A 72089-nucleotide genomic window follows, 5' to 3' on the forward strand; every position below is an offset into this window, starting at 1 on the left:
CTATTTCGACATTCATTCCAGTTTTACTTAAATTTTCAACCTCTTCCGCAGATTTTTTTACACAAGAGTTTACACAACTGGGCGTTTCATCCCCATGAAAAGATCCCATCAAAAATACTTCTTTTACACCTATTATGTAATCTAATAGAAGTCATGAAATATTTTTTGAGGTTTTTGAAAGATGCAAAGCATCGAAATTTACTGCTGTATCTATAATTCCTGAGGCTATTGCTGTAACAGTGACACTTTTTTAAGTTCTTTTTCCTGTCCAAAAGGAAAAAAACTGTAGATCACTAAAACAATAATGAACTTTCCAAATTTTTAATAAGTATACTTTTTTAAAAATAATTTTTCAATTTAAAATTAAATAACAGATTTTAAAGATACTAACTTAGATATTCAAAATATTTCTAATAGACATGTCCAGTTTGCAAGTTTTATTTTAATTTCATTCCCATTTATATTTCTATCTGTTTTCATAGTTTGAATAAATTTTTGTTTGCAATGTAAACATTTTCAACCCAATAGGAAAACTAATTTAAACTAGATTCATTTCATTTCAAATCGTTACAATTGAAATTGCTGTCTGCTTCCCATAACCGTTAAGAAATGATTCATTTTCCTTTTTATTTTCTCTCTATAAAATATTTTACAATGAATATTTATGATAATTTTATTTTATATTTATGAATATTTATGATTATTGATACAATTTTTCAATGAAAGGCCCCATTCATTGTACGTTTAATGAATATGAATTAATGATAGCCTTGTGGGAGTTTAAAAAAGAATTTAATGCTGAATATAGAATTAGATACTTGTACAGAAAATGTTTATACGTACACAAAACAACTCTGCAGTTCCTAAAAATCTGCAGATGTCGTCGTTTGGACACTTTGGAAATTTTATTCACCACCTGTAGGAGGAGGATATGTCATTCAAATATCTAACATTAAGTTCCCCATTACAACAGGTAGGAAAAAGAAGTCACATTTTTTAAATGAGTGAATCCAGTTTGTAGCAAATTTATGTCGAATATGACAGATTTAAACAGCTTTTATTACTTTTGTGATACATATTAAAAACTAATTGTTTTTATGTTTCTTTTTCCTTTTTTTAATATTAATGCTTCCTTTTGCAAGAAGTTTGTACTTTGATATTTTTCTTTATGACTAAGAAAAGCATCTGCGATTTATATTAAATCGCATTATAATGTCTTTTAAAATCTTGCACTGCATGTCAGCAAAGTCACAGGTCAGCATTCAGAAAGAAACAAAAATCAGTCTCTCAGTTTTTTATTTACCACTTTCTGCCGATAATTCTCTTCTTTTAATCTTACTTGCAGGTTGGATAGCTCATCTAACGGCTCAAAATGAAATTCCAACCTCATATCATTTTCACCCTTTTCATTTAAGGTAATAATTCTTCTATTACCTGCCAACATTTATTTCATCATGCCAAATTGATTCTGAATGCGATCTAATTTTGGAGTGTTTTCTTTTGTAAATATAAATAAGATAATAACATTGGTCAGTGGTCATAATTCAAAATTTTATTTATAACTTAAAGGAAATAAAAACTGTGAGTGAATTTTGTAAATGATGCTCTTTGCATAAAGTAAGTTTTAGAAGCAAATACGGATCTTAAATAAATCCGTTAGGAGTTTCTTTTGAATTCAAAGATTTGCTTTAAAACATCAATATCAGTATCAGAGAAAACACATTTTGACAAATCATTTTATCCTTTTCTAACGATAAAATCATGTCACAGAGTGACAATCACTCAAAAAATTAAAAGTCTCAATTGATTCATTTATTCTGTTTTCTTAAAATTTTATTCAATTTTAACATAATAAAGTGAATGAGTATTCATTTACTAATTATAAATTGAGATATTAATTTGTATTTTATCTGTATTTTAACCGCATGATTCTAATTCGAAAAATCATTTGTATAAAAAAATATACAAGAAATCTTCTAACAATTCATATCTTTGCTTGATGGTCCAAGAATGGGATTAGAGGCTTGATGAGGTCCCGAAGATTTTCTTTCAGTTGGTGTGCCAGAAAATTCGTAGTCCCTCGCGAGTCCACAGATGTCGATCTCAATTTGTTTCTTCTCTTCAACATTTGGCGATTCCTCGACGTCTGAAGAGCAAATAATACTTTTTGACTTTTTTCTCATCTTTATCATGATTATCTATATTAAAAGAAAATTCAAATCTAGCAATAAAGCCCTTGATATACTATTTAACTATATCAAGGGCAAGAATGTTAATGAGACAGAAACAAAGCTAATTTAAATTTTTGCTACTAATGGACATTTAATTTCCCATTTAACTGATTATAAAATATTTTAGATAACATAGAAAAATTTCATTAAGTTCCTTTAAAAATTAGTTGTTAACGAACAATTTTTGTCTTTAAATTCCAGTTTTCCTTAAATAAAGAATAATAGATTCAATGCACCATGTGAAAACCGAAGGCACATGTATTATTTGCTGTCGGATAAACAAAATTTAATATCGATATCTATTGAAATGACTAATATGTCATCAAGAAAGAAAGATAATTTAAAAAAATATATAAATTGATTAATTTTTTAAATGGAGTGGAATGATTTTAATTTCCTAATTTTGTGGTTTTATAAAGTAAACGTGAATGGAAATGGTGTTTTGGTCTATTTTTAGAAACCGTCCGTATGAAATAAAAACTTTTACGGTCAATTTTATTCACCTCAACCACAATTCCAATTGCTATAGTGGCAGTCCGGTTATTCAGTTTTTTTATCCGTGCGCTATCGGGCGCGTCGAGGAATCAGTGTTATGTTTTGATACTTACATCAGATCGTCTGCTAGTCCTCCAGACACTTTGATCATTTTCATTAAATGGTTCCTTATTGTCTGGTGAGAAGACAGAATGTGCAATTAAAATCGCAATTTAAGAAATAGTTTTATTTAAAAATATTCGTTCCGTTGTACACTCTAAGGAACTCATAAAAGGCCTTTTATATATATTAAAAGACTGCCGTTTGCTCTCTTTAATAAAAAGAAATAAAATAGTAATTAAAAGAAATCAAGGTTTTAATTTTAAGTATAATAACATAGGCGCAATGTTTTGATTAATTATAAAACTTAAAATTTTTGCTACATTTAAATTATATTTAATGAATGAAAATTACATTAAAAACGTGCTAGAGCATCTAACTTAATTTTAAGATTGTTATCATATTCTAATATAATATCCGATATCTAAGGTTTAAAACGAGCCTTCGATTTGTGTAATTTTCTGCGAAGCATAATGAATATAAACGAATGACAGCATCATGGAATTTTAAACGAGAATTTAATATTGAATATAGAAACAGATTCTATAGCAGGAAATGTTTATACGTACACAAAACTACAGCATAGTTTCTAATAATAAAAAATCCTGGTTTGGAATCCTTGAAAAATTTATTCACTACTTGTAGGAGGATAATGAGTCATTCAAATGTCTAACATTAAGTTCCCATCAAAACAAGAAGAAAAAATGCACGTTATAAAAACGTGTGAATCATGTTTGTAACAAATTATTTCGTATGGGACAAAATGAAGCAGGTTTTATTCCTTTTCTGATCAATATTGAATACTGATTGTTTTTATGCTTTTCTTCCATTCAGTTTCAAATTGAAAGCTTCCTGTTTGTAAGAAATTTGATATTTTTCTTTTTCTTCTTCCGCAATTTGTTTTCAATCATGGAATAATATATTTCAAATCCATGCACCATTAGGCCCCCACAATCACCATCGGCTTTCAGAAAAGAAAAGAAATAATTTTTCCTTCTCCTCATTTATTTATTTACAATTTTTTGCCGATAATTTTCTTTTACAATTTCCACCAGGGTGCACAGCTCATCTAACCTTTTGCACTCGTAAAAGTAATTCGATGCTTAATTATTCATTTAATACAAAGACTTGTTTCTTGCTCCGAAAAATAATAATATGTAATTGTTTTTAGTCAAATTTTTTTTTACTAATTTGCATCTTCTTATTATTCTGCAGGTATTTTTAATAAGGAAAATCAAATAATAAATAAAACGTCAAAATGATGAGCCGTTTTGAATAGTGAGTGAGAGTCAATATCTGAGTGTAAAGGGTTAAAGTCTCAGAAACTAATTTCAACCTCATATCATTTCCAGTTCGTGTCAAAATGCATCTGAATGCAGACTAATCTTCAAACGGAGTCTTCTGTACAGATAAATAAGATACTAACATTGGTCAATACTCATTTTTCAAAATGCAATTTATCATTGAAAAGAAATAAGAACTGCGAATAAATTGTGTAAATGTTGGTCCGTGCATAAAGTAAATTTTAGAAACAAATACAGAGCTTGAATAAATGGGTAAGAAGTTTTTTATTTGCTTTAAAATTTCAACGATCGGAAGAAATAAACTGTGCAATAATATCCTTGACCAATTCCTGAGATAAGAAGAGGATGCATGCAGTGTCGCAATTTATGATTAGGTTTATTTACTGCTTATAAGTTCATTTCAATGAATTGAATATTTACATGGCATTCCTAAAATGTGTATTTCATAGTTTTCAATATGCATTCGAATCAGTTAGGGAAGCAGAACATCAAAATTGAATACAATCTCGAAACTAAACGTAGGGCGTTGAAAATAATAGGAAAGGAACGACGTCCTTCCGACCAATGTTACGTAACATTGAGCCTTTAATTATATGTAAACGGCGATGCCAGTTATTATTTCTAAGCAGATGTTTTAATTTCGAAACATTATTTTCATTTTTAAAGGTACTAAAATTTTTTTCTACAATTCATTTAGTTTTAATCGAGTGAAAATATATCATATCAGCAAACGAACTCGATAATTGCAGTAATATGCACGAAATTGAATATTACAAGAAGATACATTTATGTGTACTTCGATTTGCATTAATCTGATTTCATCAAAAGTAGCATTACAAACTCCTCTCCCATAGCATAAAGAGCAAACTTTTCTGTAATGTCTGAAACATCTCAAGAATGGAAGTTAGCTTACTACGCAATTACCAAGAAAAGACGATTTCAGTAAGAATATAAAGGTATCTTTAGTTTAAAAATTTAGAACCGCTATTGATAGTACCATCGCCATGCGATTATTTCAATTTCTTAATTAATACCATCTCTCCTGATTTCAAATTACAAAATCTGTCATCTTTCGAATTCGATTCAGAGCAAAACAACCCAAATGGATTTTTCCCATAGAATCACAATTAATTTCTTCATTTGCTGCTGCAATAATAGTTTTTATAACAGATATTTCTTGATATATTTTCCACAACTATTAAAGGGACTTCTCTGATTTCCTCATTAACTTTTGTATGTCATTTTAAAATTCGAAAAGACTGACATTATGAAGCTTACCACGCATTATTACGTAATGTGACAAATATATGAGCCCATATCCATTTTGCTATACATTTTGAATGCCATATATTTTGTCAAACCAATTAAATAAAAAAAAAACTGAAATGTTATGTGTGATTAAGAAATACTTCCATAGTTTCAACAATGAGCATTCTTACATACACTTGAAAGGAAAAAAATAATATATTTAGATGAATCCAAAATTTCTTGTAAAGCCAAATTTCTTGATTCCAAATTTTTTGTTTTGTGTAAAGTAAAAACTGTCTGGATTATGTGGCTTTACAATTTTTTTAACTTATCCAATCAGCTTGGCCAGATATTATATTCCTTTGATCTATATTTGTTTAATGCCTCTAATCTACTGGATATCGTTGCTCTTTCTCTATAGGAGATACACACATTATCCCCAATGTCCTCTTTCATCCATAAATTCAGCTTCTTTTCCATCACACCTAAGCATACATTATCCTTGAAATCAAGGGAAATATTGGTGACCAGACACCAGGTAGGGATTTCACCTGATAAGCTGTGTGTTTGTCGATTATAAAATTCCTCGTTCAGCTTATTAATGCTATCTTCATCTTCACTTTCGATAGTATCAGTTTCTGTATAGAGAACAAGATTCTTAACAAATTTCCTTCTAACAGTGCATACAAATTAATCATTATTATTAGTAGAGATCACATTAATCGATGAAAATAAAAACTGGCATTGAAATAACTGAATATTTTTTATAGAAAATGACCACGAAAATTTCCTGAAAAAGAAGGAGAAAAAAATATTGGCATTTTATAGAAACATTGAAATTTTTTGCATAATATAAAATTATTTATCAGAAGCATTCTTAAAGTGCATTAAATATCAATTATAAAGGAAAATTTTAAGTATTTAAGAAAGGAATATTTTGCAAAATTTGTCATTTATAGGAAAAAGAGATTTTTCATTTTTCATTATATCTTTGCTGATGGAAAAATTCCATGAAATGCTTGGAAATAATGTAAATACTTGGTTTTGTCCATAGCAATGTATGCAAGGTGTTTCAAAACTCATAGGCTATAATTTAGGGGATGAAAGAAAACATCTAAACAAGCAGTTTTCACCATACAATGCATGAGCGGAGAGCAAGCTGTAATGGAGAGCATAAAGTGCAAAATTTCTTACACAACGTCATTTCTACTGGGGATTTCAGAAGGTATGGCGACGTACAGTAATCAGGAAAAGGCGGACATGCATTTGATGTATGGTCTGACGAATGGGAATACTTTGGAAGCCACAAGACTGTACAGGTAAAATATCCCGAGACGACACGGTGGAAGGATTGGTCGGGGTGGGCCAACACCTTGGCCGGCACGTTCACCCGATTTCTTGTGAGAAAAGTCTCGTCGTCGGAGACGATAGGGCTTCGTAGACGAGGGGAGTTGCCAGGATTTCTGTTGCTGCCGGCGCTGTCCGAAAAATGTCTGATGTGTTTGAAAAAGTGCGCCCCTCACTACGTCGCAGGGTATAATGCCTGCATTACAGGAGGCGATTTCTGTAATTTTGTCATACAAGTTGTCAATAAAATTATTCAGTATCTCCTCTACCCGTTTGGTGTTTCATTCTTTCATGTGACAGTAACGGATACCTCCTAGCGGCTCACTGCTTGTTCTCCGCCCATGCATTGTATGGTGAAAATTGCTTGTTTAGATGTTTCCTATCAACCCTAATATGAATTTTGTAACACCCTCTATAATAATGTTGTATTTCAATATAATGCAACCAAACACTAATATTTTTTTTAATAATTCAACATCAAATTTAAAACTATTGCTTAAAAAAACTGAGCATTAAAGTCGATGATAACTGTTGTTACACGATTGTAAGTCCATTTAATTGGTTGAAATGTCGTAAACAGTGATATTATTCAAAAGTGGCACATAGGTGGTATTTCTTTAAAACTTCTATCATTGGATTCATAATGCTGCGAATTTTCGGATGGTGTTAAAATAATTTTTAGGCTTCTTAAACTATAGAGGAAACATGCCAAAATGCCACTTGTTTTTTTTTAATTAATATAAATGCTCATAACAATTTCTAACGTTGAAAATTAGCACTTTCCAAAGTTAAGAATTCAGTTTGTATTATAAATGTTAACACATATTTATCTTTTATTATTAAAGCAGATTACACAAATCCTTGTAAATAAAATTGAAACAACATTACGGAATTTATGTCTTTCATAAAAAATAATCACAAAGAATTTCTTTGAAAGGAAAAAAAATATCACAAAGATATTGAATACTCGGGTCTAATATAAAAATATTTATTAAAATACTTACAAAATTCATTAAATATCTTTTACAGAACCCGATCTTCAATGCATAAAGAAAGTCAATCCTTGCGAAATTCGTCATACGTATATAAAGAAAAAAAGATTATACTTTTTTGGCAGATTTTTCCTACTGTTACAAATATTATTCAATAATTACACATCAAGTTTAAAAAATATTACTAACTCGAATTAAACATCAGAACTTTGCATTCAATTGTTACAATTATTAATGGATATCATAATACCTACCATTATTTAAAACTGGCGCTTAGATGGCATTTACATTTTTGCTGCGATGCTTAGTAGAAATAGAATGCTAAAGGTAAATATAAATAAATTCGGAAATATTTAATTTATGAATTAAAGACAAAAATGAGTAATGATTTTTCAATAGGTAGAGAGCTAAAAGGTATATTTTTGGTTTCAAGGGACAGGGATTTAACTGTCTAAGATAAAAAAGATTATGAAAAACATACGAAATTTTAAAAAAAACGCTCTTAAATATAAAATCACTTGAACAGAAAAACATATTTTCATCGTTAGGAAAGTTTCAATTTCAAAGTAACAGTTTATATGTTTTAAATAAAGAAATATGCTTCTTAAAAATAGTAAAATTCGGAAAAAAGTTAAAATTCGTAAAAAAATTTAAAAAATAAAATTGTCACAATTACAATTTCTTCAATTCAATAAAGAATTTGAAACAGTTTCATACTAGGGTAAAAAATTTTTTCTGTAAATTGCAGATTAATTTTACAGAAGCATTAACTTCAGATGCGCCTTATAATTGCTGCTGTTTGTGAATGCCATTCCACAAATTAGGCATTTATAAGGGTTATGGCCAGTCTGAGTCGAACATATTTCTTAAGACTACTCTTTGTAGTAAATTGTTTTTTACACACACCACTCATAAAAGGCTTCTCGCCAGTGTGTGTTCAATAGTTAATTTTAAGATTATATTTCTTATTGAATTTCAAAGAACATAAATTACAACCGAATTTGTTCATGCTTTGGGCACATTCCGGAAGGTCCTGCTTCACCATTATCAAGTTTAATGGGAAAGATAGATTCCATCATTTTGGCAGTCGTCTCCTCTGTTCCCCTTTTAGCCTCAGCATGTAGTTACATTGTATTACGTTCCTCCTTTGGTGGATCTCCCGAATCTTCGAACATGTCATTTTCTGTTTCCTCATTTTCTGATAGAAAATTAGAATGTAAGAGAAAATTCAAACTTCCATAAATATTTTCTTCTTCCGAACGAATGTTTTTAGTGGTACATTCTAGAGTGTCCATAAAATACTTTTTTATTATTATTAAAAGACCACCATTCATTCTCTTCCTGCGATATTTTGCATTCGATATTGGATATTATACGAAAACAAGTAGAAATCTTCAAATCAGTGTTTTTTTCCGCGTCTACAAAATCAGATATGCATTTCATTTTTTTATGTTTTGCAAAATTCAATTTCAGATAGGAAACCAGACTTAACATGATCAGAAGAATCTGCGAAAAATGCATTTTCTTCCGTTTGAACGTCAATTAACCGAAAATCGGAAATGGCATCCAAATATGAAAGTTCACAAGAAGTCTTTAGTTGGGTATTCTTGAAAGTCTTTTCTGATATACTGCATCCTTTGCTCTTGTACGAAAGCATATTCCAGATTCTTCCATTATTTTCAAATAGCGACAAATACATAGGTTCAATTATTTAAAATTCCTTTTGTCGAACAATTTGACTTAAATACTGAGAATTATCATTCCAATTTTCCATAAGTTCGTCTTTTACTTAAAGGTTTTCATCCGATTCTATTGGTCGTTGTAGTGAATACACATAGTCAAATTTCTTATGAAAGAAGCAAGGGTGATTCTCACCGTATGACACTATATTGACGCAAAGTTTGCAACAATTTTCTTGAGAAGAAAAAATGAACCTATTTTTTTTTTCTAAAAATATTGTTTTTTCATTGAAGAACAATTCTTTTAGAAATGTACCTGCAACATCTTAAAAACTCAATCAATTATTTGAAATTGAAAGCAATAAATTTCAGACTAACAAACAAACAGAAGTTTCAATATTATACTGGCAATCTCTTTTAAACTTTTTAGAGTGGTATTTATACTGATTTCAGTCACTGGTTTTAATGTTAGCTGAAAATTACATCCATTATTGTTTTAAATGACTTATCTTTGTCTCATGTATTATGTACCATTTCCTACTGTTAAATATATAAATGAGCACCTATATTTTTATATTTGTTTTAGAATAATAATGATCTCATTATAAATGGATACATTAAATTAATTATTCTTAGTTTGAATTCAATGTGCTCCCTTTAATTGCTGAATATTCTAAAATATGATTTGATTTATTATTAAATTTAGCTGTTAACTAGAAACGTTTCCTTATTTTAATAATCTGTGGTGTGTTTATTACGTATCATATATAATATCAACAAAATAAGTTTAAGGACAACATTATTTTCGAATAATAAAAATTTATTATTCGAATAAATTCGGAATAAAGTTGCATAATGCTTTCAATTATTCTCACAAACTGTAATATTAAAATAATTCAGAATGAGTATAAATATAATGTAGTATAAAAGAATTAAAATATGATAGAACAATTTTAAGATGATTTCATCTCGTAAAGTTAAAATTTCTTTCCTAATTATTTTTTAATTCCAATCTGATTACTAATTTAATATTTCACAGAAGTACATAAATATTAAATTTTTCGTGAAATTTTGCTCTTTTTTTTATATAAATTGCCTCGAATTGTTAGTAAGGGATCGAAGGGTTCCTATCTGACCAGTTGAGTCCATGACAATTGGCGAAATGTTATAAGCTTCGTGAATATCATTTTCAGGTCTATAACAAGATTCAATGATTTCTGAAGAATATGTAAAAGGTGCATTTTCTTCTGTTTGAACGTCAATTTCCCGAATATCTGATAAGGCATCCAAATATAGAAGTTCACAAAGAGCCTTCAGTTGTGCGCTGTCAGACGTTGTCTCTGGAGATATCCTGCATCTTTTGCTCTTTGACGAAAGTATGTTCGAAATTTTTTCATTATTTTCAAATAGCGACAAACTCATGAGATCTTTTTTTTCCTTCCGTATGACAACTTAACTTCAATACTGAGAATAATCATTTGAATTTTCCGTAGGTTTGTCTCTTATTTCAACGTTTTTATCCGATTCTACTGACCGTTGTAGTTAATACATACGTTGCGACAATATACACTATATTGTCGCAACGTTTGCAACGGTATTGATCCATTAATTTTCAATTTAAATAAAAAAATTTATCAAAAATGTATAATAAACTATTATTGAAGTGAAGACCTCTGTTTCTGTTTCTTCAACAGTATCAAGCTGTAGACGTTAACATCCGTTTTTAAATTTCGTTTCGAACTATAGTTATAATAGATTCAAAGCGATGAATAAATTATGAATGTATTGGTTCTTAAATAACTTGTTCTGTTTGTGTCCTAAGTTTGTGTTCGTGGGCACGAATCTACTATAGAACAAGATGTCTATTCAGACTTCACTATAAGTAAGTATCTTTGATGATATTGATTTATCTTTATCACCCAATTGAACTGGCAGAAAAAAATATGATAGAGAAATTCTAATATTAATACAAATTTTGTGTAGAATGCATGGGAAATGGACATTTAAACTCCGGGTGCCATAATTAATAAAAATTTATTGCATTCAGAGTATTTCGGTCATGCATTTAAAGAATCAAAACTCATAAAACGTGCAAAGACACTCGTCTGTGAAAGAAAATACTCTTTATTTGATTTATCTTCATATATTAAAGATTTAAAAATAGAAAAACGATTATAAAATTAAAATTAAAATTTCATCGCCTTTTATTAAAAAACATTTTTTAATTTTCTTTTATTTTATTTGGTTTACATATTTGAAATGACTTGAAATTCATTAAGATTCGTTAAAAAAATGTCTTACTAGATTTTTAATAATAAGATGAATTTATTTTTGTTTTGTTTTGATTTTTTTTTTGTATCGTTTCCTTATCATCATTTAAAAGAACAATCTGCTTATCTGCTTTTTTTTAATAAGCAGATAAGCAGTTTTAAATGAAGGGAATAAAATTGAATGTATGAAAATATATACCTGGAATTAATAAATATACGCATTATTAATAACAATTTATTCAATAAGATCTTAAAGCTTTCTAGCATAAGAAAATAGTTTATCTAAAAAATAAATTAAAAAATATTTAATTAAAATTTACAAGTTTCTCTTTTATTCCGGGCTTTCATTTAAGGATTCCTTATGCAATTTATTTCTGAAAATAAGACACTAAACGTATGTACCGAATTTGCTTAACGAACGAACCTTTTTAATTTTTAGTGAAATATTTTTTTTTTTTTGTATTCATTAATAAGTGCATTTAAAAACGGGGAGATATATAGAACCAATATATTAAAGTGGTATTTTAAGATTAGCATTCGTTATAATAAATCGTATATTTTTATAACGTAATAATCTATATATGAAAATTGAATATTTGTTTAATTCCTTAAACCGTATAGAATTTCACTCCCCTTGACGAATTCGAACAAAAATGTAAACATTGTAGAGATATAAGTTTCATTGCTTTTATATTTTCTCTGGTTTTTAATAATATTTTCAAAGTTAATATAAGCGCAGTTTTTATCGGTTCTATTTTTTTATTGAAATTTTACTCTTATTTCACTGCTCAATCTCGTATACATCGAGCGGTTTTGTTATTGCTAAACTGGTTTCTACTGACATTTTTACTTATACTTTTAATGTTGAGAAATGTAATCCGCGTGAAAGCAAATGAATAAGTGAGTTAAAAGTGAGCATTGTTTTTAATTTAAATAAAGTGAAATAATTATACTATGTGTTTTTTTTAAATTGTTGCCATTTATTAACTCCTTGATCTAATTTTATCTCTTATCTTAGCATTTTAAACAATTTTCATGCGTACAACTGACATTTAGTTTGTGACAAAATGTTTTTAGAATTGTGATTGACCTAGGAAAAGAGATTAACCTATTAGATAAATTTAATCTGATTTATTAATTAATTTTGTCAATTAATAATTAAGAAAAAATTCAAGATACATCATTTTATCTGAGATAAACAAATGAAGCCCCTTTGTCTTACAGAAAAATTCGTAAGAATTTATGCCAACTTACATAACTTTACTCAAAGATTAATGAATTGGTGATGAGCGAATTCCCATGCCCTTAGAAAGGGTAAAATAAAATTTGAAAGAAATGAGCTCCACTGTCCAAGTATGTAGTTGCTGATTTTGGTAATTCTATTTCAAACTGTGAGGTCTGAAGATCAGCAAAACATACAGACAAATAATGACGCACACACTCATCTATCTTTATTATTAACAGAGACGAATGTTTGTGCGTTTTGGCACTCCATTAGAGCTTACATATTAGATATGGAATATACATCTTAGAAAAGGAAACTGTGCATTGTAGATACCATTTTTTTACTTCTGAAAATTTTTAAAAATTAAATGAGATTTTGACGAGTTTTTTATTACAACTTCCAAAATTATTACAGTATGAAAAGGATTTTTCTTTTGTATCATCTTAAAATTCAAAATATTATTTTTTCAATGATTCATTTGTTTTGTAGTTCATTTTTTTATTTATTTGTAATAAATTCAAGAGCATATATTAAGCCGTTTTAACAGCAGCAGAATATTTCACTGTTATAAAATAATTCAAGCCGTTTACATCATTGCCGCACATATTTGATCATGGCCTTTTTTTTCTATTGTTCAAGATGAAGTTACAAAGACATGACTTATATTTCCATAATTAGTAAATTTTTGTTAAATCTTGCATTTAATATACCTTTAGAATTTTTTTTTTTTTGTAATTGAACTAAAGTTTAATTTTACAACTAAGCAGAGAAGAAAATTTTTAAACGTTGCATTCCTTCTTAAAATATCTTTCTATCCTGTAATCACTTGAAAATTACATTAGTATTATAATAAGCTGAATTGTAGTTGAATCAGAAAAATTTTCACTGGATAAGATATATGATAGATCATCTGAAACATTTCAAAAATTAAAAAGAAATATTCAGTAGTATACATAAAACAATTGCTAAATGATTCTAATCTCCGAATTTAGAGATTTAATAAGCCTGATTGGTTTCAACAAAAAAAGGTTTTGCATTAATTGAAGTTTATTCACTCCCTTTTTAAATTAAGGATTTACTTTCGTGCAGCTGACAGAAAATTCAAAAATTATGTAGTATAGAACGGTGCATGGCTTCTGAAACAGAAGGAGTTATATGACTATAAAAACTTAAAATTCCAAGATGTTTTGCTGAAGAAACTATTTAATTTAAAATTTTGTATTGACCAGCAATCTCGGCACATGTGTTGGTCGCCAAAAGCAGCTAGGAAGAAAAAAGTAAAAAAAAAATATCAATGCAACTGCATTTGCAAAGCTTTTAAATTAAGAAATTTTTTTAATGATTCGTTTACCCCCCGGTATGTTGTTATCTGATTGCAAAATAGTGAGAGCTTTGATTCTAACCCCAATAACTTAAAGTTGATTTTTTTTAAATTGTAATTTATTTTAAAATAGTTTTTAATATTCTGTGGGAGCTTTCTTTAGAAGCCTTCGAAAAATTTCAGTTGCAAATGGTTAATTATAATCTAAATAACCTGTATTATTTAAGTTTTCCAGGCCAAATTTGTATCAGGGATATTACGAAGAAATATTTTGACGATTACTTTTATATCTTGCAATCATAAGGTGCATCACCTGCATAATCCAGTTATTTCAGCATTTCTGAATTATTGTAAAATATATTTAACTACAAAATTTTAATCATGCAGATAAACATTAAAAATCAATATCTCGGAAATTGAAATATCATATGAAATTCCATAATTATATAACTATTTTCTAAATATAGGAGAAGCAAAATTTTAATTCGATGTTACTTATCGAGATTAATGTTTTAAACGCGCATTTTAAAATATTAAAATACATTGGCAATTCGCGGAAAGGATTTTTTTTTTCAAGAATTATATCGCTTGTACGTAATTTCGAGAAAAAATTTCACAGTAAGAGGGGATAAAAAATTTTGAGAAATATATTACAGTGAAAAAAAAATATTAGACGAACATTTTCAATTTATAAAAATTAGATACTTATCAAATTAAACATAACAATGATTTATTCCTAACGCAAATTTTATATGGTGTTTTATGAAATAATCGAAAAACCTCTAAAAAAACAATTACACTTTCTGTATTTTCAATCTATGTTATTCTCACTCTCTTCCTAACCACTAAAAGAAAAATGCTCTCAAAAATCGAAAGACAGAGATAAGCAACACCTGCCATTCACACCATGTGATCAGCTAATGACTGAGACTATGTAGAGCTGAACTGACCGCAAAAGGGGAAAGCAATCCCTCTGTCCAAACACTGACACTTTTAAGAATAAGCCTGTTATTGAGACGTGACACTTTCGGTAAGTATAGCAATCTGAACGCCGCCGACAGGAGGGTTAATATTCATTAACAGGCTACTAAAGTTCCAGCCTCTTCATTAGACAATAATCCTAAATTATAATTTGCTTTCAAAGTAGACCTTATCTTTTGTTTGAATTCCGATATCATAATATGAAACCTTAAACATCAAGATTATTCTGATTTTGTTCTTTGTTATGCAATTTAATTTTAAATTTTATAAATTAAATAAATTCTGTATTTAAAAGAACAAATTGTTTGATGAGAGATGAATGTATGATGTTGGAAAATTTTAATTTTCAAGAATCAATGTAAAGTGGATCAATATTCAGTATGCAAAATATCATGTAACATAAAAGAGAAATCTTATTATAAAGTATGGGAAGATAGGACTCTGTTAGGTGAGTTATTGCGATAGTTAGTTAATTTTCTAATGTCAAGCAAAATTTATTTTACAGTTTGCCAATGAGGAGACGGTATTAATAGCAAATATTTCCTCCACTGTTCCAATTTTTTAATAAATCACGATGCCATTTGGAATTACTTGTGATCACGAAAACTGTAAATTATTCAGTTTTCCATAAAAATTTGTATCTATATGTATATAGACAGAAAGATTGAATTTTTGAATAAATCCTTTAAATTGTGAACTGTCTATCAATCGGCCTAATGTGTGACGGTGTAATAGATGAATGTATTTCTTTTCAAGAGCACTTTCAGTTTCATAATGCGGGCGAAGAGATGACTGTCATAGATCTGGAGTCTCTTAATTTCAAGAAAAAGCAGCACATCAGTTCTTGCTACGGTATACCGTCTGAAACTTTAATGACGGCATTGAAAAGTTGCTTCATTCCCGAGCAAAAATCAGTATTCAGGGTGTTCTAATTTTTTCGAGAATATTTTTTTTTTTATTTGAACCAATTCTTTCAGTAGCATATTCAACTGAATAAGCAAAAGATATTTATTGTCAATAAACCATGAAATACACTCTCTTGAAGTAAGCATCTCACATTTCTCACTCGCTGTTTTAAGTAATAAACTAAAAGCAGATTCTCTTTGTTTTAGTCTATCAAGGAATGACTGATGCTCCATTTTGAAACCTGGGTAAACCAAATTCAGGTATGCATTTTTATAAGGAATGTTTTAGAAGCTTTCAGCGTTAGATGTATTTTCATTTTCTTGAAGATTGAATAAAAAAAGATGACGTAAGGTATCAGTCCGATTCGTAAATTCTGAATTATTTTTTTTTTAGAAGATACTAAAAAATTTCGTGTTTTTAACGAGGAAAGCACAAATGATTTTTTTTTTCAGTTGGCAACAAATATATTAGTTCAGAGTTGACACTTTCGTTTTACAGAAATGCACACGTAATAAACATAAGTGTCATAAGTACATAATATACTTGAAGTGTCAATAACATTTTCTGAAAACTCTATTTTGTTGTTGTTATATTATTTTTTGCGTCTGATTCTTCTACTTGTGGTGATGAACTACAACAATGAATAATATCACAATAACTCGCTATTCCATTTCAATAGAGTCAGGCGCATTGATCCATTTTTTCAACTTTAAACAAAATTCCGAATAATCAAAAAATATAAATAAATAAAATTCATGAAGAGACGAAATCAATATATTATTTTCTTGTCGATTATCTCTCATTCTTGTTGAGAATCCTGTATGCATTACAATTATTGAATAAAAATTAAATTCGAGACGATTTTACGGTTAAAATGTTGTTGTTGTTGTTTCTTATCGAACTTGCCATGGACAAGGCCGCTGTTACGAAGACAGACATTTTAAGCCGGTGGGGGAGCGTCTTTTGTTTTTTTAGTAGCGCCAACTAGGGCCAAGAGTACGACTTTGCTACTCACGCATCACTCATTCGCTTGCACAACCCCCTTTGACAGGAGGGAACTTTCACACATCTCACAGATAGAACAACGGAAGAACAACTATGCCCAAACCGGGGCTAGAACCCAGGACATACAGATCACGGGGAAGACGCGCTCTCTCTGAATAATTTATGTGCTCATTCGATTCATAATTAATTTGAACCTTTGCTATTTTAACTTCTGAACTCCAAGCGCCTGGCGAATAGATTACAATAATATCTCAAATGTGAAGGCAAATGCAGCAGTAAGTTATCCCCTGTGAAGTCTTTCGGATCCTTTTAGTTGCGCAATCGATTTACTATTAAGAATTAATAGTCACCGTTTCTTTAATAGATATAGTTTAGAAAACGAGTTCCATAATCAAATAATATTTTCCCATCTCTCTTTCTCACCGAATTTAAGAATATTTTGATTATTCTTTTAAGCAATAGAAATTCTTATCAGGTTCCAAATCAAGTTACATGCAGTTAAACCTATAATAAGAAATTTATCTTTCTAGAAAAAATCAGAAACGAAGACTATTTTAACAAAACTGCACCTACTATGTACCAGAGCAAATCATCGATATTTGCTAATTGGAGAATCAGCTCCTTCTTGCATATGAATAGATGCTCATTCTCTGTTTGAGGAACTTCTATTTTACCCTCAGAAGCTACTGCCCAAAAATTTGGCTTAAAAATAGTCACACGGCAAAAAAAAAAAAAAAAAAAAAAAAAACCTTTTATTAATTTTGGACGTTGAATGCAACACGTGCGTGCAAACCAATAGTAAAAAAGTAAAAAGGCAAATAAAAATGTAAAAGTCGTTGGATTCAATTAACTAATTTCATCAGCTGCTTGCAATTTTATCACGCTTTGTAGATAATATTTAAGATTTTATTCCTTTTTAATTTTATTTTTCCACCAGCTTTAATCATTGGCTCAAGTTTAATTTAAACGAATACGAGTTGAGCCTTAAGTCAGAAGAAGTATGGTGGTCAAAGGAATAATTTTTAACTAACCCACAAACCAACCGACCAACGTATTGGGTTCTCTGATTGTCTCTAAAATAAGATTTTTTTTAATAACATGTCTTAAAGTAGAAGCAGGATTATGTATAAATAAAAGATATAATATTTTTTCTGATTTTTAATCATTTTCTGTACTTTCATCTTTAATTGTATTATCAAAGAATAGAACATATTCTCTAATTCAAACAGTTTTGTCTAAAACATTAGATTTTACACTCAATTACATAATAACATCGAGTTAGGACTTGTCCTTTTTAACGATTCGAATCGTTAAATGAGATACGATTATTTCTTTATGTAATTGCATAAAAATAATGCTTATCATTTTTTCAGTATTTATTTAAACAATCTCGGATGCAGTCCTCGTCTTTTAGTAAGTTCAGAATGAAAGAAGTCCGCCGAATTTTATCCACTTTAAAATGGATTGCTATTCTGACTTCACTGAAGTATTCATCAAACGTATTCAGATTTTGTCAAGTTTATTGAATTTTGCTTGAACACATAAAAAAAGATATATTTTTCTTTTTAGGGAGTATTTTAACCTGAGATATTTGAAATAATTTATTTTTCTAGAATTTTATGAATTCATGCAATATTCGCCAGACAAATTTCTGGAAAGGAAATCTATGACTTAGTTACAGTGGAAAGCACGACTGGAATTACCAGCTGCATGAGTTGCAAAGCGTTGTTTGACTGTGTGCATGTGGAATGCAGTGGTTAATATTTAATATTCCGACGACACACATAATTGAGAATTGTGGGAACGAATGTGATCTCATACTAAGAATTGAAACGTATTTATAAATAGCCGAAAATGGCAAGGAATGTATGCGAATTTCATACGTAATTTGGCAACTCGCTAATTGAAAATAACTCAGAATGCAGTTTTACCATTATATGAAAATTTTACTTAGTGTTGACCAGAACCGATTAAAAAGAGCGCTGGAACCATTTATGGCGTAACTGCGCAATAGAAAAATGAGAATAAAGAAAATGTTTGAAGGAAAGCTTTCCGAACCAGAGCGATGTAGATGATCGATGAAAATCATAGAGCATAATTTAAATAAAATCAAAACACTCATAAAATAGAATCCCAACGACAAAAAACACACATCAGTATTAAGCAGAATTTGCGTAGGATTATCTTATGTATGATAATTTTTTAATTTATATGCAATATTTGTGTAATCGCATATTTTTTTAATAACTTTTTTTTTCTGTTCATAGAATTAGATTTCGATTCAATTTGAAATGTTTGCATCGAATTATTATATAGTTTATCGCCTTCAAAGTTATCATTTTTTTAATTGGCCGACATACAATTTTTTCAATCGTTGCATTTTCTATTTGCATATTATATATATATATATATATATATATATATATATATATATATATATATATATATATATATATATATATATATATATATATATATATATATATTGCGAGGACCAATTGCAAGTTTTTTGAATATTTGATTAAACATTTAAGAAATTTTAAATATGATTTCTTCTAAAATAATATATGTAGGAATACTATTTATAAAAACACACTAATTCAAATATATATTTAGAATCATAGTAAGAACATCTTTAAAAGATATACTTCTATTCAAATGCGTCCGATTACCATTGACTCCTCGTTGGACATTTCTTCTAAAAAAATAAGAGCTTTCTAAATGTTTTAAGAATCGGAACTCGGTTTCTGTAGAAATTGTACCACTTCCAAATATATTTTTCAACGTTTAGAGTGGAACTTCAATTAGTCTTTATATGTATGTATACAACTTGTGCATGCAAAATAAATACTTGATATCGAATTGTATAAAGATATATTATATTTAACAGCATTATAATAGTAATGCATTAATATTTCTTAATTATTTTTGAGGGTCGGAAATCTTCTTAAAGGGTAAAATATAATTTTCCAAAAACCACTAACCATAAACAATGTGTACTTTGCTTTTCTTAAACCAATAAATAACAAGTGACTGTAAATGGAAACGCAAATACTGCTGGTAGTAAACAATATTTTACCTGAGGATCCTTTCAAACAGATCTTTAAAGAAATGAAAGCTATACAGCTTCGAACAGATAATTAAGGCTATTTCACATCAGAGCAATCAAAATAAATTTTATTGAAAGCATTAAAGTTTTTTAACCACATAACATAACTTTGAAGACAAAATTATATTCAATTTTTGAATCAACTATTATCTTTCATAAGACGGATGATTTATTTTGACTTGTAGACATCTTGATTTGCTCTCAAAAAGTGGGAATTTCCTGTTCATCATATTTTTTAAAGTGAATTTGGAAGAAATAAGTTTCTTTGAGTTTTCTCTTCAGATTTATATATTACTAACAGCTTTTTGTGATAGATGGTGCTTTTGGATAAATGGTAAAAAAAAAAAAAAAAAGATTTATTTATCATTTTATATACTATAGTTTTAATAACATTCTCAATAAAATAATATTAACTTCAGAGTTTTTTTTTTGCATATATAACCTATACTATTTTAAAAGTCACACACAATCCTGATTATTTTTCAATAACTTTTTCTCATTTTCTTTCTGTTATTCATTTTTCTCATTTCAGCCAATTACATTACAAAAATGGGCAGAAATGTTAAAAAAAGGGTCTATTTAAATAATGATTAGTATCTTATGATTCAAAAACAAAAAAAGGTAATAATACTTAATTTAAAATTTACATTTTTTTATAAAAGAATACCTTAACATTTTATATTGAAATCCCTAAACATGAAAAAATAAGCCGAATCATAATTTCTTGGCTATTCACAATGTTAAAATATAAAATCAAAAGTTAATAAAAGTGAAATTAATCAGAGTTTCACTTCAACAATAAAACATATTGCTGTAAAATAATTTTTTTTTCATTTGTTAAAAATTTAAAATACATTTATACATCTAAAAATTGTATCTTTGAAATGAATATGCCTCGAATTTTAGTATGATTTGAAAATAATTTTTTGCTTCTGAAATTATTGAGGAAAAACGCCAAAATTCCTTTTGTTTTATCACTAATTAAACTGTTAGCAATCCTTACAAAATCCTCTTTCGGATCTGCTCCCGATATCAAAAATGCATATTTGCCAAAGCTGGGTTTCTATTTGTCTAGTATGTGTAAAAACATTTATCTTTACTATTAGAAGAGAATATACAAATTATTGAAAATAAAATTCAGATTGAATTCGCCGAATTTATTCCTTCATTGCAAATGACCACAAAGTATTTCTTAGAAAACAAAAAAAAATATCACAAAGATATTCGAATCTTATGTCTAACATAAAAAACACTTATTAAACTATTTACAAAAATGATTTAAATATCTGTTTTAGAGCATAATCTACAAAATATGTAAAAAGGGATTACTTTCGAAATTAATTATTAATATTCACTATAGATTTTACGTTTTCCAATTGGAGCAAATATTCATTCTTGTCCATATTCATATTTTCCAAATGGAGCAAATAGTCATTCTTTAATTAATCATAAAGTTAAAAAAACATAACTCATTACACCAATTCAAAGTCAAAGTGCTGCTGTCTATTATTACAGTTATTAGTCGATCAGAATTTCAATTAAAACGTCGTAATGATATATGAATTAAAGCGGAAGCAGGGAATAATGACTGTTTTATTAGAAGGGAGCTCAAACCTCTATGTTTGGTTTAAACTCACAAGAATACAACTCACTAGGATAAAAAACTATAAAAAAATGAAAAACAATAAACACTTAAATATAAAGTCATTTAAGCAGAAAAACACATTTTCATCGTCAATAAAAAATTTTAAAAAATAACTATAAGTTTAAAATCTATAAATGTACTTCGTCAAAATAGTAAAATTCGTAAAAAAGTTTTTTTAATAAAATTGTAGAGATGACATTATTTTTTTTTTAACTCAGTAATGAATTCCAAGATATTTCATACTAGAGTAAAAGAATTATTTCTGTACTTTGCAAATTAGTATCACTCGTGCTTTCTTTTGTGATGCCTTTTAAAATCCCTGCTGTTCATGAAAGACTTTTCACAAGATGGACATTTATATGGCTTTTCTCCAGTGTGCGTCCTTACATGTATTTTAAGATTACTCTTTTTAGCAAAACCTTTGTTACAAAATTCACACACATAAGGCTTTTCGCCAGTATGTACTCGATAATGGGTGAGGAGATGTGGTTTCTGACTGAATTTTTTTCCGCATATATCGCATACATAAGGCTTTTCGCCAGTATGTAATCGATAATGGATGATGAGATATGATTTCGAACTGAATTTTTTTTCGCATATATCGCATTCATAAGGCTTTTCGCCAGTGTGCGTTCTGTAATGTCGCTCGAGATCTGATTTCTTAGAGAATTTTTTCTTACATATATTGCACATAAAGGGCTCATCGCCAGTGCGTGTTTGATAATTCGGTTTAAGATTATCTTTCCTACTGCAGGTCTTAGGAAATTTCTTCTTACGGTGACATATTCCTGAAGGTCCAGCCACAGCATTGTCATCTTTTATGGTAGAATGAGGTTCCTTCACGTAGGTAGCCACTTTCGTCTTCTTACTTTCAACCTGAGAGTGCACTTCGGGTGAAATATGTTCATGATTTACACATTCTGACACTTGCTTGCCATTCTTCGACTCTTTATTTCCTGATGGGAGATCAAGATTCACAATCAAATTCGCTGTTTTAGAAACCTTATTTCCATCTGAAATAATTTTGTTCATACCACATTCTAGAGAAAATATGAAATTATTTTTATCGTTATTCAAAGTCTGCCGTTTGTTGTCTTCAACTGGCATTTTACATTCTTCTTCAGCTGTTGCATGCATGAGATCTGATACATCTAATAGTCTCTGAGTTTGTAAGTCAACATCACTTGGTCCGATGACAATTATCGTTTTTTCAAAAGTTTCGCGCTGGTCGGTTTCAGGTCTGTAATCAGATTCAACATTTTCTGAAGAAACTGTAACAAATGCATTTTCATTACCTTCGACTTCAATCACCTCAACGTCTGAAATTAGATTAAAATATGAAATCTCACAAGGATTCCGTGTTTGTGCATTGTCGGTGCTCTCTGCAAAAGTCCTAAACCAGTTTCCCTTTGAGAAAAGCGACTTAACTTCTGCATTATTTTGAAACAGCGATAAATTTTTGAGCTCAGGATTTTCTTTTTTGTTTTGTTGGTCAGCTTGGCTTAAATGCCGAGAACTGTCCTTCCAATATTCTGGTAGTGAATACACGTTGTCATCATTCTTATAAAAGAAGCAAGGATGATTCTCACCGTAAGTCACAACGTTGTCGCAAAGTTGGCACAGGTATCGAGCCATTAATTTCCAACTGAAATAAAATTTGGACTTAACACAAATTTATAATAAATGGTTAAATAGGTGCAAAAACTGAGATTTTCTTTTTTTCCCAGCTGTTTCATGTTATAAACGTTTTTCTCGAGACTTAATTTTCGTACCTATGGTTGTAGTTAAAGTAGCTTCAAACGATGAATAAATTATGAACTTTTTCTTTCTTCTTAAACAACGTGCTAGAGCACTTTCCCTAAATTCAAAATTCTTATATGTAATATTTAAAATCAGCATTCGCTTCATTTAAATATTTGTGATATCATTTCATTTGTCTTAATCTGCATACCAACTGAGTTTTAAAAACAAATGGAATATGATCTAGAATGCCTATTACTGTCGAATAGATAGCATAGGAATATGGGTACTGGGTGGAATTTTATAATATGAGTTCCATAATTGATTCGAATTTCTAACTTTGAGTGTATTTTGATGATCCATTTGAACAATCAAAATTCTTGTCAATTTTAAATATATTTGTCTCTGAAAGCCGGTATTATTAAAAAAAAAGAAAGGCGTGGATTAGATTTTAAAATAGAATTGCACTGCCCATAAAATAGAAATTTACCTTCAATATATACTTTTATGAGAAATATTTCTATGAATTTTCCCCTCTTAACTGTACTTGCAAATATGAAATGGTTTTAAATTTCTTACGATTCTGTCAAAGAATATTTTTCTAAAATTTTTATAATAAAATCAAATTTTCTTTTCTTTTCAAAATGTTTATAAAAGATTTCGTATTTTTTATTTTTTATTTTGAGTGTATAAAAATATAATCGAATTTATTTTTATGGTCATTTGCCTATAACTTATAATTATGTAATCAGATTAGGTATAAAAGATTGTTTACATGTATAGTTTCAGTACTTGTTACTGAAAGTATAATATCAGTAAAATAAAATTTTGACATTTTTTTTTAATTCCTTTAATCATATCATTTTTGATATATTGGAGTTTCCTATTTCAAAGCGTTAACGAGCATACATTTTAACCCTCCAAGTGGCAACCCCGTCAAAAGACGGAATCTTTTCTCCCTTCAAAATGGAGGGCCCGTCTATAGACGGAAACAAACAAACAAAAAAAACCCCTTAAAACTGTTGCTGCCCGTATTTTTACGGGTTGCTGTTTTGCTCTTCCCCCAATCTCAAGCTGTGAGATAATGAGAAGAGAATGTGAGATAAGGAAAAGTGAATCGTTATCAGTGGAAGATATGATTGACGTCTTCCTGCTCGCGTCCTTTTAAGCGTTTTAAAATGTCGCTTACGCTCTGAACATTTTCTAGAGCATCCATAAAATCCTTTTTATCTTTTTCATAAATTGCGATTTGTTATCTTCAAGTGACATTTTACATTCTTCATCAGGTTTCGCATGCAGCTGATCCGATTCACCTGATCCTCTTATATTTTGTATGTCAATACCACTCGATCCGGCAGCAGCTTGTGCTCTGTTATAAGTTTCGAAAAATACATATTCATGTCTGTTATTAGATTCAGCATTTTCTGAAGAAGTCGTAGAAGATGCATTTTGATTTGTTTGGACTTGAATTGCTTGAAAATCTGAAATGAGACGAAAATATGAACTATCAGAAGGATTCCTTAGTTGTGCATAGTTGGAGTTCCCTGCAAATTTCGTAGACTTGTCTCGTTCATTATTTTGAAATAGACACAAACTTATGAGCTCGGATCTTTTACTTTGATTTCGTCCAAAAGCACGACTTAAATTCTGAGAATTGTTATTCGAGGTTACCGTAGATTTATCGTTACCTTCATCCATGTTTTCGTCTGATTCTGCTCGATGTTGTATTGAATACCTGTAGTCAAATTTCTTGTGAATGAAGCAAGCGTGATCCTCACCAAGTATTAGTATATTTCCGCAACGTTTGCAACGGCATTTACCCATTATTTTCACCCTAAATAATATTGTCTTGTCACAAATGTGCAATAAACTTTTATAGAAGAGAAGAAATTGGGATTTATGTAGTTATAGCAGTTTTATGCTGTAGGCGTTGTATTGAGTTTTTATATTTCTCAGAAATTTCTACAGTTAAAACAGATTTGAAACTTCAATAAATTATGAAATGAAGGTTTTTTAAATAACATACTATAGTCCTTTGTACTAAATTTAAATATTACACTCTATTCTAATAATGAAAACGAGGCCTAATATTTAACATCAGTCTTCGCTTTACGTGATTACCTATTTTAATATTTGAATTACCTTAACATGGAAATCAATTAAGTTAATATAAAAATATTACTTCTTGTAGTATAACAGAATTAGCGTAGAGAACATCGGTAATGCAAGATTTTTTTTAAAAAAACCTAAGTCCTCTAGTTGCTTCGAATTGATTACTATGAGTGTATTTTCATGATTCATTTGAAGAATCAAAACTCCTCGGAGAATTCAGAATTTAAACAATCATATTATAAAACAAGATGAAAATAAAAGTCATAGATTTAAAAATAGTATTATACATGTCTATTAAATAAAAATTTACATTTTATAAAAAACATTTTCTATGAATGCAATCACTTAACTGCACTAATAGCTATGAAATGGTTTGAAATTCAATGAGATTCTATTAAAAAATTATTTATCAAAATATTTTACTGATTAAATTAAGATTTTTTTTTATTTCGTCTTTCTATAAATCAAAAGAAGTGATTCGGTTTCCTTTTTATTTTCTGCCGATTAAAAAAAATTCAATGCATATTTATGATTATTTATTTCTTAGTTATGTTTCAGTAATCAGATCATGCATGAAGGATTATTTAGGAACGGGACTGAGAAGAAATATAACATCAGTAATATAAAACCCGAAAACAGATCCTGCAATCCTTTCATCTTTAGCAGTTTGGGGGTTTCTATTTCAAATAATTCACTAGCATAAATTTTGCTGATAATTAACAGTATGTTCCACATCTTTTGACCATTGTTCGAAATTAAAAGGTCCATTCAAAATAAACCATTTTTAAGCACTTAAAAAAGTGTAAAGAAACACGGAGGACACCCTTGTTACTAATTCTACACACTCAACATGATGACAAGTACTGAAAATTAATTTCTTTAGACAGAATAAATTGATATCAATAAGGGAATAAATATTCTTATATAAATACAAATTTTGTCTGAAATACAAATATGATGCAACATATTTTCAAAGAAAAAGAGATCTGGAATTCATTACATGAAAATAAAATCATAATGTAAATTGCATTTTAATTCTAATTCTGTGGTACTCGAATCCATCCTCAGACGCTGGATCTGTTAAATACCGTAGCATCCATGTCGACTGAATTTCGACAATCTATTTTTTTTTTTTTTCATTTTATGTAATTGTAAGGGAAAACAACAATTTAATGCCCAACAAAATTTAGGTCGATTTTATACCTAATAAAATCTTGAGCCAAAAATTTAGTATTTACCACATTTATCTTTAATTATAAAATTTAGGCTTCTGCACATTATCTATTGGATACAAAATCGGATTATAATTTTTAGTGCACGATTTTTAGTAAGATTTTTAAAAAATTGAACTAATCTGAAAATATAAAATAAACGAAATATCAAGGTATCCAAATAAATGCAACTTATATGGATTAACGCCTTTTAAATTTCATAAATGCTTTGAAATATAAAGAATTAGGAGAATAAAGAAACAAATTCTATATTAAGTAATAATCCTCAATTTTGTTCAAATACTCTTCAAGAAATAGCTCAGAATTTTCAAGTGAAGCCACCCTTCATTGCAAGCGTATTGAATGTAAATAAATGATAGCCTAATGGAAGTTTAAACAAGAATTTAATAACGAATATAGGATTAGGTATTAGCATAGAAAATATGTGTACATGCACATAACAACTGTATATTTACTTAAATCTAAAAGTTCTGCACAAGTCTTCGTTTGGAATATTTTGTTTTTTTTTTATATAATGGCACTTGTCATAGGCAAGCTTACTGACTTTAGTAGAAATCATTGATTTTAAGCCAAGGGCATGTCTCTTGCTTTTCAGTAGCGCCATCTAGCACTAAGAGTACGACTTAGCTACACACACACACATCACAATCCTTTTAAAGGGGCAGACTTCATTCATGCATTTCATTCACAGATCGTAATTTAGACCTAAATCAGAGAACGATCACCCCTTATCCTGTACCCCCAGTGGTATTATTCTCGACATGGAGAACTTTGTTACCACGACAGATTTATATGCGCGCCAACCACAACACACGCGGGGAGTCTTTGGCCGGCCGGGTTCGAACTCGCAACCCAAGGTACGCGAGCCCAAGCCTTACCAACCAGGCTATCGCGGACATTTTATTTAATATTTGTTGGAGGAGGTATGTCGTTCAAATATCTAATATTCAGTTTTACATCAAGACAAGACAAAAAAGGCATATTATAAAAATGTGTGAATTGTGTTTATAGTAAATTTATCTCGGATGTGACAAAATTAAATTAGCTTTTATTCCTTTTGTGAGCAACATTGAATACTGATTTTTTTCAATGTTTCTTCCTTTCAATTCGAAATGAATGCTTCCTTTTGTAAGAAATGTGATATTTTTCTTTATAACTAAGCAATGCATCTGCAATTTATTTCCAAGCATGGAATAATGAGTTTCAAACTCATGCACCATAAGCCCCCAAAATCACCGTCGGCTTTCAGAAAAGAAAAGAAGAAAAAAAAATCAATTTCACCATACATTTATTTACTATTTTTGCCGATCAATTCCTTCTTTTACTCTTTTCACCAGTGTACATAGCTCATGTAACAATTTGCACTCGGAAAAGTATTTCGATGCGTAAATATTCATCTAATACAAATAAATGTTAATTACTGTAAAAAATAAATATATATAATTGTTTGAATTTGAATTCCTCCGTTGAATTAATTTGCTCCTTCTTACTATTCTGCAAGTATTTTTAGCAATCAAAATTACATAAATATAGCGTCAAAATGGTGCACCGTCTTGAATTTTGAGTCAGAGTCACCATCCGAGTGCAAATGGATAAAGTCTGAATAGCTAATTTCAACCTCTTATTATCTTCAGCCTGTTCATTTAAGGAGTCATTTGTTTTCTTTTACCTGTCAATATTTCTTATATAAGCTGTTTATTTTCTTTCATCATATCAAATTGTTTCTGAATGCAGACGAATTTTCAAGCAATGTATTCTGTATGGAAAAATAAGACACCAACATTGATCAGTTCTCATTTTTCGAAATTTCACTTATCATTGAAAAGAAATAAAAAACATTGCGATTGAATTTTGTAAATATTCTTATTTTTCTTTAGGAAATAAGGAACTGAAAAATAACCGGATCGAAACATCCGGGGATCTGAAAGAGGAGCATGCTTCACCTGAAATGAGTTCCGTAAATTCAAGTTACAGCGACGAAATGACTACCAGTGAGGAAGAAGAATCTGTTCCATGAAAGATGTCATTGTCGTTGCAGGACTTTCAGGAATAAGTTGGCGTAAGAAAAAATGGATTTGCGATATTTGTTCTAAAGAGTTTAAATGTGAATGTAGTCTTCAAAAACATTATCGAAAACACACTGGGGAAAAATCTTTCGAGTGCAGATTTTGTCAAAAATTATTTTCATTGAAGATAATCTCAAAACACAAATCAAGATGCACACTGGCGAAAAGCCCTATGTGTGTTATATGTGTCAGAAAGCTTTTTTCCAAAATAATGCCCTTACAAATCATATTCGGAGTCACACAAAAGAAAGACCTTATAAATGTTTAGTTTATGAGAAGACTTTCAAAAGCAGCAGCCATCCCAATTTGGCATCAAAGGACAAAACATAAATGAAATCATTCAGGAATAAGACAACTAATTCTTTTTCTGTAGTATGAAATTATTTCATTTTTCTAATTGGAATTTGTATTTATTCCAAATGGAAATTCATTTTTATTATGAAAGACTAAATTCTCAGAGGATTTCTTTTCTTTATACATTGAAAATCGCATTTTGCCAGAGATATGTAATGCGTTTTATGAATGTTTTAATAAATATTAATAAAATTTATATTACTTTTAGAATTAAATATCTCTTTGATACTTTTTTCTTTTTTAATAAAAACTTTGAAGTCATTTTCTTTTCAGTAAACAATTTTATAAAATGGAAAGATAAGAATGTGGTGATCGGAGAGATTTTCAATTAATGAAAAAATACCAAAAATAATTTTTCGGTTTGAAACTTCTGAAAATATTGAAGCACAAAAAATTATATTTGCAGCATCTCAAAAGTCAAAGTATTATCTTTTCTTCAATAACGCTTGCCGCATCAAATAAAATATAAGTATTTAATCAACCCTTCAAAGATATTTTATTGTTTCTTGAATTCTCTTTAATTCTAATCTAAATCGTACATTAGAAAAGCATTCGTAAATAGAAATTTAGTAAACAAAGTTATTTCTAATCATCATAAATGTAAGACTATGACAACCATTTCCTAGATTTAACTAAAGCTTCCATGCATTTTTGATTTGCATCTTTTAATCAGACTATCGTCTGATTATCTGTCAGACGAAATGCTTTTCTATTATCTCTTCATCAGTGAAGGGATCTTCTAATTAAATAGAATCAACAGACGGAAGACAAATGACGTCAGTAGTAATCATCATGTGTGGGTCATTATAATCAAATGATTACATAATTTCAAGCTGATAATATCATTGCAGCTTTAATCTCTACCTATTCAGTACAATAAGGCTTTCCTTATGGAATTCTGCTGTGCATGTCTTAGTTTAAAATGAATTACATCAATGATTTTTTTTAAAGTATCCTTTTTATCGTATCATATCTAAAATTAATTTATTGTTCTTTATTATGCAAACTAAAATCTGGCAAAAAATTTATTTCAAATTAAATCTGATGAAGAAAATATCACAGCTCAATCCATAAATTATTGAAATGTGTCGCAATTTTATAATTTATAGAAATCACATGTTTAAAAATTATATTTGGAATGTGGTATTATTACTTCCAGGTTTTATATTGCATTGAAGCACATTACGGCTCATTAAAAAATGCATTTTCCCTAATCTAAAGGACTCCTGATTGTGTTAGGATCCAGTCTTTATAGTTTACCTTGGAAATTTTACCTTCGTGTCTAAGCCAGAAGATCTCCCTGAGAATTTGTCATGTTTTCTTCCAGTCTCTCTCTTTCTACTAACAGTTTTTTAAATGTGTGTAGGGGATGGGGGTGGGAGGGAGAGGATGTTAGATAAATAGATACCAAATATGGCGCCTATATAATTTGGAAGACGGGAAAGTGCGCCTCGTATTGATTGTCTCAAAATTTAAATAAAAATTAAGCGACATTCTTGAGATCTTTTTTCCTTCGATTACTTCAAAACTATTATAAGAAACAAAGATTTTTACATCTTTTAAATTTTTAATTGCCTTTTTCAAGATCTAAATTATTAAAGTTGCTTTTTCCATTATTTTCTACAATACATTACATCACCGATTACATTTCAAACCGTTTTCATTGTTCCTTCAATTATTTAAATCGTGATTTTCTTCCTTTGTTGGAAATTAAAATAGATGGCTTCTATTTAATATTTCTCACGAAGACGAAGAAGAAGAAGAAGATTGGAAATTCACAAGACTTTTCTTCAATGTGAGTCCGTAAATGTACCATAAGATTGCAATGTTGAGAATTACTTTTGTTATACACATCACACATAAAAAGTTTATCCCTCCTGTTTGACCGATAATGATGGATGAAATTTTCTTTCGGAGCAAATTCTTTTCCTCATATATCGCACACACACACACACACAAAAAAAGAGCTGCTTGCCAATGTGTATTCTGTGATTCCTGAAGTGACTTATTTTTGAGTAAATTACTTTTTACCGCACATTCACTGCACACAGTGTGTTCGATTATGATTGTCGAGATCAATTTTTTTCTATTGAAATATTTATCAAAATAATAACAAGTTTATTTTGATTTTATACGATGAATTTTGGAAAGTCTAACATCATTAACATTATTTAAGTTAACTGTAAATAGAATCAATGACATTGGCAGCTTTGTTCTCATCCTAATTTTGAAAAAAATTGAATTTAATCAGATAAAACTGCTAATTATCCTGACGCATCAATACATCTGGAAGGGCGCCTCAAAACTGAGAATGAGAAGCTCCCGGTCAGGTGGCTGGTTCTCGCTATTTTGTCGGGTACACGAAAAGGTGGGGGGGGGTCTAGCTCCTCCCATCTATGGCGGGACATACTGCCTTAGAGAAGCGTTAAACCGTGGCCGGAGTTGAACCTTAGGACTCAACCACAGTTCCCGCCAGTGTTGCTGTAACGGTGGCCCGGTCATTATGTTTTAGTTTTTTTTATCTGTGTGCCTTCGGGGGGTGTCGGGGCGTCAGTGTTCGTACATAAAATCTTTTGCAAGTCTTCCTGACGCATTAATTATGTCTTTACCTGGTTCTATACTGTCTGATGGGAAAAATAATTAATTTTGTAATTTCAGGAAAATTTTTATTTAAATATATTTTTAGGAATACAGGAATACTTTTTTGTCTGGTGGGTAGCTAGAATGTATAACTAAACACGGAATTACACAATTATTTTTATTTCAATATACTTTTTGAGTTTTACTCTCTCTAGGGCATTCATACGAAGCATTTTATCAATAATAAAAGACTGCCAGTTGCTCTTTAGAAGCGATATTTCACTATCATCCATGCATTTTGTTTAGATCGGGCTTTAATCGTCCAAATATATTGAATGAAATTCAAACATAATGTATCATGGGTATTCATACGTTGCGCATTCTTACAAGTCTTTTGAAAAAAAAAATGTCGTATCTTTTAGTACTTTCTTCTCGAAGTGCATAAGTGAGACTCATTCATTACTATCAACTATCGGCAAACTGATTGGCTCGCAGTTTGTTTTTTTTAATTGGAAAATGTGTTTCCGTAATCGTCATTAGAATTTTCCCTTAATCTTTCTATTACATCAAAATGCATTTTATAATTTTTGAATGGTTCTCCTCAATAGAGTAGTGAATACAGATATCCATTCTTCTTGGAATAAACACAGGAGTGAATCTCGCCTCAATTCAATATACTATCGTATGACTGACACAGAAATCAGGCTGTTAATTTTTCGTCTTATCAAAAATATTCAGTAATTATCAATAAAAAGAAATCAAGGCTTTAATTTCTTCTAGCAGTATATTATCACAGACGTACAGTTTTGAATAATTATAAAAATTAAAATTCTTGATACATTTAAATTGTATTTAATCAATGAAAGAATTTTAAATGAAAATTACATTGAAAAAAGTGCTAAAGAATATTTCTTAAAATGAATCCCTGTTATTAGATTCTAAGATAATAACCGACATCTAAAGTTTAACACAAGCCTTTGATTTATGTAATTTTCTGTAAAGCTTTCTATATTTTCTTTAATTTGCAAATGTATTTGTCCGAGTACAAAAAGTAAGTATTAAAAAAATTTGTTAGTTAAATAGATTCTGTTTAGAAAACACGGGATACGAAATATACTTGATCCAAATTCGTTGTTTGGCTTCTGTCTTGATAATCAGTTTCAAAAATTAAATAAAAAAAGTCTTAATAGAAGAAGTTTACCTTTCTTCGTTTTCTTTTATAACAAGATGTAAAAAATAGGAATAGATCTCTGTGATATAAAAAATATTTTTGCCTATACAAAAAAATTTCTATACTTTTTCAACAATCGTAAATTTAAACTGAAAAAATATATTTTTAAATAGATCAAATTAATGTTAATTATTTATTATAGCAGATTTTATTTCAGGTTCAAATTACAATTCTATGGATGCAAAATTCTCTACACTTTATCGCAAGAAGTTTGATTCGAAGGAATGTCGAAGAATTATCTCGTCGATTCAAGGAGAGTACATTTAAGGTAAAATAACTCTGATAGTAAATCGAACAAAATATAGAAATTCAAATTTATTTCGGTACGACAACAACAACAAAAAAAAAACCGCGCAAATTGCATGCATCATATACATGGTCACAACAGCACCGTTCAATGCAATTTAGTTGGAAGAACTAAGACACAGAAGAGAAAAGGACACAGTTTGACATTTAACCGGATTCTGCTAAAAAAAATTCTTAAATAATTTTATAATTGAATGAAATTAGAAAGCATCATATTTTACACATAAAACATTATCTAAAAAATTAATGCTTATATTTTATATTCGGACAGGAAAAGTTCTAACAAATAATTTTCGCTTTTAACATTCATCAATTTTTTTTAGAAACCAGATCCCTCACAAATGCTGCAAAAACACGAATCCAATACATGTAGCTTAAATATTAAACATTTTCTTGTCCAGCGTTCAATTTGCCTCTAAAAGATGCTATATCAATAATTCGCTGGTCGAATCAAAGCTGTGCTTAAAATATTTGCAACTTAATAACATAAAATCCAGTAAATTCATGTCCAAGAAAATTATTCAAAGACTTGATTATCCATTATCTTATAGGAGAAAAGATTGAAGAACAAATTCTTCAAAGCATCAACACAAAACAAGATGAGATTTATTACAAGAAAGGGTCAACAGTATTAAAAATGTGTATATTTAAATTATTTTTAACCTTCGCATGATCCAAAATGAAATGTTAATTTTAAATACAAAAATATTCAAAACTTTTAATAAAAGAATTTTTTGCATTGGAAATGTGTTGCCAAAATGACGTTTGTTTTTTAATTAATTAAACTGTTACCAAACATTTTTCAAAAACACAGTATGGACCTGAAAATTCCCAGCATTAAAAATGTACATTATACTAAATTGAAAATTTTATTTATCCTGCATGTGTCAACTCGCACGTTTATCTTAAGTACTAAAAAACATTACACAAATTATTGGAAAAAATTGATACTCAATTTATTTGTTTCATAGAAAATGACTACAAATAATTTTTTAGAAATGAAAAAAATATATATATCGCAGAAACATTGAAATCTTAGGTCTAGTATAAAAACATTTTTAAACTTTTTACAAAAATGCATTAAATGTGTCTTGTACAACACGCTCTTCAATATATGAAGAAAGTACTCCTTGCGAAATTCGTCATTAATATTTTTAAAAAAATACGTTTAATCTATATTTTCCAAATATCTCTATTTCCCAAATATTTTGAAAAACTAGAAATAAAGCAGTAAATAACATTGCATTTGGAAATATTAATATTGAGTGAAAACCAAAACAAGTAATAATAACAGTCTTCTTTGAAGAGAGGAGAACATGCATTTTTAATATAAATTGGTAAAAAAATTTATCAAGATTAAAAGAAATATAAGTAATATTAATACACTTACTTATAAATGCAATTGAACTGAAAGTATATTTTCATTGTCAATTATTAATAAAATACAAGTAGCTTATGGGATTGATATCAGGAAATATACTTCGTCAAAGTAATAAGATTCATACAGTAATTTTAAAATTAAAATTTAACAATTTTGACTTAAAATGGCTCCCATTCGTTAAAAAAAGTTAAATAATTTCATATAAGGAAATAATATTTATTTCTGTAATTTGATCATTTCATTTCGCTCGTGCTTTCTTATACGCTGCCTATTGCAATCGCTGCTATTTGTGAATGCCATTCCATAAATTGGACATTTATAAGGTTTTTCTCCAGTGTTGAGATCTTACATGATTCTTGAGATGAGCCTTTTGAGCAAAACCTTTATTACAGAAATCGCACACGAAAGGTCTTTCACCTGTGTGGGTTCTATAATGTCTGTTGTGGTTTCCTATATGGGAAAATTTTCTTCCGCATACATCACAAACATAAGGTGTTTCGCCAGTATGCGTTCTGTAATGTTGGTCACGATTTGATTTCTTAGAGAATTGTTTATTACATATAACGCATATAAAATGCCTGTCGTCAGTGTGTGTTCGATAATTAGTTTTAGGAGTATCTTTCTTAATGAAGATCTGCGGAAATTTCTTCTTACCAGAACAGAATCCGGAAGGACCAGCCACAGCATGGTCATCCTCCTTGGTAGAGATGGGTTTCTTCAAGTCGGGTTCAATTTTCTTCTTATTACTGTAACCTTTAGTAGTGTGCATTCCAGGTGAAATATGTTCATCAATTACATCCTCCGACACTTGCACTTTGCCATTTTTCGGCTCGTTACATCCTGGTGGCAGATCAAAATTCGCAGTCGATTCCGCAGTTCTGGAAATATTGTTATTATCTGAAAAAGAATTTCGGATAACACATTCTAAATAATCCATAAAATTCTTTTTATCTTTATTCAAAGACCGAGATTTGCTATCTTCAAGAGACATTTTGCATTCGTCATCAGTTGTTGCATAGATCTGGTCTGATACATCTGATCCTCTTTGATTTTCAATGTCAGTACCACTTGATCCGGAAAATGTGGTTTCAAAATCATTCATAAGATATTTAGACCTTTCATTTTCGTTTGGTAAATTTCCTGAACTGTCATTCAAAGTTAAAGGAAATTTGGCATAGTTGTATTTTGAATTCCTTTCATTTGATTCGTTAGGCTGCTGTAATGAGTTTTCATAGTCTTCGATCATATAAGTGTAACAAGGATGATTATCGTTGTATGTCACCATTCTGCGACAATAAGGACACAAGTACGGAGCCATTAAGTTTTCTGTTTAATAGAAATTCTGACCATTCAAAAATTCATAATAAATAGTTTATAATGAGAAAAGTAATCAAGATTTCAATTTCTTTCAGGAGTCTAATGCAATTGGGATTGCAGCTGAGTAAGTGTATTCTGGGGAAACAGCTACGATTTAAATGATAGAATCGATGAAAAATTCTAATTGATTCGTTTCATAAATAACATAATAGAGCCTTCTTTCCGAAATTCTAGAATTGTATTCGATTGTAATAAACGGTATTCGAAAACAAAACCGTGTTTTCTGCATAAAATGGAAAACAGTAAAGTTCCTCCAATTTATATAAAAATGTGTTCTCTGCTTTTATTTAATTGCAATTTCAACAAACAAGACTTTTTTAAGTGCAATTAGAATCTTTCAAATTTCTTTAAAAATATGACATGAAATTATCAAATTCCAAATATCTATTCCTGACATCCAAAATCATTTTACAAAAGCGGGATTGGTCTTTTCGAAATCTTCATGCATATTCTATATTGAAGGTGTGATTGTGGAGTAGAGTAAATCTCAGATACTTTGCACTTCATTGAGGAATAATAGTTACGAAATATTGAATTTTTCCGTTTATTTGTCACTTTTACTGGATCTTGCTAAGAAATATGTATTTTGGATGATTTTTGTAATATAAATTTAACAAAGTATTATAATTTCACAGTTATAAATCGCATATAGAATTTCATTTATTAAGTCTTTGCCTTGATGAGTTATTACACCTTTATGCATGCAGAAATAGAAACAGACAGACTATCAAATATTTGACAAGTTTGATTCAAAATTTCCTAAGACTCCTTATTTTATATGCTATAATCATTGCATCACATTTTATATGCCTTTCGTTTTGTTTTCAGTATTCATCGAGTTCGTGTGTGCTCGAATAACAAGACAGACAGACTTGCTGTTAATGGATGTCGTTCAAGAAATGAACAGCTTTTGTCAATCTCAATAAATAATAAATTTGTTATCCTGTTGTAAAAAAATTCCTGTGTTGATATTATGGCTCAAATTTATCAATTGAAATTGAGTGAATATATTGTATAATTTATTTCTGTTTAGCTTTATTGTGCATCGCTTAACTATTATTATATTGTACCATCTCTGTATAACTATAATTGTTTTGTATCTTTTATTAACCATTTTAAATAAAGTAAATTATTTTTGTGTTGTACCTTTTGTGTAACTATTAATGTTGTATTGTTAGGGTTTTGTTTCTATTGCTGTTATGTTTGTATAACAATTTCTAGAAGCACCTGTGGCATTTTATATTGATGTGGGTTGGGGGCTGTTGTTCTACTTGGGACATTAAATGCATTTTTCTAAAGGTTTTTGAAATTTAGGTCGGTTTCGTATTTTCGATATCGACGTCACTTGTGTCCTTCATAACTTCAACGGATGTTCATACTAAACGAACAGTTCTATCCACAATAGCCAAGTTGTTTGACCCTCTGGGCCTCCTTGGTCCTGTGATTTCACTAGCGAAAATCTTTCTACAAAAATTGTGGCTTCTGAATCTTCAATGGGATGATCAGCTTCCCCCTGAAATTCATAGTGAATGGGAGAAGTTTTCAAACGAGTTACAGTGCATTAACAACATCAAGGTGAGCAGATGTATTCTTCCATTTTCCGACGTCGAAGCTATAGAACTTCATGGGTTCAGCGAAGCTTCTGAAGCTGCCTTTGGAGCTGTTGTGTACTGCAAATCCCAAACACCTGCTGGTGAGGTTTTTGTCAAGATGGTGGCCAGTAAATCCAGAGTGGCTCCACTGAAGAAGCTCACAATCCCGAGGTTGGAGCTCTGCGCTGCTGTGCTGCTGGTGAAATTGATGCAGCGTATCCAGTCGGCTCTTCGACTGAAAGTGTCCAATACCTATTACTGGAGCGATAGTATGATTGTGCTGTCATGGATTAAAAAAGAGACGTCCCAGTTTAAAACCTTCGTGGCAAACCGTGTAGCCACACTTCAAGACCTTTCGTGTCAGGATCAGTGGAGACATGTTTCATCAGGTGATAATCCAGCTAATCTTATCAGTCGTGGTGTAAATCCGTCCAAAATGCTCAAGAGTAACTTGTGGTGGGAAGGGCCTGCCTTTCTAAAAGACAGTGAGTATCCGTGCAGAGAAATCTCTGACACTGTGATAAAGGACGATGTAGACTGTGAACTCAAAAAAAAAATTGACTGTGAAAGTGTTTTAGTTACTACATTGAACAATTCATGTGTTACTGATATTCTTAATTGTAGTAATAGTTATACTAAAATATTGCATGTAATAAGTTATGTTTTCAGATTTCTCCACAACTTGAGAAGTCCAACTGAAAGGAGACTGGGTCCCTTGACAACAGAGGAAATTAGGAAGGCTGAAACCTTCATAATAAAGGAAATCCAGAGTAGGGAATTTTCAGAAGAGTTAAGGTGTTTAAATAAAAATAAACCTGTTCTTGGCAAAAGTATGTCATCAGATGAAAGATTTAATATTATTATGGATTGATGAAAATTGTACCTTTCGATTCTGTTTCACCATTATGGTAATGTGATAGAACTGCTGTTTTATAGAAATTATTCTGTTACAGCAATTTTGTGAAATTTTTATATATTAACTGTTAAACTGCTTCATAGTATTGCATAAGAAATTGTGATTTAAATTAATGTAGCTATTTATATCAAACTCATGTGAAAATTGAATATGAGATTAATATCTGTTAGTAATATATAGAAAAATATATTTATTTTGTTATGCATATTACTTACTTTATTAAATATTTTTTATTCTCTAGCTTTATCCAAGTGGAAGGTAGAAAAAGATAATGTAAAAATCAATGAGTTAGTGCTTCTTAAAGATGAAAACCTACCCCTCAAAATTGGGCATTAGGTAGAATAATTGAATGTTATCTGGGTGAAGATAAAAGGGTCAGAGTTGTAAAAGTTAAAACTCAATCTGGAGTTTATAAAAGACCCATTTCAAAAATTTGTATTTTACCTATTGATGTGTAATCTTATATTAGTGTTCTTTATTGTGTGATTAATGTTATTACCATGTAATGTGTAGTGTTTAAAATCTGGATTTTGTGTGTTTTTATTCAGCATTGTGCATTGAATTGTGATATTTCATAGTTTTTCCTTGTGTGTGTGTGTGTTGACAACATTATGTCAAGGCGGGCGGTATGTTCCGACCTGTCACTGTGCTGCCCTCTTGCGGCAAAGGGAAAAACACTTCAGTGTATCGTGTAGCGTTAGCAAGTGTGTGTGCGGTAGCAGGGCAGCTCCTGCTAAGCAATGATGATCAGAATAAAAGGAAAAAGAGTCCAAATTTATTCTTGTGTTGTGATTTTTTAATAATGTGAGAGCTATCGACATAAATTTAGTGCTTGTGTAATCAACAAGTATAAGGTTTTTCGCCAGTGTTCATTTTGTAATGTGCGTCGAGATTTACTTTCTGAGAGAATTGTTTATTACATACATAGCACTTGAAGGGTTTGTTGCCAGTGTGGGTTCGATAATGTCTGTAGAGATTATATTTATAATTGAATTCCTTAGAACATAAACTGCAAGAAAATTTCTTCTCATGAGGACTCAATCCCGAAGGTCCAGCCACGGCATTGTCATCTTCCTTGAAAGGGATAGGGTCCTTCACGTATGTAGTCATTTTCTTGTTCTTATTGTGACCTTGAGAGTGCACTTCCAGTAATGTATGTTCATTAGTCTCACCCTCTGACACTTGCCTCTTGCCATTTTCCAGCTCTTCACTTAATGATGGGAGATCAGGATTCGCAATCAAATTTGCTGTTCCAGAAATTTTTTTACAATCTGAAATTGCTTTGTTGATAACACATTCTAGAGAGTATATGAAATTATTTTTATCGTTCTTTAAAGATTGCCATTTGCTATTTTCAAGTCGCATTTGACTTTCTACATCAGCTGTTGCACGAATCTGCTTTGAAAAACCATCCGATTCTACTGGCTCTTGTGGTGAATACCTGTAGTCAAATCTCTTGTGAAAGTAGCGAGTGTGATCCTCATCTCGTGTCACTATATTTCCGTAACGTTTGCAACGGTATTGATCCATTAATTTTCAATTTAGATAAAATACTGCCTGATCAAAAATATATAATAAACTGTCATTGAAGAGAGGAAACTGGGATTTCTGTTTCTTTAGTAGTTTCATAATGTAGGCGTTGTGATGAGTTTTTATACTTACCAGCTCTTTCTACAGTTGAAGTAGATTCAAAACTTGAATAAATAATGAATTGATCGTTTATTAAGTAACATGCTAGAGTCTTTAGTCCTGAATTTAAATTCTGTGTTCGATTTTAATAAAGAACACGAAACCTGATATTTCAAATCAATCTTATCTTTACGTAATTATCTATTTTATTATTTGAATTACTTTTATCTGGAAATCAATTAAGTTAAAATAAAAAATATGATTTAAAAAGTCCCGTATTAGAGCATAGTTACTGTAGAGGGCATGTTTGATGGAAGACTTTTTAATCTGAACCCTGAAGTTGATTCGAATTTCTGACTGTGAATGTATTGTCATTATTCCTTTGGACATTCAAAAGTCCTATGATGTGTAAGTATGTGACAGAAGATATGAACAAGATCAAAATAAAAGGATAAGATTTCAAAATTGAAATATACATATCTATGAAATAAGAATTTACATTTCAGTACATTTTATTAAAAATTCTTTCTATGATTATATTCTCTCCGTTGACCATATAGCTATGAACTGCTTTCAATTTCAATGACATTCAGTAAAAAATATTTAAATTAATATTTTACAATACGATCAAATTAGGATTGTTCTAACTCTGCTCCTCGTGACCCACAAGAAACGATTCCATTGTCTTTGTATTTTGTGCCGATAAAAATATTTTCTATGCATGTTTATGATTATTTAATTTATATCGGTTTCGGTAATCACACTGCATATGAAGAATTATTTTTGAAGACGACTGAGAAGAAATATAATATCAGTAAAATGAAATCTGGAATGAATTCCTCCAACCATTTCATCTTTATCCCATTGGACGCTTCTATTTCAAATATTAAGCAATCGAAAATTTTTTTAATCATTATAAGTCAGTTCCACGCCTTTTGAGCATCTTTCAAAATTAAGAGGACCATTCAATACAGATTTCTTTAAGATATAATTTTTTTTTAAACGAGCATAACCTTGTTATTTATTTTACATAATCACCATACTGTTAAATGATGAAAATTAATTTCTTCTCAAAGAATACTTAATTTAGTATAATAAAGACATAAATATTCTTAAATGAATGCAATTTTTTTCCGGAAACAAAGGATATTCAACGTATATTTTTAAAGGAGATTTTTTATTTATTACATGAAAATAAAATCATAATTTATATTGTTTCGTCCGCTTCAAAATTCTTCAAAAAAAGGATAAAAGTTAAAATTTTCCGAAATAATTTTTCAGATTCCAAGTGAAGTTTTTTTTAGTTCTGTAGTATTTCATCCCTAGCGCTAAAGCTTTATCCATTAAATACTTCAAAATCCACTCAACAATATAAACTAAATTTCTAAGAAATATTTTTTTTTATTTCAAGTAAATGTAGTAGAAAGTAATACTTTAATATTCATCTAAATTTAAAACTGTTTTATAACTAATGAAACAGTTCATCTATAACTAATCATCTCTTCGAATGTATAGGATTCAAATTCGGGTTAAAGTTTTTTTGTGATATCCGTAAGAGTATAAAAGAATGAAAAAGTCTAAAAAAATATGAAATAAACGAAGTATTAAGGTTTAAAAATAAATGATGCTTAAAGGACTAACCCGCTTTTGAATGCTTTAGATGTTTAGAATTATAATGAGGCAATCAGATGAATCAATAAACAAATTCGATAATAAGTAATAATATTCCGATGTGTTAAAAAACAGCACAGTATTCTTCTGTTGAACACACCATTCATTGCAAGCATAATGAATATATGTGAATGAAGCTTCGTGGAAATTTTAACAAAAATTTAACAGAACAACTGTAAAGTTCTTTAAATCTGAAAGTTCTGTAGATGCTGTAGTTTCGAATTTTTTTTTTTTTCATCATATATAAGAAGTGAATAAGTCAAATAAATATCTAACTATAATTTTCTTATGAAAAAAAATTTAAAAAAACCGCCAGCATATTTTTCAAAATTGTCGATCTTGTTTATATTACATTTTTCATGAATGTCACAAATTTAAACACCGTTTATTATTTTTGTCATCAATATAGAATACTGATTTCATTTGTTTCTTTTTTATTTCATTTCAAATCAATGTTTACTTTTATAAGAAAAATGTTCCTTGATTTTTTTTTATAATTAAACAATGCATATGCAATTTATTTTATATCTCAGAATAATATCTTTCAAAAGCTTGCATCAGAAGCCCCAAAAATCTATATATGCTTTTATGAAGAATAGATTTTATTTTAATCTTACGTTTTTTTTTTACATATGTATTAGAGATTCGATTTTAATGTTTTGCTGTGTTCCGAATCATGTGTATATTTCCAGCAATGATAAAGGAGACGATGGAATTAAAATTAGTGTTTATCAGGCTGCAATTGGAGGAGTGCAACACCGATTACACACACACACAAATATATACATATAATTGACTTTTAACACAAATTATTGCCATTCTAAAAAAATATGTTTGATATATTATGAATTACAGCACATAATCATTACACATGCTTAAGGAATTAAGGAATATTGAACATAAATGCAAATTCATTCTGAAGGTAAAATTAGGATTTGATAGTTGTATAGCTACAGATCTTTTCGATTTATATTGTTAATTTTAGAATTATTTGACCAAATTTAAAATAAAGTGAAATCTATCAACCAACTTCATATGTAGATTTACCTTTTAATTAACACTTGTTTTTCCCAGAGATCAAAAGCTCAAAAGTACAGAAATATATTACATGTGTTTCACTATTCTTAGGACAAAGAATCAAGCGTTTTCACTCTTTAGATGATTGCACAAGTCTATAATTATTTATTTCTGAAGCCAAATTATTTAATCATTCCTTTCCAGTTAAATTGAATACATGATATGGCAAGTTCTCCTCTGGCGATTGTCTCTGAATCTATTCACATGATGTTTAATTTCGAAAATATGATTTCAAAGGTTCAGACGATTGTATTAAGGCTGTCATTTTCTTTATCAAAAAGCTTGTTTAATAATTAAGCCTTTTTTTTTTGTTCACGCGCGCGCGCGCGCGCGCGCGCGTGTGTGTGTGTGTGTGTGTGTGTGTGTGTGTGTGTGTGTGTGTGTGTGAGTACGCGAATGTGTATTCAATTGTTGTAAGATGCAACGAGCACATAGAATAATTTGGATGGCATGAATTTCGCATCGCTATTTATTTAATCTTTCTTTAATTTTATTTAAACCTAGCGACTGCAACAGATTAAAGGCTTCAGTGTCCTTAAAAAATAAGAAAAAATTAATGTGTCCTGAAATAAAGAAGCTTAAGAGAGTGCTGGTGTAAACGTTCTGATTTTTGCGAAACTAGGTGGTAATGCGGAGTCAGAGGCTTTTGAAAAAAGTCTCGAATATGAACTTAACTAATTGCATTTATTTTCATATCAATAATGTAATTGTATTTAATGAAGGAATTCTAAAATAAACGTTTTTATGCACAATTTTTTATAATTAAATATTTCCGGGAGGGGTTAATTCCAAAATATAAGACTTTTCTAAACCACTAATGTGTCATTATCAAACTCCGTACTAATGGAATATAATCTGCATTTGGGTCTTCTTGAATCAGTGAAGACAAAAGCTTAGTTTTAAACAGAGATTGAAATAATGCCGAATAATTTGCATAAACAAATATACAACGAAACCAAATTATCTAGAATAAGATCATTCATCCAAGTTTCTTCTGAAGGTTCATATAACAATCTGTCGAGAATTCAACATTATTAACATAATAAAGGGATTACTTTATTGTGATATTTATAATGTTAACAGTGAATTATTGAATCAAATGTAAAATCTTTAGGTTCGAATATTCCCTTTTATGGGCTATGAATTGGCATTCGTAGTTTTTAATAACAGCTGGCTTTCTTCCGTTTTCGGATAATGAGGGAAAAAAAACGATTCCAGCTATTAATTTATGCTGAAATTGAATTATTGACGTAAGGAATCAAACCATATTTTACATCATGCTATATAAATGGAAAATTTGAATTCCGGAAAGTAATCAATAAATTCTATTCTCATCCAAAATCAGATTATTATTTTATATTATTTTTAAATCCAAAATAATTTTTATCAATAGACAAATTAATTGTTATTTAAAATATTTAGTATCATCAAAATGTATCTGAATTTAATAACTTTATTTATACAAAATATTAACGTATAATCAAAGTAAGTGTCGCAAATTATATATAAAATCTACAGCATTCTATATTATTCAATCAGTATTCTTATCCATTGTGTGGCAATAACATTTTTGTTTCGATTTAATTCAAAATCATAAAAAAAAACAATTCCATTTTATTGATTTCGTATTCAACTCAAAATCGGTACAATCTCTTTTTTCCCTTAAATTTCAATTCTAATTGTTTGAAGAATCACAAACATGTGTAATATGCATTAGGTTATGAAACATTTGATTCCTAAAACCTGTATCCAGGCATAACTAGGCTGTATTTATCAATACAAATCTTTCTATATTATCAAACTTGCCGCCTTTGTCGTCCAGCCGGTTCACCAATCTTAATTCTTCCTAAAATTTTCAATTAAATATTTTATGTAATGTCATTTAATAACTTCTTCAACAAAATATCTTTAAGCTTCAAATTTTGATTGTCATAAATTAACTCGTACTATTATAAAAGCCTTATGTAGAGCTGGTTGTGTGTATTTAAGCCAAGGAAAGATGCCTTCTTGTCTCTTTTCTTATTTATTTTGCACACACACACATATAACAACACATGGACGATGACTTCACATATATAAGGTAACACATAATACTATATACAATTAAAGTAGAAATTGCCGCTAACAAAGAGCGAACGAATACTTCTTTTTGCCGCTAACAAAAGAGCGAGCGGTGCCTACTTGCACCAGTTTCACACCAACTCTCAGGGTCAAGTGTTTTCAAAAACAGCTTAAGTGCGCTTCCCCCACATTCCATTCCAAACATACACATGGGTTAGCGCATACTGCGCCATCTATGTTCAGTATTAATCTTTACTGTATGAATACATATACAAAGAAACAAAAATACAAATAAAGTAATTAAATAAAAACAAAATATTATAAATAATAAAATCACATAAACATACTCCCACCCATCAAGAAGTCATTCTTGATGCACAGGTAAAATACACAGTTTAACTATAGGCCTTTTAAAGAGCCCTTTCAAAGTTTTTAATGTTACTACTCTTATGGCCCCATCCTTACCAGGATGTATAGCTACAACCTTACCAAGAGGCCATGTTGCTGGGGTAATATTGTCTTCTTTAATAATTGCAATATCACCGATTTTAATGTGTGGATAACAATTTTTTCCATTTTCTCCTGTTTTGTTTTGACATATTACTTCAAAATCTACAACATACAACACAATTTAATACACATTTTCTAACTATTCTTTTAACATTTAATACCCAAAATGTTTGGCGTAAAATACCCATTAACAAATTACCACATGCATGCAAATTTAAAATATTAAAATATTGTACAATCAGAATACTTAATTTATGCTGGTTAGGTATGATAGGATGTTTTGCATTATACTGCAAAGATGCATTTTGAAGACGCCCTACCACTCTGAGCTACCCGTCCTTATCAATGAATGGACAAAGTGCTGATAGTGGGCTTTTCTTTGGCGTTGGTTGGTTTGACCTTATACAATTGATTTCAGCATCAAAAAATACAGTTTGAACATATTTTACAATAATATTACGAGCAAAAATTCTTTCCTTTGAAGTTATAGGTTCAATTATACCTGTAGAATTATTAACTTTACCAGTTTTACAATTATTTATAAATCTAATACAAAAACATAATACATTAATTAACTCAGTATATGACGAGTATTTTTCAATTAATGAATCTATTAAGTCATTTTTCAAAATTGCAGCAAATACACATGCAGTTTTTTTCTTTTCCTTAAGGACAGAGTCATTGGTTTTGAATACTGGTTGCTTTGGCCAGTCAGCCTCTGATGATGTTAGGAAAGTAGGGCCCTCCCACCATAGACGACAGTCTGGCAGATCCTTAGGAGACAAACCTCTGGATCCTATATCTGCTGGATTTTCCTTTGACGGCACATACCTCCATCTATTTTGAGGGATGAGGTCCAAGATCTCTGAAGTCCTGTTGGCAACAAAGGGCTTCCAATTTCGAGGAGGTGAAGACAACCAGGAAAGAACAACTTGAGAATCTGTCCAAGCATATATATTAATAACATGATCATTAAAAGTTTTAATTAGAACAGATAATAATCGGGCTAACAGGAGAGCTCCATTTAACTCCAGCCGTGGAATGGATACAGGCTTTAGCGGAGCTACCTTGCTTTTAGCTGCTAAAATAGTGACTTTAGTAACACCATTATCAGCTCTTTGAACCGCATAAATTACACAGGCATATGCTGATTCCGATGCATCCGAAAATCCATGAAGAGTAATTTCCCTTTCTGTAGTTAGAAGCCATCTCGGAATAGAAATGTGACATATTTGCTGAAATTCCTTTTTGAATTTACGCCACTTAACTGCAAAATGTTCCGGTAAGGCACTGTCCCAATCAAGTTTCAGCAACTGCTGATAAAAGATTTTTATTAATATTGTGCAGGGTGAAAGAAAACCCAAAGGATCAAATAGCCTTGCTGATTGTGACAGAAAAGATCTTTTGGTGATTTCATTCTCAAAATTGAAGTCAATTTTAAAAACAAAGCAATCAGTAGAAGAGTTCCAAATAAGTCCCAGAGTTTTAGAACAGTTTTCGGGATGAATTTCCACATTAGATTCATTAGCACTCAGGCATTCAGCTAAATTATTTAAGACATGTGGAGAATTAGAACGCCACTTTCTTAAGTGAAATCCTCGGACATCTAGAATTTCCGACAATTTTTGAATTAACGCGATTGCTTCTTCATTAGATTTTGCTCCAGCCATCAAGTCATCCATATAAAAGGAATTTTGAATTATTTTAGATATTTCAGGATTTATAATTTGAGAATCCAAGCCTATTTGATGTAAACATCTAGTAGCTAAAAATGGAGCGGATGAAGTTCCATAAGTTACAGTAGAAAGTTTGTATTCCTTAATAGTGGAATCAGGTGAATTTCTCCACACTATTTTTTGCAAATTTTGATCTTCTGAATCAATTAAAATGTGTCTATACATTTGCTTTATATCGGAAGTGAAAGCAACTTTATTTAGTCTGAATCTGACAAGAATAGTAAATATATCTGGTTGCAATAATTTTCCTACCCCCAACATTGAATTCAACGAATTAAAGTTAGGCGGTTTCCAGGATCCATCAAACACAACTCGAAATTTGGTTGTAATGCTGTCTTTCTTTTGCACAGCATGATGAGGAAGAAAGTAATCCGGTTTAGAAAAATCAAAATCTTTATTAGGTGACATATGCCCCAATTCTTCATATTCTCTCATAAAACTCTTGTATTCCATTTCAAATTCTGAGTCAAACAAATTTCTTTTCCATAGCTAGAAGCCTAGAAATAGCCATTCCCTTTGTATCTCCTAACTGATTAATGTCCTTATAAACAGGTAATCTTACAACAAATCGACCCTGATCATTTATTCTGTAAGTCGATTTAAAATGATTTTCACAAAATTCTTCTTCATCTGACATAAGAAACTTTTTATTCGGCAACTCTTCCATTTGCCAAAACTTTTGCAAAACAGAATCAATGTTACAATCACTTTCAACGGAAATCAGATGCGATAGTGTGTACGATGATGAAATAGAATCTCTTCGAATCTGACCTGCGACAACCCATCCAAATATTGTGCTTTGCGCAATTGGTTGTCCTTCAGACCCACTAATTTTTCCATTACGAAGGATTGAGAAAAAGCAATCAGAACCTAAAATTATATCACATACTGATGGCCTTGAAAAATCTTCATCTGATAGAGGGATCCCCTTCAAATAATCTAACTCTTTAATGTTAATATTCTCAACTGGGATTTGAGAAGTAACCTTATTTAAAATAAAAGCATTAACTGTCAAACATTCTTCACTAAATCTTGACCCAATTTTTAAATTAACTGAGCCACGTGTGGTTCCTGCTTGAACCCCACTTATCCCACTTAGAGACACTCTAGCATTCTTTCTTTTTAGTCCTAAAATATTTATTACATTTTCACTGACAAAACTGGACTCCGAACCACTATCTAGTAAAGCTCTGAATAAGAAAGAATCACCCCCACTATTATACAGTAAAACCTTTGCCGTGGGGAGGAAGGTTATAAATTTGGAGTTGTTTAGACATGTGCTAGAACTAACAGGCCTTTGAGGTTCCACTGATTTATTGCGTTGCGTTTCTCCCCCTTGGCGGATGTCGTCTTCGGAGGGGTGTTTTGGGGTTTGATCGTTAGGTTCGGGTTCGGATTCTGAAACACGTGCACTATTTACTACCCTTTTAACATCTTCATGCAAGAGTGAATTATGGTTTCCTTTACATATGGTACACTTTAAATGGCAATTAGTGCAATCCTTAATTTTATGAGAATTCAAACATAAAAAGCAAAGATAGTTTCGCTTTACAAAATTCTTCCGAGCATTCAAATCCATATTTCTAAATTTAATACACTTAAACAATTTATGCATTCCCGAACATTTCAAACAATTTTTATTACTTTTATTTCTTTGAATATTTTCACATGCAACAAAATTAGACTTAGTAGGAATTTTAGCATCAGATTCATTATAAACCATTAATTCAAGAGATGAACATCTGGTATTTAAAAATTTCAAGAATTCTTCCCACGTAGGAAATTCTATTTCTGACGTTTTCACTGACCAAAGTCTTCTTGTTTCAGGATCTAATTTTTGCAATAACAAATTAATCAGCCATGGATCTCTGCTAGATGCCTCTTCTCCTAAAGATTTTAACCCTCTCAAAACCTCATCACTCGTGTCAACTATATTTCGCAAATTCGTTGAATTGGCTTGAGAGATGCCTTTTTGTTCTAAAAATGTTTTGATTAATGCATTAATTATTTTCTTCTTCTTATCATACCTGTTCATTAATTTTCCCCATGCTTCTTCATAGGAATCATTGGACAACGGTATGTGCTTAATTAAAGAAGCGGGTTCATCAGACAACAAACCCTTTAAATACTGAAATTTTTGGCTATTGCTTAGTGAAAGCTGCGAATGAACTGTGGATACAAATAAATCTTTAAAGTTCATCCAATCTTCAAATTTACCAGAAAACACTGGAATAGTAAGTTTCGGTAAACGAAAATTCGAAATAGATTGCACTGAAGAATTTTGTGTTTGAGCAGAAGTAAATTGAGATCTATTAAAGACATCAATTTTATTTTGAAACTTTAATTTCAAGGAAAAATATCTATTTTCGAATTCCTCTATTTCAGAATCCTCAATAGTTAATTCTGAATCTAATTTTTCGAATTCTTTCAAAAGTTCTTCTAACCTCTGCAAACGAATCACTACTTCATTTTTTGATTCTAATTCATCTGCAGAATGTTCTAATCTAGTTAAGGAGGCCTTAACCTTGCCTCTTGTGACTTTAATTTGCGTTATGTGTTCCTTATATCTTTTCGGATGGTCCATGTTGAAAAGAAATTATATAACAAATCGTTTGCGAAACGGAGCCGAAACTAAAGCAAATTATGTTCGCTCGCAATTCGAGAACTTCTTATTAACTCTTCAGATGTTCTTCTCTTTAAAAACATCAAACTAATAATCAATAATAATAAGAAACAAATGAAAGAAACTGATCTGTTTCTCATGCTGACATCTCGTCGGTGCCTCCAATTTTTTGTAGATGGTTGTGTGTATTTAAGCCAAGGAAAGATGCCTTCTTGTCTCTTTTCTTATTTATTTTGCACACACACACATATAACAACACATGGACGATGACTTCACATATATAAGGTAACACATAATACTATATACAATTAAAGTAGAAATTGCCGCTAACAAAGAGCGAACGAATACTTCTTTTTGCCGCTAACAAAAGAGCGAGCGGTGCCTACTTGCACCAGTTTCACACCAACTCTCAGGGTCAAGTGTTTTCAAAAACAGCTTAAGTGCGCTTCCCCCACATTCCATTCCAAACATACACATGGGTTAGCGCATACTGCGCCATCTATGTTCAGTATTAATCTTTACTGTATGAATACATATACAAAGAAACAAAAATACAAATAAAGTAATTAAATAAAAACAAAATATTATAAATAATAAAATCACATAAACACCTTATGCTATGATGTGTTAGAACAATCGACATTTTTATAATCTAAGCCAGTATCTCTTGAGAAACTCTGGGAGATAATTGTCTTCTATGAGACAATCGATGAAGTGATCTAAAATCACCTGTTTTTGTAGAAAAGGGATATTGAAATTTTCATAAATTGGTCAAGTTCAGTAATTGATTTAGTTTATTGAAGTGCAACTCTTATTATTTAAAATTTTAGTGTCGCAAGAATATTTTGTTAAATACGATTCACTGAGCAGAGGATATATGCAAAAATTTAAAATTCGTAATTCATCATCATTTATTTAGTCCATTTACATAAAATATAATTATTTATTACATTAACCATTTGTTAGCAGGTGTATGTCTATTACTGAGGGTTTACAAATTAGCTTTTGGGCTCCGATTAGCATATATGTACATATTAAACCATATTTTCCGTTAAATAAAATCTGTTTAATTCAATTAGTAATAGAGGTATTGCAAAGATCATAGAAAAATATTCCTTACATTTACTTTTCAAAAAAATATCGTGCTTCATATTTATTTCATTTCATACAGACACGTGCTGAAAATTATATTTTTATATGTTTAATTTGCAATAATAGTTGATTTATTTTTTTAAATTTGAGTTATTGTCAATATGTTGGCAACGCGTTGACATTTTTTTTTTTCTCTCATTCACGTGCAACGTGCTCGTGCAGCCTAAATTTTATTTTATTTAGTGCAAAATAAAATGTTGAAAAACTTGATTAAATTAATTATTTAATAATTAAAAATAGATATTTCATTTTTTGGTTAAACTATTCGTATATTTGAAAAGATTATTTTTGAACTTCAATATGATGTAAAAATTAATTTTTTGCTGTAATATTTTCGAAAGTTAAAGAGGAAAAAACGCCAAAATTTCTCTTAATTTTTAATTAATTAAAATTTTCAAAACGTTTCACTATTCATATTTTTTTATCCTTCAATGTATATATATTCCAAGTGTGAAAGCTCTAAAACATATGGACTGGTTTGTGGAGGACCAACACATACAGAAACACACGCGCGCGATTATCCGATTATCAACCTTGGAGAAATTCAAAGTCTTGAAATGATATTTTCTTTCAGATGGTGTAAGGAAAGATCTAAAAGCCTATGTTTTTATGTAATAATATTTCATAAACCAGTCAGTTTTAATGATTGATTTAATTGATTGGTGTAACACTTTTTATTTAAAATATTAGTGTCTCACGAATATTTTGTTAAATATGACTTACAGAGCAGAATATGAAAAAAATTTAAAAATCGTCATTCATTAGTGCATTTACTGGCTTAACTTACATAAAATAAAATTATTTACTTCATTTAGACTATTTAACAGTATTAAACAATATATAAAGATTTACAAATTAATCATTGTGGCCGGATTTGAATGGATATCATGTACATATTAAACCATGATTGCCTTAAATAAAGCTGATTTATTGAATTAATAATACATACATTGCAAACGATCACACAAAAATTTGTCTTGCATTTGTTTTTTTAGAAAATATCACATTTCCTATTTATTTCATTTCTTACAGTCACGTGCTGAAAATTATATTTTTTTAGATTTAATTTGCAGTAGTATTTAACTTATTTTTTACTCAAAGCTTTCGTAAATGTGATGGCAACATGTTGATAAAAGCTTTTTTTTGCCATATTTGTGCAGATTCAAGTCATTGAAAATGTAATTCATATTCAATTTACCGAAATTAATACTTTATTGCAAGTTATAAAAAAGAATTTTTTTGAAAAGGAAAAAAAATATAAAGACATTGGAATCTAATATATAATATAGAAATATTTATTAAACTAATTACAAAAATGCATTAAATATCACTTATCGAACATGATTTTAATACATAAAGAAAGGTATTCTTTGTCAAATTCGTTATTAATATTTATAATAAAATTTACATTTTGTGTATATTTTCCATTTGGAAAAATACAAAGTCATTTTTTTTAATTAAACATCAAGTTAAAAAATATAATGCTTACACCAATTCAAAATCACAATGTTGCAGTCGATTATTACAATTATTATTCAAACCCAAACATTTTTGTTGAGTTAAAAGATCATTCCATTACTTAAATCTAGTACTAAATTGGTATTTCAATTTTTGCTTAAATACTCAGGAGAACTGGACTGCTAAAAATGAACATCATTGCATTTGGGAAAGTTTTATTTATGATATAAAGCCAAAATAAGGAAAAATTATTGTCGTATTATTAGGAAGCTGAAATATGTATTTTTGACTTACTAAGGTTTAATGATTAGGAACAAAAACTACGAGAATACATATAAATTAAAAACAATAAACACTTTAATAAAAATTCATTTTAACAGAAAATCATATTTTCATGCTCAATAGTCAATTAAAAATGTAACAGCTAACATGTTTAAAATCTACAAATATGCTTTGTCAAAATAGTAAAATTCCTAAAGAAATTTTAAAAATAAAATTATAACAATTACAATTTTTCAACTCTATAAAGAATTCGAAGTAGTTTCATACTAAAGTAAAAGAATTTATTCTATAATTTGCAAATTAATTTCACTCGTGCTTTCACCGGTGATGCTTTTTGCACTCGCTGCTGCTTGTGAAAGACGTTTCACAAGCTGGGTATTTAAAGCCATTCCTTTATGCAATGTGCATCCTATTTTTATGTTTAATAAGATTACCCTTTTGAGTAAAACCTTTATTACAAACGTCGCACACGAAAGGTCTGCCACCGGTGTGGGTTCGATAATGAGTGTCGCGATTTCCTTTCTGATTAAATTTTTTTCCGCATATGTCACAAACATAAGGTTTTTCGCCAGTGTGGATTCTGTAATGTACTTCGCGATCTGATTTCCGAAAGAATTGTTTATCACATACATCGCACTTGTAGGGTTTGTCGCCAGTATGGGTTTGATAATGTCTGTAGAGATTATGTTCAATAGTGAATTCCTTAGAACATAAACTGCAAAAAAATTTCTTCTTACGAGGACACATTCCTGAAGGTCCAGCCACGGCATTGTCATCTTCCTTGAAAGGGATAGGGTCCTTCACGTATGTAGCCATTTTCTTGTTCTTATTGTGACCTTGAGAGTGCACTTCCAGAGATATATGTTCATTAGTTTCACCCTCTGACACTTGCCTCTTGCAATTTTCCGGCTCTTCACTTCCTGATGGGAGATCAGGATTCGCAATCAAATTTTCTGTTCCAGAAATTTTTTTACAATCTGAAATTGCTTTGTTGATAACACATTCTAAAGAGTATATGAAATTATTTTTATCGTTCTTTAAAGATTGACATTTGCTATTTTCAAGTCGCATTTGACTTTCTACATCAGTTGTTGCACAGATGTGGTCTGAAAAACCCTCCGATTCTACATTCTGTTGTGTTGAATACTTGTCGTCAAATTTCTTGTGAAAATAGCAAAGGTGATTCTCACCTCGTGTCACTAAATTTCCGCAACGTTTGCAACGGTATTGATCCATTAATTTTCAATTTAGATAAAAATCTGCCTGATCAAAAATGTATAATAAACTATTATTGAAGAGAAGAAACTGGGATTTCTGTTTCTTTAGTAGTTTCCTAATGTAGGCGTTGTGATGAGTTTTTATACTTCCCAGCTCTTTCTGCGGTTAAAATAGATTCAAAACTTGAATAAATAAAGAATTGATCGTTTATTAAGTAACATGCTAGATTCTTTAGTCCTGAATTTAAATTCTGTGTTCGATTCCAATAAAGAACACGAAACCTGATATTTCAAAACAATCTTATCTTTACGTAATTACCTATTTTATTATTTGAATTACTTTTATCTGGAAACTAATCAAGTTAGAATAAAAAATATGATTTCGAAAGTCCCGTATTAGAGCATAGTTATTGTAGAGGGATGCTTGATGGAAGACTTTTTAATCTGAACCCTGAAATTGATTCGAATTTCTGACTGTGAATGTATTGTCATTATTCCTTTGGTAAGTATGTGACAAAAGATATTAACAAGATCAAAATAAAAGGATAAGATTTCAAAATAGAAATATACATGTCTATGAAATAAGAATTTTTATTTCAATACATTTTTTATCCTGCCGGCTAAATAATATGTAACATATTTTGATTGAAGTATAATGCAAGTTCGAATCGGTATTTTTAATTTCGTTTTATTCTATTCCGAGTGGCAGGCATGATTATATACAAGAAAACGCGGCGCGGCACACACAGAAGTAAGAAAAGGGGGGGGGGGGGAAAGGCCAAACAGATGATCACTAGCCTTATATAACATTGGAATTCTGGCCAGGCGCCAATTCAATACACGTGTGACCTTTGACACCTTTTGAAGGTTAAAAGTATCACTTTCATTTAATATGTAGTACTGATGGTGCATTAATTTTACAAAGGGATTAATTAAACCGAAAGTGGAATTAGATCACGAAATAAGAGAACATTTTAGAATGAAGTTACTATGGGCTAAGTTAAGATAAAATCTTGGAAATTAATTAAATTGAAATTAGAATTAAAATATCATTACACACACACACACACACACACACACACATATATATATATATATATATATATATATATATATATATATATATATATATATATATATATATATATATATATATATATATATATATATTGGCTTATTTACGCAATTTATTCCCATTCTAAAAATATATGTTTGATATATTTTTAATTACAGTACACAAAAATTACACATGCTTGAGGAATTAAGAAGTATTGAACATAAATGCAAATTTATTCTGAAGGTAAAATTAGGATTTGATAGTTGTATAGCTACAGATCTTTTCGATTTATATTGTTAATTTGAGAATTATTTGACCAAATTTAAAATAAAGTGAAATTTATCAACCAACTTCATATGTAGATTTACCTTTTAATTAACACTTGTTTTTGCAGAGATCAAAAGCTCAAAAGAAACAGAAATATATTACATTAGTTTCACTATTCTGAGGAAAAATAAACAAACGTTTTTCCTCCCTGTATGATTGCATAAGACAATTAATATTTATTTCTGCAGCCAAATTATTTAATAATTCCCTTCCAGTTAAATAGAATACATGATATGGCAAGTTCTCCTCTGACGATTGTTTCTGAATCTATTCACATGATGTTTAATTTCAAAATACCATTTCAAAGCTTCAGACGATTGTATTAAGTTCATAAAGGCTGTCATTTTCTTTATCAAGGAGCTTGTTTAATGATAAAGCCTGTTTGTTTGTGTGTGTGTGTATGAGAGAGAGTACGCGAATGTGTATTCATCTGTTGTAAGATGCAACGAGCACACAGAAGAATTTGGATGGCATGAACTTCGCATCGTCGTTTCTTTAATCTCTCTTTAATTTTGTTTAATTATAGCGACTGCTACGGATTACAGGCTTCAGTGTCCTTGAAAAATAAGATAAAAAAATAATGTGCCCTGAAATAAAGACGGTTAAGAGAGTGCCTGGTGTAAACGTTCTGATTTTGCGAAATTAGGTCGTAATCCGAAAGAGGTTCTTGAATATGTCTTGAATGTGAACATAACTAATTGTATTGATATTCATATTAATAATATACTTATATTTAATGAAGGAATTATAGAATGAACGTTTTATATGTACATTTTTTTATTATTAAATCTTTCCACAAGGAATATGCGACTTTTCTAAACAACTAATGTGTCATTATCAAACTAATGAAATATAATCTGCATTTAATGATGCAGGTTATTCTTGAATCAGTGAAGACTAAAGCTTAGTTTTAAACTGAAACTGCAATAAGGCCTAAAAATTTGCATAAACAAATATACATCGAAACCAAATTACTTAGAATAAGATCATCATACAAGTATGGGAAGCGCTGACAGATCTCATATTCTGTATGGCGCCATGCTGGCCATGTTGCGTCACATCACTAATCATGTGATGCTTTCCCCGCCATTATTGGCAGACGAGAGTTGGGTAGTGAGACTGCAAGACGTGCAGCTAACGCTCATGTATCTTTTATGTTCTATGTAGTAATGTTTTGTCCTGTCCTTTAATCTTAATAAATATATTTCACATATTAATGCTGGTCGTTGCCTTTCCCCACACAAGTTTCTTTTGATTCATGGTACAATCTGTCGAGAAATCAACATTATTAACATAATAAAGAGATTACTTTATTGTGATATTTATAATGTTAACAGTGAATTATTGAATGAAATGTAAAATCTTTAGGTTTGAATATTCTCTTTTATATGAATGGGCAATCGTAGTTTTTAATAACAGCTGGTTTTCTTCGGTTTTCGGATAATGAGAAAAAAAGAAACGATTCCTGCTATTAATTTATGCTGAAATTGAATTATTGACGTAAAGAATCAAACCATATTTTACATCATGCTATATAAATGGAAAATTTGAATTCCCGAAAGTAATCAATAAATTCTATTCTCATCCAAAATCAGATTATTATTTTATATTATTTTTAAATCCAAAATAATTTTTATCAATGGACAAATTGATTGTTATTTAAAATTTTTTGTATCATCAAAATGTATCTGAATTTAATGACTTTATTCATTCAAAATATCAAAATATAATAAAAGTAAAGGTAATAATGTATATAAAGTATATAAATCTGCAGCATTCTATATTATTCAATCAGTATTCTTATACATTATGTGGCAATAATATTTTTGTTGCGGTTAAATTCAAAAGATGTTATGGTTAAATCAATAAAATAATTCCATTTTATTGATTTCGTTGTCAACTCAAAATCGGTACAATCTCTTTTTTCCCTTAAATTTCAATTCTAATTGTTTGAAGAATCACAAACATGTGTAATATCATTAGGTTATGAAATATTTAATTCCTCAAACCTGTATCCAGACATAACTAGGCTGTATTAATCAATACAAATCTTTCTATATTGTCAAACTTGCCGCCTTTGTCGACCAGCCGGTTCACCAATCTTAATTCTCCCTTGAATTTTCAATTAAATATTTTATGTAATGTCATTTAATAGCTTCTTCAGCAAATATCTTTAAGCTTCAAATTTTGATTGTCATAAATTCACTCGTACTATTATAAAGGCCTTATGCTATGATGTGTTAGAACAATCGACATTTTTATAATCTAAGCCAGTCTCTCTTGAGAAACTCTGGGAGATGATTGCCTTCTACGAGACATTCGATGAAGTGATCTAAAATCACCTGTTTTTGTGGAAAAGGGATATTGAAATTTTCATAAATTGGTCAGGTTCAGTGATTGATTTAGTTTATTGAAGTGCAACTCTTACTATTTAAAATTTTAGTGTCTCAAGAATATTTTGTTAAATACGATTCACAGAGCAGAGCATATATGTAAAAATTTAAAATTCATAATTCATCATCCTTTATTGGCGCCATTTACATAAAATATAATTATTTATTACATTTAGACCATTGGTTAGCAGGTGTATGTCTATTATTGAAGGTTTACAAATTAGCTTTTGGGCTCCGATTAGCATAGATGTACATATTAAACCATATTTTTCGTTTAAAAAAATCTTTTTTATTCAATTAATAATACAGGTATTGCAAAAGATTATAGAAAAATTTTCCTTACATTTACTTTTCAAAAAAATATCATGCTTCATATTTATTTCATTGCATAGAGACACGTGCTGAAAATTACATTTTTATGTGTTTAATTTGCAGTAATAGTTGGTTTATTTTTTAATTTGAGTTTTTGTCAATATGATGGCAAAACGTTGACAATTTTTTTTTTCTCATGCAAGTGCAATGTGCTCGTGCAACCTAAATTTCATTTTATTTAGTACAAAATAAAATGTTGAAAAACATGATTAAATTATTTTTTTTAATCATTGAAAGATATTTTGTTTTTTGGTTAAAGCATTCGTATAATTGAAAAGATTATTTTTGAACTTCAATATGATGTAAAAATCAATTTTGTGCAGTAATATTATCGTAAGTTATAGAGGAAAAAAGACAAAATTTCGCTTAATTTTTAATTAATTAAAATCTTCAAAACGTTTCACTATTCATATTTTTTCATTCTTCAAAGTATATATATGCCAAGCCTGAAAGCTCTAGATGATAGGGACTGGTTTGTGGAGGATCAACACATACATAAACACAAACGCCGACGAGCACAAAAAAACATTCATCCGATTATCAACCTTGGAGAAATTCCATGTCCTGAATTGGTATTTCTTTTAAGATGGTGTAAGGAAAGATCTAAAAACGTATGCTTTTATATAATAAAAATATTCTTTTCTTCATAAACCAGTCAGTTTTAATGATTGATTTAATTGATTGGTGTAACACTTTTTATTTAAAATATTAGTGTCTCAAGAATATTTTGTTAAATATGACTTACAGAGCAGAGTATGTAAAAATTTAAAAATGTTAATTCATTAATGCATTTACTGGCTCAACTTACATAAAATAAAATTATTTACTTCATTTAGACTATTTTAACAGTATTAAACAATATATATGTTTATTACTAAAGATTTACAAATTAATCCTTTTGACCGAATTTGAATAAATATCTATACATATTAAACCATGATTGCCTTAAATAAAGCTGATTTATTGAATTAATAATATATATATTTCAAAGGATCACACAGCAATTTTTTTAGAAAATATCACATTTCCTATTTATTTCATTTCTTAAAGTCACGTGCTGAAAATCATATTTTTCTAGATTTAATTTGCAATAGTATTTAATTTATTTTTTAATCAAAGCTTTCATAAACGGCAACACGTTGATCAAATCTTTTTTTTTCATGCTAGTGCAGATTAAATTTTATTTTTATTGTTTTGAAACTGTTGAAAATATAATTAAATTATATTTTTAAATATTCCTTCAAAATAGGAATTTAATTTTTAGGTCTGTGGTGAATAGCTTATAAGCCAGCTAACAACTACGCTACCCGAGCAATTGCTTTTGTATCATTGTCATCTTACTGGACTGCAAACCACAAGGTTCCAGGTTCTATCCTCGCACGTCTCAATCCGCCACAGTTCAATACATTAGTATCATGGAAAAGATTATTTTTTGAACTTCAATATGACATAAAAATCAATTATGTGTTGTAATATTTTCGTAACTTTTAGCGGAAAAACTTCAAAACTTAGCTAAATTTTTAATTAATTGAAATTTTAAAAAATGGCTCGAACGTGCACATTTCAGATCTCTAAGGTATACATGTACCAAATTTTGTTACTGTAGGTGAAATGGCCTACCCGGTAGAGCGCCAACACACACACACATTGAGCTTTATTATAAGTACTCACCGCCTTTGGCGACCAGCCGGTTCTACAATTTTAATGCTAGTTAAAATTTTCAATTAAATATTTTATGTAACTTGTCTTTCAATAATATCTTCATCAAAATATTTTTAAACTTCAAAATATGAAAGTCATATTATTCATTCATACTTTTATAAAGACGTTAAGCATTAATATACTATCTCTCTAATTTACTGTGAGCTCCCGTAGCATTTTATTATTAATTTAAAGTGGAATTGATTAAACTGTCATTAATATAAAAACTTTTTTACTTAAACTATTCATTTTTTTTAAATATGAGAATTGAAAACCGAGTAGTTCAGCATTCGAATCTTACGAGTACTGCAGAATAATTTTCATAAATTATGCGATATCTCAAGAATTAGCCAACAAAGATTTCTCGGATTCTTCATAAAATTTAGTTTTTAGTTTCACTTTCAAAAGGATTTAAATGACATAAATAAAACTTTTTTTTCGGTATATAAATATACTTCAAAAAATTATGACATTTCATACAGTCCTTTGGTTTAATGAATCATATTCTACGGAATATTCTTAACACTTGTACTTTAAAATAATTAATTGGAGTTTTTTGTTTACTGCTATCAAATAGGATCGATTTATGAAATTTTGACTATAATAAGTCAAACCAACAATAACAATCAACATTTTTAAAATATTAGGTATCATCTTTGAAACGGTCGATGAAGTGTTCTAAAATCACCCGTTTATATTGAATAAGGATATTTAAATATTCATAAATCAGTCAGTTTTAGAGACTGACTTAATCGATTAAAGTGTAATTCATTTTATCTATACTTATAATAAAGCTCCAAATGTGTGTGTTGGTGTTCTACAGACCAGACCATTCGTCCTACAGTTACCACATTTGACACGTATTTACCTTGGAGGCGCCTTGGAGTAATTTTTTAATCAATTAAAAATGTTGCGAAATTTTGGGTGTTTTCCCGTTAAAACTTCCGAAAATATTACAGCACAAAGCGGATTTCTACATCAAATTGAAGTTCAAAAAATTAATCTTTTTAATGATACTAATGTTTTAACATATAAATTAAGTTTCGATTTTTAACGAATTAAAAAAAATATTTTAACCATATTCTTCAACAACATATTTCGCACAAAATAAAAATAAAATTTAATCTGCACAAGCACGTAAATGGGAAAAAAATTAACTTTTATTCAAGTGTTGCCATCAAATTAACAGAAGTTCAAACTAATAATTAAATCAACTATTTTTCAGCACGTGCCTGTATGAAATAAAAAAAAAAAATTTGAAATATGATATTTTCTAGAACTAAATGAAGGAAACGTTTTCTACGATTTTTTACAACATCTGTATTATTAATTTAATAAAATATTTTAATTTCAATCAAACATCGTTTAATATATATATATAGGATAACAAAATGTCCTAAATGATTGAAATAATTATATTTTATGTAACATGAGTCAGTCAATAAATGCGCCGATGAATTACGAATATTAAATGTTTACATAGGTCCTCTGTTCTTCAAATCATATTTAACAAAATATTCTTGCGACATCAATATTTGAAATAAAAATTGTTGAACTCCATTCAACTAAATCAATCACTAAAACAGACTAATTTATGAAAATTTCAATATCACTTTTCAGCAAAAAATGTCGATTTTCGGTCAATTCATCGACTGTCTCAAAGAAGATATGCTAATCTTCTTCCAGGGTTTTTCGACAGTGATTGGTATTTGAATGTGAAGATGTTGATTGTTCTAAAATTGATATATAAAAACTTCTCAAATCGATCAGGTTTGATCGCTGAAGATAGAAACGTTTATTTATTTATTTAAAATTTAAAGTGTCAAGAGTATTTGTAGAATATGATTCTGTAGGACAAAAGGACTGTCAAAAAACTTTATTATTTTTTTCGTTAAGGGCATTTATTAACTAAAAAAATAAAATAATTTTATTTACATCATTTAAATATTTTGAAAAATAAACTACAAGCTCAATTTTATGATGTATCAAAATAAGTTTTGTTGAATTATTCTTTAAGAAAATAATTCTGCAGTGCACATAGAACTTTGGTGCCGAACGACTCTACTTACAATTTTCATATTTGAAAAAAGACACGGCTGGTTTCAGTGAAAAATGTTTTTATATTAATTGCAGTTAAACATTTCCCCTCTAATTTGAAATTTTATGGGCGCAGACAGAAAATTAAAGAGAGAGATAAGTAGTAAAATGAAAAGAACTGTTTAAGACCTACATAATAATACGACTGAATTATATAACTATCAAAATCTGAAGCTTAAAAATATTTTGTTGAAAAAGCTATTACGAGACCCAGTTACATAAAATATTTAATTGAGAATTTTAGCTATCATTAATACTGTCGAAGCGGCTGGTTGCCAAAAACGGCTAGTTTAATATATTAGTGTCTGAAAAATATTTTGTTAAACATGATTCACAGAGCAGAGGATCTTAAAAGGTAATCTTAAAAATAAAATTGTAACAACTTTGAGTAAAAATTGTTTCAATTCGGTTAAGAATGCGAGGTTGTTCCATACAGGATTATATACAATTAATTCTGTAATTTTCAGGTTGATTTTACTTATGAATTGATATCCGATGCTTACAACAATTCCTGCTGTTCGTGAAAGCCTTTCCACAAACTGAACATTTTTAAGGCTTTCTAAAGTGTAGGTACGAACATGCTTTTTAAGATTACACTTTTCAAGAAACGTTTTTACAAGCGTCACATACAAAAGGCTTTTCGCCATTGTCGTTTCTATAATAGGTTATGAGATGATGTTTTCTATTGAATTTCTTAGGATATAAACTGGAGGGACATTTCTTTTGCGAGAACACATTCCTGAAGGTTTAACCACAGCATTGTTATCTGTTTTAGAAGAAATGTGTTCTTTTACATTGGTGGTCGTTTTCTCGCTCTTACTGTAAAGATTAGAAGGCATTTCAAGTGAAGTATGTTCATCAGTTACATATCCTGAGACCTGTATCTTGCCCTCTTCAGGCTCATTTCTTCCGGGTAGGAAATCAGGATTCACAATTAGTTTTCTTGGTTAAGAGATATTGTAATTATCTGAATGGTCTGTCCATACAGAATCCATAAAATTAATTTTATTTTTATTCAAAGACAGCCATTTGTGATCTTGACGTGACATCTCATCATCTTCACTATCTGTCCCATGGATCAGATCGGATGCACCTGATACTCTTTGCTTTTCCTCGTCAACGCTAGTTCATTCCAATACATTTGGTGAAATGTTATAAGCTTCGGGGAAATCATTTTCAGATCTGTAACAGTATTTAGCTTTTGCTGAAGAAACCATAATAAGATGTATTTTTTTTTGTTTGAATGTCAATTTCCCGAATATCTGATAAGGCATCTAAATATAGAAGTTCACAAGGTGTCCATAGTTGTGGCTGTTAAAGGTATTATCTGAAAAAGTCTGTGAGTGTGAATACGTACCATAAATGTATGAAAGTTGCAAGGGTGTATCTCACCACATGCCACTATGTTGCCGCAAAGTTTGAAACGATATTGTTCCCTTAATTTTCAATTTCAAAAAGAATTCCTTCTAATCAAAAATGTGTAATAATCTATTATTGAAGTGGAGACCTCTGTTTCTGTTTCATGAACAGTTTCATGCTGTAGAAAATGAACTCTGTTTTTAAATTAAGTAGCTCTGATTATATAGTTACAATAGATTAAAAGCAATGAATATATTACGAAAGAATTATATCTTTAATAACGTGCTAGAGCCCTGTGTCCGAGGTTTGAACTCATGGATTCGATTCTACTAAAGAATTATGTATCTAATATTTCATATCAGCTTCCACTTTATGCAAATATCTATGATGTTAATGATTTAACTTAAGCACCCAATTGAGCTGGCAGAAAGAAATGATATAGAAATTTTAGTATTAAAACAAATTTTGTATAGAAGGCATGGGAAGTGAATCTTTGAAGCTTGAGTACCATAATAATTAAGGATTGAGAGCATTTTGGTCATACATTTAAACAACAAAAACTTCTGAAAGGTTCAAAGAACTCCTCTGTGAAAGAAAATATACATTATCTGATTTATCTACGTGTATATTAATGATTTTAGATTAGAAAAATGACTATCTAAATTTTTTGCATCTAATCTAATTTGAATATCTAAATTAGTATTTTCTGCAATTATACATGAAACATATTCAGCAATATATGCAAATCATACTACTTAACTGATTACCCCCCCCCCCTCCCGGTGCCACTTGAAAAATGGGGATGAGAAAATTATGGCTTTATGGTTGGTATTCGCCGTCCTTTCTGGTATAGAAATTGTAAATGGAGATAGATATTTCTTACCGATGACAGGACGTACCTCCTACGGAAGGGTTTGTACCGCGGCCTGTGAAATTTCCTCAGGATTCAGTCATAGTTCCAACCAAATCTTTCGCAATATTCATGTCATACAGATTTATCTAAAAACATTAAGACAAAATGGAGTATCCTTTTGTGGTTTCTTAAATAGGTCTGAACACGTTTTTGCCTCCACGTTTACTAACTGGAATTTTCTCTGCTCTATAATTGCATTATTATTTTATTACACAATTTAGCAGTTTTAGTGACTAATCTTCCGATCAGAAAATTAACAAATGGACTATTGTAATGAAGATTCGGTTAAAAATTTAATATCCCATTTCGAAATGATAAAATTCCAAAAATGTTCTAATTTGGAGACCGCAGTTAACTGGAGAGAGCGACACTTTGCCGACAATGACCATCCCCCCCCCACCACCACCACACACATACTCATTCTTAATCTTGGCATTTTAGAAAGAAGACGTTTAGGAACCTTTATATTAGATTTGACTTGCAAAAGATTCCAACGAACAGACGGTATTTTTGTGTAATCAGCTTTCAGAATTGATCTTTAATTTCCTTGAATTCAATGCATTGCATCCAGGCCGCAACAAATCATTTCCACACAAATGATTCGATGGATGCGTTATTGAAAATTGTTCGGATCTCGTGCAAGTGCCGACGATCAATATTAACCCTTTGCACTCTGAAAAGTAGTTAAATGCATAACTATGCACTTCATTCAAGGGCTTGTTTATTGCACCAAAAAATAAATTAATATATAATTTTTTTTAATTGAATTTCCCAGAAAAATTAATCTGTGTCTTTTCAAAATTATATAGGCATTTTTAACAATCAAAATTGAAAAATAAATAAATAAAACGTGAAAACGATCTTTAACGATGCCTGAGAGGAGCCATCAGAGTGCTAAGGGTTAATATTCTTATAACATGGAAGAATAAATGATAGAATTGTTCTTTGTGCATACTAAAGATAAACTTGAATGAAATCTTCTACAAAATAAGCTTCATTGAAATAGTTTTAATAATTTCCTAAATCCTATTTTACATATTTAACTATTGATTATTTACATATTGACCAAGAGTATTAGCCTTTATCACAACGCAGGCACATGTTAACTAGCATTGAATGCAACAGATTATCGAGTATGCCATAAAAAATGTTACCAATATGTAAACCGCTTCTAATTTCGAATAATAAACATCCTTTATTTTAAATTTAATATCTTTCTATAGTGGAAATCTAAATAAAAGTCTAGGCTAATAAAGTCTAGGCTTTCTATAAATATGAATCCAAAATTAAAAAGTTCCCATACCAGTTCCATCAAGTATAGTGTGCTTATAATGAATGCTGTTTCAGTTTTAGTCTGATATGTTTTTTTTAATAAATTTTTTAAATTGCATAAAAATTTGAAATATTACAATATAATTGAATATAGACAAAAAGATTAGGAAAAAAATTGCAATAATGATGTAAAGTTTATAAAATCTTACACTGAAAATGTCTATCAAAATATGTTGCTCAAAATGTTTTTGCCGATGAATCCATTAAGACATAGTTGTACAAAATATTTAATTGATATTTATAGGAAACACTAATCCTGTCGAACCTAGGGATCACCAAAGACAGCTAGTTATTTTATAAGGGGGAGGCAGTTGAGTAATTGCAGTTAAATAAATGCTGTTCTTTATAACAAGACCGCTATTAAATGCTGTCTGAAATATCTATTTTTTTTGTAAACAAAAATAAAAGAATTTTGAATCGCAAAAAGTACAAAAGTAATAATACCTAGAAAGAAACCACGAAAGTTAAGCATATTAATTAAATTTTATTATAAAAACTCAACAGGAAATTATTTTTTTTACTTTATTAATTATATGGATTCAACATGAGCAGCACTTTTATATTCTGAACTCTGAAATTATGTTGTATTTTTATTTGGTGATGATAGATTTCAGAAATGTTTCATCTTTAAGCAAATCCTAACAATTAAAAGACAGTTATTGATAAATCAATTTTTATGGAGCATTTTACTTTCATATAATTGATCAAACATATGTATCAGAAAAGATAACTGAAAATTAACTCTATTTTGTTAATTCTGATTATTGATTATCAATTAATTACAAATAATATTTTCCTATAAAAAAGTGTAAAGGATTAAAATTTAAGCCAATGTTTTAATTATATAAATTTCCCAGCACGAAACACTAAGAATAATTATTTGAGAATGTACCTCTTAATTTTGATCCACAAACACATGATAAAAATGGCACATCCACCTATTATTTATTCATCCAATTCCACACCACTCAAGTGGGAGGTTATTTAACCTTCATCGTCCGACAATGCTTTGAACCCAGATCCGACTTAATGCACTTGAACCCACATACATGGCAAACCGGTGGATGCCATCATGCTTTGAACCTCAAATCCTACTTAATGTACTTGAACTCACATTCATGGCAAGCCGGTGGATGGCATCTTGTTTTGAACCTATTATCCTTTCATACCAAAGCGGAGAACAGACCTCTGTGGCGAAAGCTCAGGTTCACTGATACAGATACATCATTTTATTTCAGAAAATATTGCGGCAATTAAAATTGATATTAATATAAGAAAGCAAGTCTTCACACATTCAGTTCAAATAGTTTTGAACATCGTTTGAATATTTCAAATTCAGTTTTAAACTGTATATGTAAAGAATACATTATTAATTAGATCTTCTGTATACATTAAAATAATCTATTAACTTAAACAAAAAAAAACTGAGAGTACCACAATATATCTACAGACACAAATCTCCTGGGGGTACAAAAGAAATGGAAAAGGGATTTCATGGTATTTTGTTCCAAATTAACAAAATACAAATAATATAAGACATAATTTTTTCAACAGACAAACTTTATTTCAATATATATATATATATATATATATATATATATATATATATATATATATATATATATATATATATATATATATATATATGGAAACGTAAGAAGATGGAGATTATAGACATTTTATTAAAAATATATGATTGAATTGATAAAAGTATTTTTTAAAATTAAAATAAGCATTCAAAATAAGAATTTTTCAATGCTAAATTTAATATCCTTCTTCTAAATGATGTTTATTTTTCAGTTTCTCTGGATTTGGTTTTCGTTTAAAGTAATACAAAATTGAAAGTAGAGAATAAAGTAATTTTACAATGATATCACCAAAAATGAAAAAAATTATATTCAATGAAAGTATCAATACATTTGTTTCTTGCATTCTAGAGATAAAATAGTTCAAATAGTTTTGTTCGTAATCGAGTTGGACTTGGATAAATGAAACGGTTTGTTCAAATACACAACTAATTGAAATATATGAAAAGATACTACAATATGAAGATTAAATTATTCAAATTGCAGCTGCTTTCCACATTACCCAAGAGGTACTTCGCATGAAATGCATTACCACTTTAGCGAAATGTGCAGTACAGATTCCCTAGTAGATATATCTCCCTTAAAAACTGAAGACTGGAAATAGAAAAAAAAAAAACATATAAGATCTATTATGAGAAAAAAAATACGAAAAAATAACTGACGCTGTTCTATGCATTAATACAATTTATAAATATTCACTGAAATATCTATTCTGTCTTTCAAAAGAAACAAACAAAAAATTTCAAATCAGAAAAACAACTGACTCAGTTTTAATAGTTTTCTTCGTAATCCAGGTCCCTTAGGCTTGATAAAGGAAAAGATTTGTTGAAATACACAATTGATTGAAATATATGAAAAGAAACTACATTGGGATGATAAAATTATTCAAAATTCAACCGCTTTCCACATCACCCAAGAGGAATGCATTACCACTTCAGCGAAATGAGCAGAGCAGGTTCCCTAGTAGGTATATCGCCCGTATAAACTGAAGACATTCAAAAAAAAACAACAAAAAAACGAATAAGATCTATTATGAGAGAATATTTCCAGGAGATCATTCGCTCTTTTCTATATATCAACACTGTTAATAAATGTTGACTAAAATATCTATTATTTTTTTCAAAACAAAAATTTAAAAAAATTCAAATTAGAAAAGAAATTGACTTATGTTTCATACGTTTGTTCGTAATCGAGGTCCCATGGACTTGATAAACGAAAAAGTTTGTTGAAATACACAACTGATTGAAATATGTGAAAAAAACTGCATTGAAAATATTTATTGAAATATATGAAAATAAATCTACTACTAACTTTCAAAATTTGTGGTAGTTGCTTCATTTTCCATTTTCCGTTGTTTTCTCTATCAATCTGTCTACGAAAACACCTTGCATATAGTGCATCCGAAATCATGGCCAAATTAGAAAGTAAAATAAGTATAAAGAATCTTTTTTTATACATATACAGGAATGTGAAGTTGGAATTGAAACGTTTTGGCGGGAAAAAAATGACGAGGAAATGAAAGGAAAGCTGTTCACTTAAAAAATATTTCAGTAAGTGAGCAAATGTGCCACCGCTAACATCATTTCTCTCCTGGAATCATACAGCAAGTGATTGGCACACTCTTTCGAAGATCTCTGGTGTTCAGTTGCAGAATGACAGACAGTTTTGCATTGGAGTCCTCACCAGAATCAACTGGAGTTTTTGCGCTTTGCTTTTACTTGCTTTCACTTACTTGTTCCGCGTACACTTTTTATTTCTAACCCCATATTGTTAAACAGAAAAAATGCTTATGTGTATATATTTTACACCTTAAAGTTTGGCCCTGAATTCAGAGATATCCTGCCTAATCTTCGGTATCGTATATCGAAATATTCGAATATACATTCACGAGGACGCAGAAATTATCTTTTCGAATAGGGCTTACACCTGATGGCGTTAAATATGGGCATTTCATAAGGTCATATATTGTTTCAAGCCATTCGTCAAAATATTTAGGGCAATGGCAACATGTACAAATATGATGTTCCATTGCCTTTTGCATGCTTGGTTCTTTAATAATTCCCAGGTTATGATTATTCCACTTAATGATTAATATGATTTTAAATTATAAAATAATTTTTTCATTTAAATTTTCCATTTCCAGTTTCCAACTTATTAAACTATAAAAATAAATAAATAAACAAACATTAATAAAAAATAACACTATGTACTATACACAATCGTAGTAAAAGAGACCTGCGGAACATAATTTGATATTGTAAAATTCATATTCCTAATCTAGAGATTTCCTCACTCGTTTACTATATTTAAATATATATTTATATTAATTAAAACTATATAAAATATTAAATACTCTTTTCCGTCTCTTACTAATACTACATTTGAGAATTATATGCAATAATATTTATCGATATCATTTTAAAAATTCAGATAAATACATTCACGCAATTATAATTTTCGTACAGACTGAATTAACTGAATCTGTATATCCAGATTCCAAAATACTCACTTTTTTCCATGTGTTCAATATTTGTATGTAGTAAAGCAAAAAGTTGAAAATATTTTCAACGAGCATGGATGGATTTCCAGAGCTCTGGATACCAAAATTCTTATTTTGCAATGGGTATCATACCACATTCAGTATGTCCGTTGACGTGCAGGACTCCAAAAGGCAATCATTCAAGATTTATGGAGCATTTTTCCACGCTATTGACCATCATGTACACATGACTTTACATAACTAACACATTATAATCCCTGTGTCTGACAATATCTCTCATAGTTTACAGGATTTTACTCCATGACAGTGACCATGCATCATTCAAAGTTTACGGAGTTTTACCCCAAGCCAGTCGTCATCATTTCAAGTTAATTAACGGTGTTTTACCCTACGCCAGATACCGTCATTCAAGATTTACGTGGTTTTACCCGCCAGTGATGGGTATTATACTCGCCAGTGATCATCATCCAAGGTTTGTTTAAAGGCATTTAGCTTACGCCAGTGACCATCATTCAAGTTTTACGGGGATTTACCATAAAACTCTCATCTTTGCATACAAAATTTAGAAATAAAGGATTACAGGATTTTACTTCGTGCGTGTGACCATCACTTATGGTTTATAGTGTTTTACACCATGCCAGTGATCATCATTAAAGGTTTACGGAATATTATTCCATCCGGAAATTAATCCATTACGGAATATTATGACCATCATTCTTGGTTTGGTTGGTTTTATACCACGCCAGTGGCAATCATTCATGGTTTACGGGATTTTATCCAACGCCAGTGCTTATCAAACACACATCATTGCTCATAAAATTTAGAAATCAAGGTTTAGAGGATTTTACTCCGAACCATCACTCATGGTTTACAAGGTTTTAATAAGTGCCAGTGACCATCATTCAAGGTTTAAGAGGTTTTATCCCACGCCAGTGAACATTGTTCAAGATTAATTTACGGGGATTTTCCCAATGTCAGTGACCATAATTCAAATTTTTCGGGGGGTTACCCCACTACAGTGACCATCATTCAAACTTTATGGGGTTTTACCTCACTACAGTGACCATCATTCAAACTTTATGGGGTTTTACCCCACGGCAGTGACCATCAATTTTAAGGACTTTTATCCCACGGCAGTGACCATCAATTTTAAGGACTTCTATCCCACGCCATAGACCATTGCCACTCGTTTTCTAAATGTCAAAATGCTTCGAATCCAACGGCAGATCAATGAATTTAAAATAACAATCATTACGAGCAGAGAAATGAGTAGAAAATATGCAAAACTGCTTTAAAATGGCAAAAACAAATGTGCATAATGAAGAAAGAAGATGGCGCATTTCAGAAGACTTGATTTAAAATTTAGAGAATATAGACACTATACGATTTCATATTTCTCTAAAAAAATTCTTTCTTTCTCTTTTCAAATTTTATGTATGCTATAAAGAACCATGATGGTCAGATACACTATAACATCAAAACAGTCGTGTTACAATTAATTATAAAATCAACCGCCAGATTTCTAGGAAGTTTGAATTCAAAAGAGGGTTGTGTTATACAATAAATGACTTAATATTGACGAAAACTTATTGAAAATTAAAATAAAGTGCTTTCGTGCACAAATAAATTTAGTAAAAAAAAAAAAGCACAATTATGTGTTTTTAATTTCAAATATTTTCTTAGTTTAAAAAAAAATAGATCAATAAAAAAATTTGATTTCCACAATTCAGTAAATATCTACATTTTAGACACACAGATTTCAAAGGGTTAATTTAAGGAAAAACATTATATGACGTGTGTCTGAAAAAAAAAATCAGTGACCAAAAGTTTGTATCAGTATTATTTCTTTTGATTGTTTGGGCTGCGATATCGGCAGGGAAAATTGACTTCAACTAAATTATAAACATATGTGCGAGGTTTCGCAACTTCTGTCATTAATTATTCCTATCACTATTGATTTCAAAAATAGCAAATTCATATCATTTCAATTCTACGTTTAGGAAAGATCACTCTAAATTTAATAATACAACTATTTTCTTGGGAAGTACGACATTCAATTGTCTGAATAATTATTAAAAAATCAAATTTTCAAAAATTGGGCTTTTTTTAGCAGAATATAAAATTCAATTATAAAAATGTGTTCTTAAATAAAATATTGAAAATTTATTAAGCTTAACAGTAGTTCATTAAAAACAGCAAATAAACTTACAGTGTATTTATGAATTATCAATACATGCATCGAATTCATCTTTATTATTGAGATGTTGCATTCGGCAGAAATAAAATTCTAAT

General features: G+C 29.7%; 4 protein-coding genes across 4 annotated transcripts; 1 reads left to right on the forward strand and 3 right to left on the reverse strand.

Annotated features, from left to right (window-relative positions):
• Window positions 1-22139: 22139 nt before the first annotated feature.
• Window positions 22140-23492, reverse strand: LOC129972053 (zinc finger protein 182-like). Its single transcript, XM_056086034.1, has one exon. The coding sequence runs from the start codon at window positions 23490-23492 to the stop codon at window positions 22140-22142; it is 1353 nt and encodes a 450-aa protein (XP_055942009.1).
• Window positions 23493-35175: 11683 nt separating this feature from the next.
• On the reverse strand, window positions 35176-36177 carry LOC129972054 (histone-lysine N-methyltransferase PRDM9-like). Its single transcript, XM_056086035.1, has one exon. The coding sequence runs from the start codon at window positions 36175-36177 to the stop codon at window positions 35176-35178; it is 1002 nt and encodes a 333-aa protein (XP_055942010.1).
• Window positions 36178-36236: 59 nt separating this feature from the next.
• Window positions 36237-39006, forward strand: LOC129972056 (uncharacterized). Its single transcript, XM_056086036.1, has 3 exons — window positions 36237-36245; window positions 37743-38360; window positions 38986-39006. Exons 1-3 carry the CDS (start codon window positions 36237-36239, stop codon window positions 39004-39006), a joined length of 648 nt encoding a protein of 215 aa, XP_055942011.1.
• A 578-nt stretch (window positions 39007-39584) lies between these two features.
• Window positions 39585-40274, reverse strand: LOC129972057 (zinc finger protein 880-like). The gene has a single exon (XM_056086037.1). It carries the CDS (start codon window positions 40272-40274, stop codon window positions 39585-39587), a length of 690 nt encoding a protein of 229 aa, XP_055942012.1.
• Between the last annotated feature and the right edge of the window lie 31815 nt (window positions 40275-72089).

Source organism: Argiope bruennichi, chromosome 6, assembly GCF_947563725.1.
Source record: "Argiope bruennichi chromosome 6, qqArgBrue1.1, whole genome shotgun sequence".
Lineage (NCBI taxonomy): Eukaryota > Metazoa > Arthropoda > Arachnida > Araneae > Araneidae > Argiope > Argiope bruennichi.

Coding starts and splice junctions, on each gene's coding strand:
- LOC129972053 (XM_056086034.1), bottom strand. CDS start 23,492: ATGGCTCGATACCTGTGCCAACTTTGCGACAACGTTGTGACTTACGGT.
- LOC129972056 (XM_056086036.1), top strand. Junction 38,361..38,985: donor ACACTGTGATAAAGGACGAT/GTAGACTGTGAA, acceptor TTTATTCTCTAG/CTTTATCCAAGTGGAAGGTA.
- LOC129972057 (XM_056086037.1), bottom strand. CDS start 40,274: ATGGATCAATACCGTTGCAAACGTTACGGAAATATAGTGACACGAGAT.
- LOC129972054 (XM_056086035.1), bottom strand. CDS start 36,177: ATGGCTCCGTACTTGTGTCCTTATTGTCGCAGAATGGTGACATACAAC.